General features: G+C 41.3%; 1 protein-coding gene and 1 long non-coding RNA gene across 2 annotated transcripts; one reads left to right on the top strand and one right to left on the bottom strand.

The window, feature by feature from the left end:
* Positions 1-14952: 14952 nt before the first annotated feature.
* Positions 14953-28185, bottom strand: LOC116874293. The gene is made up of 4 exons (XR_004383962.1): positions 28119-28185; positions 25402-25575; positions 24626-24769; positions 14953-15375 (listed from the first exon to the last, which is right to left on the bottom strand). It is a non-coding gene; the product is annotated as an uncharacterized LOC116874293 (long non-coding RNA).
* Positions 28186-41508: 13323 nt separating this feature from the next.
* BPGM (bisphosphoglycerate mutase) lies at positions 41509-54941 on the top strand. The gene is made up of 2 exons (XM_032868932.1): positions 41509-42170; positions 54122-54941. The coding sequence occupies exons 1-2, from the start codon at positions 41570-41572 to the stop codon at positions 54301-54303; spliced, it is 783 nt and encodes a 260-aa protein (XP_032724823.1). The 5' UTR covers positions 41509-41569; the 3' UTR covers positions 54304-54941.
* The last annotated feature ends 17148 nt before the right edge of the window (positions 54942-72089 follow it).

Genomic DNA, 72089 nt, shown 5'->3' with positions numbered 1-72089 from the left:
AAAAGGAAAGCAATGTCTTAGAAAATCTGCAATAACCAAATTCGAAAGCTTCAGAAAATATGCAACTGCTGTTAATTAACTTCATCTATTTTGGATATCAAGCCATTAGCATTTGGCAAAAGAACAAAGCAGCACAGAAATTAGCATGTCCTATATGACTGAAGAGTTCAGTGCAGAATTTTGGAGGTAAGTTTGGCTGCTTTGCCATTATGATCAGAGGGAAACTTCTCTCCCGCAGGTAAAAAGGATAATGTTACCCTACAGATGGCAAATTTCTTCAACCCATGGAAGGTAGGTTCTTCGTATTTGGAAGGAGAGTTTTTAGCAAACACTTTCTAGAATCAACCCCTGAAGAAGCACACTGAGCCACATTTCCTTCATCTGGCCACTGCAGAAGGCTCAAGAGTTTACAGCTGTTGGTGTGCAATGCGATGTTATCATTTGGTTTATCCAAATGTCTCCTTGCATCACGTTTTGTTTGGAGTTATACCTGGAGTGTTTTTTTTTTTAAGATTTTATTTATTTATTTGACAGAGAGAGATCACAAGTAGGCAGAGAGGCAGGCAGAGAGAGAGGAAGGGAAGCAGGCTCCCCATTGAGCAGTGAGAGAGCCCAATGCGGGGCTCGATCCCAGGACCCCAGGATCATGACCTGAGCCGAAGGCAGAGGCTTTAACCCACTGAGCCACCCAGATGCCCCTATACCTGGAGTTTTACGTATCTGAAAACATCCAGGAGGAATCTTTAGTTGTAGAACAAAAGTAGACTGTGCTCTAAGCTTTTACGTGAACATGCTCTGTAGAAAAGATGAAAACATCTAAGTGAACAGAGCTGAGAGTATGAGAGGAAGGTCTGAGTAGGTAAGGATACGTGTTCCCATGGGAACGCACAGTTGCTGCCAGCAAAAACCATGGGAAAAGGTTACAGACTCCTTCTATGATTCAGACTAAAATCAAATTTGTAAAGGAGTCAAAATACATATGAATCATCTGCTCTTTCATCTGCTGTGGTCATTACTATCTCCAAGTCAAAAGCTGGCCAGGAGTCACAATGAGAACCAGCCTGTTGTGACGACTGAAGAAGTTTGTACTAAAAAATCTCCCCACCAAGAAATGCCGACAGCTGCTAGCATCCGCCACATACCATTTAACTTCCTTGGCCTCTGAAGACCCCGATATGCAGGTACTACGGTCTATCTCACCTAATTTGTGACCACTTCCCCATTTTGATCAAGATGTTCTTCTCACTAGCCCCTACATATTCATGTTCATTCATAACTCCAAAATTTGACTCACACTCTTTTTTCCCATCTCCCAGTGCATTTTCCCTCTTCATCTATTCAAATCAATTCATTCTTAAATTCTAGTCCCATTACCATCTGATTGAGGGGGGGTTGTCATGATTGCAGACCATACTGTTATCTCCCTGCTCTCAATTCCTCTACTGCCACTTGAGACCTAGAATCCCAAACTAATGCTTCTTTTGAAATCAATCCATCATTTATGGACACTCATTGGGTTCATACACTGCTCGGAGCATAATGGAGATTTCTGGTTGGTCTTCTAGCTATTGTCTTTGCTGGTCACCATTTTAAACAATTCTTTCCTTCCCAAAGATGACCAAGATAACAGGGATTTTCTTCCTTTTAAACCCTATGCAAGAGAAATGTTTCTCCCCCTTCTTAGCAAGAAAGAACCAGTGTGTACTAAACTGGTGAAAACTATGGAACTCTTGAACTTTAACCCCTTTTAAATGGAATAAACCTCAGTTAGAGTACAAATCAGTTATTCATCGAGGAAACCCTATGCAGATAAAATACTGGTTTGGGGTACCACTTGGAATAAGTGCTCTGAATCCTAGTTTCTAGATATCCAGGCTGTGGAATCACTAAGAGGCATATTCCATGGTCAGGATGCAGAATGAGAGCAATTCTTTGGGAATCTGAACCTTGCAGAGAAAAATAAATGAACAAGGCTGGAACCAGGTCTCAGAGTCTGGCAATCCCAGTTTAGTCATGAACAGATAATGGCTCTATTTCTAGGTCAGTATCATCTCTGTATCAAGAAACTGTTCTTGGACTGAGAAATTTAGCCTGGTATTTTGAAAAGTCACTCTAGTTCACTTGTTCTGAGTGAAAGGAAAACTGAAAAAAAAAAGGAAAAAAATTTTTCCTCCCTTTAATTGAACAAACTGTAGCCTGTACTTGAATGACTTTCCTATAGCTTATCCACTGTGGAAGGTTACTGTCAAAAATAAAGTACCTCTTTCCCCTTTACCTCTGTGAAAGGAATATCCTCTCCTACTCCTTTACTTTGGTTTGGCCATTGACGTTCTTTGGCAGTTGGCACACAGATGGGCTTGGAACGTGTTTGAGTGATTGGGCTTGCCCTCTTGCACTTCTGTTATCATCACGAGAAGAGCATGTCTCGACTAGCCTCTGGTCTAAAGAGGGTAAAGACATACAGAGCAGCCTCCCAGCTGACCTCCAGCTATGTGAGATTGAGTGATTATTATTTTAATATACTGAGTTCTGGGGAAAGTTTGTTATACAATGTTTGTGGCAATAGCTCACTGAGGTATATATCAAAGACTTCACAGCCAGATTTTCTGGAGTTCTACCGCAGTTCGCAGAAAATACCATTCTTGACCCTTAAAGATGCAAATATAGGGCACCTGGGTGGCTCAGTGGGTTAAACCTCTGTCTTCGGCTCAGGTCATGATCTCAGGGTCCTGGGATCGAGTCTCACATCGGGCTCTCTGCTTCGCCAGGAGCCTGCTTCCCCCCCTTCTCTCTCTTCCTGCCTCTCTACCTACTTGTGACCTCTCTCTGTCAAATAAAATCTTTAAAAAAAAAAAGATGCAAATATAATATTTTCCTATGGGCTTCTAGATCAAATGACATAGTGTCCTTCAGACAAATGCTTCTTTTTTTCTTTGATTTCTGACATCATGTTTCCTGCTGAGTATTTTGACTGCTCGCAGAGAAATGTGGTGTCTCTATGTGCATAGGTACTTGAGTCGATGCTCCAGAGCAATCTGATTGTGACCCTTCAATCTATCACTGTGTCGTGGACTGCCAGAAACTTGAAGGTAGGAGGCTCTATTAGTCAGGAGCTCAGCAAGAAATACAGAGTACCCTCACCTTTGTAGTGTAGAGGCTTTTTTTTTTTAAGATTTTATTTATTGATTGATAGAGGGAGACAGCGCAAAGAGTGAGAGCACTCGAGCATGAGTGGGGTGGGGGCGTGCAGAGGGAGAGGAAGAAGCCGACTCCCCACTGAGCCGGGAGCCCAATGTGGGCCTTGGTCCCAGGACCCCAGGATTATGACCCAAGCCGAAAGCAGATGCTTAACCGATGGAGCCACCTAGGTGTCCCATGTGGAGACTTTTTAGTAAAGGAACTATTTATAGAGATATGGGTAGGGTTAGAGGAACCCAGGAGGGAGGAACCAGAGACAAGGGACTTTGGGGAGCAGTTGCAATCCGCAACCTGAGCAGCAGGGAGAGCCCGCCCTGTTATCAGAGCCTGGTTGAGAACTAGCTAAAGTCAGAGGGACTGACTGGCCCATGGCAGACACAGTTTGGTGATGAGGCTGTAGACAAAAAGTGAAGCAGTGGGTGGGAGGGAATAAATGCCCTGGCATCTCTTTCCTCCCACATTCTGAACTCCTGCTGGTGACTCCTACTTGCTAGAGGGTGACACAGTCCATAGAGGTCAGCTTCCCAGGGCAAAGAACACAACAGAGGAAAACAGCTCATCTGGGGGAGAATCAAAGAATAAGGAGAATACAGACATGCCTCAGAGTTGCAGATTCAGCTCCAGACCACCCCAATAAAGGGAATACTTCAACAATGTGAGTTAGGTGAGTTTTTTGGTTTCCTAGTGCATATAAAAGTTATGTTTACACTTGCCTATTAAGTGTACACTAATAGCCTTATGTCTAAAAAATGTACATACCTTCATTAAAAATACTTTATTGCTGAAAAGTGCTAACGGCCAACTGAGCTTTCAGTGAGTCATCATCTTTTTGATGGTGGAGGGTCTTGCCTCAGTGCTGATGGCTGCTCACTGTTTGGGATGGGGCTTGCTTAAGGCTGGGGTGGGTGTCACGATTTCTTAAAATGACACAACAGAGTTAGCCACAGCGACTGCCTCTTCCTTTTACAAATGCTTTCTCTGTAGCATGCGATGCTGTTTGATGCTATTTTGCCCTTGGTAGAACTTCCAAAACTGGCAGTCAGGCCTCCGTAACCCTGCCGTTGCTTTATCAGCTAAGCGTGTGTCATATTCTACATCCTCTGTTGTCATCTCGACAGTCTTCACACCCTCTTCATCAGGAGTAAATTCCATCTCAAGAAACCACTTTCTTTTTTTTTTAAATTAACATATAATGTATTATTAGCCCCAGGGGTACAGGTCTGTGAATCGCCAGGTTTACACACTTCACAGCACTCGCCATAGCACGTGCCCTCCCCAATGTCCATAATGCCACCACCCTCTCCCTACCCCCCTCCCCCCAGCAGCCCTCAGTTTGTTTTGTGAGATTAAAAGTCTCTTATGGTTTGTCTCCCTCCTGATCCCATCTTGTTTCATTTATTCCTTTCCTACCCCCCAAATTCCCCCACATTGCCTCTCAACTTCCTCATATCAGGGAGATCAAATGATAATTGTCTTTATCTGATTGACTTATTTTGCTAAACATAATACCCTCTAGTTCCATTCACGTTGTCGCAAATGGTAAGATTTCATTTCTTTTGATGGCTGCGTAGTATTCCGTTGTGTATATATATCACATGTTCTTTATCCATTCATCTGTTGATGGGCATCTAGGTTCTTTCCATAGTTTGGCTATTGTGGACATTGCTGCTATAAACATTCGGGTTCACGTGCCCCTTCGGATCACTACATTTGTATCTTTAGGGTAAATACCCGTTAGTGCAATTGCTGGGTCGTAGGGCAGCTCTATTTTCAACTTTTTGAGGAACCTCCATGCTGTTTTCCAGAGTGGCTGCACCAGCTTGCATTCCCACCAACAGTGTAGGAGGGTTCCCCTTTCTCCGCATCCTCGCCAGCATCTGTCATTCCCTGACTTGTTAATTTTAGCCATTCTGACTGGTGTGAGGTGGTATCTCATTGTAAGAAACCACTTTCTTTGCTCGTCCACGAGGAGCAACTATATCTGTTAAAGTTTTGTCATGAGTTTACAGCAATTCAAATACAAGAATAATGAAAAAGTCTGAAATATTCCAAAGGACTATCAAAATGTTAAGTCAGAGACCTCAAGCTGAACAAACATTGGGAAAATGGTGCCGGTGACCTCATGTCACTCAGGCTTGCCACAAACCTTCAAACTGTAAAATAAATAAATAATAAAAATGCAGTACCTGTGAATCACTTAAACCCAAACATGATTGCAGAGGTTTACTAATGCCTGACCCAGTTTCCTCAGGGAAGAAAACATGGCTGGGAGGGAGGGCAAGAAAGGTGTGATGTTTATAAGGATATTGGTTAGGGAAAGTATACAGTCTTTAATTGTTAATTGATCAGCAAAAAGATGGAGAATTAAAGAATCTGTGATCAGACCAGTAGGTTTCTTGGCTCTGCTCTACTTTGACTTCAAGACTTTCTGTAAAGGCATCATGAGATAAGCCTATGGCACTGGAGAGGATCAGTGAAATTAATATTAAAACATCTGCAAGATAATTATTTTGAGGAGTTCTAGGCTACTTGAATTTATGGATTTGGAATTGGGATTTCAGGAGAAATATTTTAATGGATAGTGAAGCAAAACATACCTTGGTGCCAGAAGATTTCTAACACCTTGAGCCATAAAACTCTGACACTGTTTCAATTTTGTGATACTCTTCTGATTCTTGGCCTATAAAAATATTATGTGGAGCTATTTACCAAACTTAACTCATAACAGATCCATAAACCCAACCTTGCCAAAATATTTTAGGTGAGTGTGAAAGGCAAGGGATGCTGAGGGCTCCTGGGTCCATATACATTCATGTCTACACATACACCAGCATTGGTGATCTTTCTTCAGCAAAATTACACTTCCTTTCCATTTTTGTTTCAAAAAATGAGCTAAAGTGAGTAAAACCCAAATATCCATGTGTTGAGGGTATCTCCTATTATACACAGAAGTATCTTAATATGCTGGAAAACAATACTATATATTATACCAATTTACTTTGAAAAATCAAATAGCTGACTCTTCATCTGAGCTCAAATATGTGAGACACACTTCCCTGGTTTTGAGATTATTCCTTAAACCAGATCTTTTCCTAAGAAGAATTCTCGAACAATACTGTTTTGGGGCTAACGCTAGGTAAACTCAATGGAAATGAACTCTAGAATTCCTAAATTCCAGCATTTAGGAATGCTGGATGTGAACCATTTCAAGTTATCAGAAGATTTACTAACAATATGTTCACACCAGTATTTTATTAGTGAGTTTGCTTGATATTAAGCTAGCCTACGTTGGGTCTCTTCAGAACAGACCCTGAGACTAGGACGGAGGCTAGGAGTTTATCTGGAAGGTGATCTCAGGAAACATTGGTGGGGGGGGGGGGCAATGAGCCAGGGAAGGGAAGGAAGCCAGTAGATGAATTCATGAGTATGTTAAAGCTGTGGGGAACTTGGGCTCATTTCTGCTTCTACTGTGCAACTCTGGGAAGTGGTGTAGAGCAGACCCAAGAGTTGTCTCACCTAAAGGATGAGAAAGATGGAGGACTTAGCCACTAACTCCCCATCTGTCATGAGTTTGAGGCTGCTCCCAGAGATGCCAACTCCAGGGCACTTCCGGCCCGCCTGGCCCCCAGAAAGCTCCTGTAGTCAGATAACACTCTCAGCCGAAGGGATGCAGGTATGGGCAATAGAAAGCTTATCAGCATGCATAGGAATGTTGAGTGACAAGGGGATATGAATGGTGTGCCCAAGTACCCGCTCAGAAGCATAACTGATTATCAACGCACTACTTAAGCTTCCTCTTAATGGGAGGAAACCAAAGGCCAGCAACCGAGACTGCCAAGATATGAGAAGCACAAACTGTAACCCTTCTGCTATCACTTTCCTACTTTGCTCCCACACAGGATCCTTGCATGCTTCTCCTCGACCCCCAGGCAGTCCCTGGAGGTCAGACCAAGGAAGGCCTGAGAAAATTTTTTGCTTATCTTCTCAGAAGACACTGGGAGAAGGTCAGGGAAGAAGCTTTACAGAGCACAGCAAAAGCATCCAATGCTTTTCTAATCAATGGTAACTTAGATTCCATATTCCAAAGAAATAGTATTTCTTGCTCATGCTATAAAATTCTAACCACCCTATTTTTCTACAGGATTGAAAGCCATGGGATTATTGCTTCAAAGGGAAATACTGAAGACAAGAAGTTCACTGTTCTTCAACAAGATTTCCAGTCTTACTGGTAATTGGAAATTTGGTTTCCTCCCATTAAGCGGAAGCTTTAGTAGTGTGTTGATAATCAGTTATGCCTCTGAGTATGTACCTCGCCACACCATTTACATCTCCTTGTCACTTCACATCTGATAAGCTTTCTGTTGCCAATAATTGTACTTTCCTTTTAGATGTTATGGTACATCCCTGTCTTCACATGAGTCCCAGCCTTGCAAGCTTCTTGTACCTGGTAATGTCAAACTGAATGAGCAACTATGACTAGGGCTGTTTGTATTTCTGAAATTGGGACTTAGAGGACGGTGCAGGAAAGGAGAGTTTCCCCTGCTCTAAGGTTCCAGGGTGCTGCAAAAAGACAGTGGTTGATGCTGATTCTAGAAAACTGGCTCTCATGGAGCTTTTAGGCTGATATCCTCATCTCATTTATGGAAGGAAGGATTTATCCTCATTTATGGAAGGAAGGATTCCTTTCAATAAAGAGAGGACTAGATAAGGAGTAAGTAGTTAACTAGAAAGTCGTGGTAGGTAGTAAGTGTTCTGGGCAAGAGAACCACCCGTGAAAAATACATTATAAAGTTAAACGTATACCTACCTTAAGAGCCAGCAATTGTAGGTCTAGGTCATTGTCCAAGATAAGTGGAAATATGTGTTCACAAAATGACTTGTATAAAGAGCGTTCAAAGCAGTTTTATTCACAATAGCCCAAAACTGAAAATAACCCAAATGTCCACCAACAAGAATTGGGTAAACAAGTTGTGGTATTATATTATCACTCTGTATTAAAAGGATGATTTATTGTACTGATACCTGCAACATGACCAAATCACACAAACCTAATGCTGAGAAAAAAAGCCAGACACAAAAGGGAATATAAATACTGTATGTTTCCACTTAGATGAAGTTCTACAGTAGGCAAAAACTCACCTAGGGTGAAAAAAAAAATACTGGTTGCTTTTGGGGGATTTGGGAAGTCACCTGGGAAGGGAGGCGGACTCTTTCTCATGAGGTGGAACTCTGGTGAGGTCATACGCACACAGGTGTATCTGGTTGTGAAAACGGTTCCATTAACCGTTTTCAATGTATGTAATTTTTCAAAAATTTCAATGTATGTAAATTTTATCATAAAAACTCCAAAAAATAATGATAATCAAATAGAGGGGCTGGAGAGTGGGTGGTACAGATAAAATAAGAGTGGTAGAATATTCATAGTTGAAGTTGAGTGATGAGTAAGTGGGGTTCATTACACAATTTGGTTTATCTACGTTTGAAATTTTCCACACACACACACACACACACACAAAGTAAAAAAATAAACAACAAAAACTCAATAAGAAAACAACATCAAAAAGCTTTCAGGCAACTAAAAACAGTACAGAATGGCTGAAGTGGAGAGTGTCTTTTCTACTCGTTCATCTAGCAGGAAGCTTCCAGACAGCGGTGGGCTGAAGACACCACATCTCTTAGTCACATCTCACTTGAGAGCACGGATGGTTACAATGCTTAGCTAACATAGCTAAGCTTAGCTAAAGGTGTGGTGGGAAAAACAGACATTTATATCTCACGTGTAAACATAACTCACCAAATATTGTTCCTTGAGGTATCTTGCAGCAGCTGGAACCAGCATTTAAACATGAGCCATTTAGCTACCATGGAATATGGGCATATTTACTGGTACAGGCTCAGACCAGTATAATCCCCTTTCTTAACCTGGTAAAACTCCTGAAATTGCAGTAACTAAAATACACCACACCCAATCAACAACTAATTTTTCAAAAGCTATACGTGTCTTATAAATCAAAAATCATGTCTGGAAATATACACTATGCTCAATAAATCACCACCTCTCATCACTTCCTACTTTAAAAGATTAATGCCAATGTTGTGAATGTTTCATAAGAGTCTATGTTAAATTTCCTTCATCTTGATGCAGTGTGGTTGTGTGTGTGTGTGTGTGTGTGAGAGAGAGAGAGAGAGAGAGAGGGAGGGAGAGAGAGAAATCAGGGGTTTGTGTAGACTTGTTAGATGAATTACAGATTTCCTTTTTAGGAAAAACTTAAAGTTCACTTTAATTATGCAGATGAGGGACTTGAAACCAGGACAAATGAAGTCACTTGTCCAAGATAACAAGAGTAAGACCATCATTCAGATCTTCCGATTTCTTCAAACTGAGACACACTATTCTGCCTATGAATATGAATTTGAAATGAATATGAAATTCTTTCCATTAGCTGCATCCATACTGAGTAACTCAAGAGAACTTTATCTTGGCAATTTACAGAACACTATACAAATTCAGAATTGTTCAAAATGTTTCCAGTGTATTAGTAGAAACACACTTTTGCCCCATTGAGATTACCATACTGGAATAGGACGACATCGTCAAAAGATTGTGGAAAATACTGCCAATTCACCATTTGCATTTGCTTGCTGACCCAGAATCCCAGCAGATACTGAACAACTCAAGACTTTTTCCTTTTTTTTTTTTTCTGGCCCGCATCTTTACATGGGTGTCATCACATCCTCTTTATACCAGTTGTTTTTTTTAAAGTAGCACTTTATAATACATTATTGGTTTATGAAATAAACTTAATGGGATACAATTAGCATTTTTAATATGAAATTAATTAGAATAGAAAATGGTGTACAACATACATAGTTAGGGCAAGGACTATTTTGTGAAATTTCGGTTTCGGTCATATACAAAGTGTATACACTGGGTGACAACATAAGACACATGCTACTGTCAATCACAGTCAAAAGCACTTGAGAGCCAATGGCTCTCATAGGGTCTCTCTTCAGGACTTTAATTCTCTGATTACTCCTTTCTCAACTCACATGCTTGTGTTGTCTACAATTTTAATTTTAATTTTTGGAACCACAGAAATGAGACATTATTGTCATCATCACTTATATTACACAATGTCTGGATTTACCTTCATGTTTGCTAATTTCTGTGTGTCTGAAAAAAAAAATTTTTTTTTTTTTTGGGGTGGGGTGAGAGTCAGAGGGACAGAGGGACAATCTTAAGGACCGTCTGTGCCTAGGCAAGGAGCCTCATACAGGGCTTGATCCCACGACCCTGAGATCATGACCTGAGCTGAAATCCAGAGCCAGATGCTTAACCAACTGAGCTGCACGGGCGCCCCTGATTTTTGTATTGTGGTAAAATTCACATAACATAAAATTCACAATTTTAGCCATTTTAATGGGTATTATTCAGTGACAGTGCATTTACAACACGGTGCAACCATCACTTCTATCTGGTTCCAGAACAGTTTTATGATCCCAAATGAAGCTTCATACCACTTAAGCAAACACTTCACATTCCTTCCTCTCCCCAGCCATTGGCAATCAGCAATCTTCTGTCTCTATGGCTCTGCCTATTCTGGATATTTCCATTGGACTCATATAATATGTGACCTTCTGTGTCTGGCTTCTTTTGCTCAGCATAATGTGGTTATTGTAAATAGTGCTGCTATGGACATTTGTGTACAAGTATTTGTTTGAATACCTGCTTTCAATTTGGGGGGTTATAACTAGATGTGGACTTACTGGTTCATATGGTAATGCTATGTTTAACCTTTGAAGGAACCACCAAAATTTTTTCCATAGCAGCTGCACCATTTAAAATTCCCACAAGCAACGTACAGGGGTTCTAATTTCCCTACATTCTCCCCAACACTTGTTATTTTCCATTAAAAAAATTATAGCCATCCCACTGAGCATGAAGTGGGCATCTCATTGCAGTTTTGACTTGCATTTCTCTAATGAACATCTTTTCATATGTTTGTTGGCCATTTGTGTCTCTTCTTTGGAAAATGTCTATTTATTTGCCCGCACTTTTTAACTGGGTTGTCTTTTTATTGTTGAGTTGTAGAAATTCTTCCTAAATTCTGAATACTAGACACATGATTTACAAATAATAGTTCCCAATCTGTTCTTTCATTTTTGATCATGTCCTTTGATGCACAAATCTTCAATTTTGAAGGCCAGCATGTTTTTTTTTTCTTTTGTTGCTTGTGCTCTTGGTGTCATATCTAGGAAACCATCCCCAAATCCAAGATCATGGAGATTTACTCCTATGTTTTCTTCCAAGGGTATTACAGTTTTAGCTCTCACATTGTGGTTTTTCATCTATTTTGGGCTAATTTTTGTATACTTCATTCTTTTGCATGTGGGTATCTGAACTTGCTTTTAGAACCATTCTTCTTCTTTTTAAAGCACACTCATTTTTAAAAAAATATTTATTTATTATTTGAAAGAGAGAGAAAGAAAGGGGGGGTGGGGAAAGGGAGAGAAAAAGAGAGTCTTAAACAGACCCAAGGCTCAGCATGGAGTTCGATCTCACAACCCTGAGATCATGACCTGAGCCAAAACCAAGAATCAGATGCTTAGCTGACTGTGCCAGCCAGGTGCCTCAAAGAACATTCTTTAAAAATTCCTTTACATAAGGTTTCTTGGTTGCAATTGCAATCTATCCTTATCTGAAAGTGTCTTTATTGCCTTTGTCCTTGAAAAACAGTTTTGCTAAATCCAAGAATCTAGCTCAAAAGTCATCTTCTCTTCAGAACTCTGAAGATTATTATTCTGCTGTGTTCTGGTTTCCACTGTTGCTATTGAGAAATTGATATCTACATGTCCTCCTTTGTAAATTATCTACTTTTTTCCCCTGTCTACTTTTAAGATCTTCTCTTTGTCTTTGGTATTCTTTGGTTTTACTAACATATATTTGGGTGGGAGTTTCTTTTTTTTTTTTTTTAATTTTTTATAAACATATATTTTTATCCCCAAGGGTACAGGTCTGTGAATCACCAGGTTTACACACTTCACAGCACTCACCATAGCACATATCCTCCCCAATGTCCATAACCCCACCCCCCCTCTCCCAACCCCCCTCCCCCTTGCAACCCTCAGTTTGTTTTGTGAGATTAAGAGTTGCTTATGGTTTATCTCCCTCCCAATCCCATCTTGTTTCATTTACTCTTCTCCTACCCCCTTAACCCCCCATGTTGCATCTCCTCTCCCTCATATCAGGGAGATCATATGATAGTTTTTTGTCTTTCTCCGATTGACTTATTTCGCTAAGCATGATACCCTCTAGTTCCATCCATGTCGTCGCAAATGGCAAGATTTCATTTCTTTTTATTTATTACTTCTGTTTTGGACCCCTGTTCCCTCTGTCTGTGGATTCATGTCCTTTCAATAGTTTTGGGAAAATCTCAGCCTTTATGTCTTCAAATACTGCCTTTTTTCTATTTCCTCCTCCTGGAACTCAAATTAGATATGTTATACTTATTCATTATACTCTCCATGTAGTTTAACATCTCCTCCATATCTATTTATCTATGTGTTAAAGCATATTTCCTTCAGATTTAACTCTCTTCAGCTGCATATATCCTGCTGTTCAACTCGTCCACTAATAATTATATGATATCCATAAATGTTCTAAGTGTTTTTTTCAAATGTGCCTGGTATTTTTATTAGATTTATATTTTGACCCTTTTTCAGTTTTCATTCCATCTTTAATTTCCCAAAAGACTTGATCCACAATTATTTTATACTCTGATAGTTTCAATATCTAAATTCTCAGTTATTATTTTCTCCTGATTTTCATTCATGGTAGGTTTGTTAATTTTTTAATTATATTTGATTGTTTTTAATTTTAACAAATCAGGAGGTTTCAACGGAGGATTTATATTTATTCTCTCATGGATCCGGGACAAGGAGGAAACCGATCTGGGACCACTCTAGACCCATTCAAAGACTCTGGCTTAGGGGAAGAGTTTCACTCTCCACACCAGAGAAAGCCTACAACTTTAAAAGTCACATAGTTAACATCTTAAATTTACAGACAAATAACCTACATTAGTTTTAAGTAATTTATCCCAAGGTCACACAGCTAGTTTAGTAAATCATGGAAGCAGACCCAAAGTCTCCTAACTCCAAGCCATGCTTATGTATTACACCACACTCTACCATTGAATTGACTTGATACGAAGTATTCAAGAATGTGACATTGCATACCAAAAAGAAGGGGGGGAAATGCCCTCTTTGAACTAGTTGTTTTCTTCCTTGCCTTTTACAGAACTGATGACTTCATACATAACCTTGTTTGCTGAAAGAAGCACATTTTCTTGATGAAAATAAATCCTCTATTGTGTATTTAAAAGAAAATAATTTCTGCTATAAGGACAAAAATCTTTTCTTTTTTTTCTTCTTCTTCTTTTTATTTTGGTGATAGTTCAACTCCTAACTTCAGTAGATAAGGAATGATACTACCCAAGATTAAATGAGAAACGCAGTTCTAGTTAGAGCCCAGAAAAAAGCTCATTTGTGCATTACAGTCAAGGTGTTTCAGAGATATACACAGAAAATATATGATGAAGGAAGTTAAGAGGGAAAGGAGGAAATGTACATGTATGGAGTGGGGCAGGGTGAGATCTGAAATTCCAGAAGTTGTGTATGCTTAGCTGATTTGGAGTAGGTTTTTTTTCCCTCCAAGATTTTATTTATTTATTTGACAGATAGAGAAAGAGATCACAAGCAGGCAGGCAGAGAGAGAGGGGGAAGCAGCGCCCCGCCCCCCACCCCACCAAGCAGAAAGCCCAACACGGTGCTCTATCCCAGGACCCCAAGATCATGACCCGAGCTGAAGGCAGAGGCTTAACCCACTGAGCCACCCAGGTGCCCCGGGGTAGGTTTTAAAGGGGTAAAGACTCAATGTACATGAACATTGTCTACTCTTCTACCTTCCTTCAGGCTGAGTAGAACCAGATTGCAGTTTCTTTAGTGATTTATCATGACCTGAACCTAAGGCCAACGCTTAACGCACTGAGCCACTCAGGCGCCCCAATTTTTTTCTTTTATGTTTTTGAAGACTTCGCTACTTTTTTGAAGTATTATTCTATCGGTACAAGTATTTCATTCTGTCCTCGCAATAACACAGGGAAGCACAGAGGGCAAAGTACATCGTTCCCATTTAACTGGTGTGAAAACCGAGTCTCAGAGAAGTATAGTGATTCGTCCAAAGCCAAACAGATATTTTATGTCAGAATTTGAACTACCAATAACTAGATCTTAAGACACCACATACAGGAATGCTTTTTTTTCTTTCCTTCCCTCCATCCTTTCTTTTCCTCCTCTCTTCTTTTTCCTTCCTTACCTCCAGATCCTCCCCACCTTCATTATGTAATATTTCACACATATATGCCTGCCTAAATGAAATGAGTGTCCATTAACCCATCTTTCAGCTTAAGAAATGATATGACCAATACCTCTGAAGGCCACTGCCTCCCACCTCCTACCTGTAACCACTATCCTGGATTTTGTAGCTATCATTCCCTTTTCTTTTCAGCTTTATCATCTGATCATTTGTGCATCCCTACAAATGCCCACCTTGTGTCATTTTGCACGTGGATGGATTTTAAGTAAATGGAGTCATACTGCAGATACTCATTTTGGGGCAGTATTATGTGTCTGAGAGTCACTCATGTTGGTGTGTGTAGCTCTATTTCATTTCCACTGCTTTAAAGGATTCTGCTTGATGAATATAACACACTTTATTCATCTTTCTTCTGACCGATGGCCATTGGTTATCTCATTTTTGTGCTGTTTTGAACAAAGTTGTGCGCACTCCTGTTGCACACGGGCAAGAGTTTTTCCAGTGGAATTACTGGTATTTAGCTAATGCTAAATTGTTTTCCACACCAACTGTACAAATTCCCATAAGCATATGAATTCCAATTACTCTGAATTTTCATCAACTTGTAATTGTCAGAAATTTTAGCCAGTGTCACATCTTGTGCTCAGATCTTGGTTTCCAAACACCACTCTAAGTAAGACAGGAATCAGAGCTCCTTGCAGAAATAGTTGATTCCAGGGCCTGGACGGGTAACATGTGAGAAGAACCTGGAATGTCTTGTGGCACCAGAAAGTAAGAACATGTGTCAAAGCTGGAACAATCTGGACAGCAAGATAAATTACCACAGCGTTAGAGTTTAATCTATAAACATAATAAATATCCATGAGTCCATACTGATAAAAGTAATTAATTAAGTAAGTGGGAAAGATGGGGTAGCTCCTCCTTACAGTAGAATGTGAGTGAATAAGTATAAAAGGAAAGAGAAAAATATAAAATTACCATGAAACACCCACAATAATAATGCTTGCAGACAAGCTCCATCCATAGATGACAAAGTTAGTGGGTCAGAGTTTGTGGAGAAATAAAGTTTGCATCATTTCAAAATATCTGCCCCAAGATATTTATTAATTACAAAGGAAATTCAGTAACTTTAAGTGGAGAAACTTGGCAGAAACCACCTTAAAGCAAGTGATCAAGGTTAATACCACTGATCATAAGATACATCAACATCCCGAACCCCGTATGAGAAGAACACAGTACTCCGTGGTATTCTCACCGAACGTGCATCACCCCAGGTCAGTTGTAAGTAAACATCAGGCAACTCAAACTGAGAGACATTTGACAAAATCATCTGTACTCTTCAAACACATCAAGGTTGTGAAAGACAAGGAATGACTAACGAGGGATTACATACTGCAGGGCACTCGGGCCAACTGCCAACTTCTTTGCTCCCCCAGAGCCTGCCCTACACACATGTAAGCATCCCCTAGCCTTCCACCAAAACACCTCAGTAATTGCACTGGCATATATATTTGTTGGGCTATAATTTAAAAGGCATGAGTTGGGTCTCTCTCCTACTGGGCCATGCTCCTTAAGGACAAGGAAAATGCTTCATTTAGATTTAAACCTCTTGCTCCTACCACAGTTCATGGTAGGCACTAAAAGCATTGTTAACTCAATTTATTCAAAATTCTTACCACAATCTCTTTTTTTTCCTAACTTTAAAAAAATTTTTAATTAATTTATTTTTGACAAAGAGAGAGAGAGAGAGAGTGAGTGCACACAAGCAGGGCAAGGGGCAGAGGGAGAAGCAGACTCCCTGCTGAGCAAGGAACCTGACAGGGGACTCCATCCTCAGACTCTGAGATCATGACCTGAGCTGAAGGCAGACGCTTAATCCTGGGTGCCACCTAGGCACCCCCTACCACAATTTCTTTTTTTTTTTTCTTTAATATTTTATTTATTTATTTGACAGACAGAGATCACAAGTAGGCAGAGAGGCAGGCAGAGAGAGAGAGGGGGAAGCAGGGTCCCCACTGAGCAGACAGCCCAAGGGGGGCTCGATCTCAGGACCTGAGCCAAAGGCAGAGGCTTAACCCACTGAGCCACCCAGGCGCCCCCCTACCACAATTTCCTAAACATTAGGAGACATTTAATGAATAATTGGTTACGTTTGGCTTTGATTAGCAGGTTGAGAACAGATCCTGTGCATTTCTAAAGTTTTTACTGTTTTTTCATTTTTCCTTTTCCTTTTTTGCACTTCTTTCTCCTCTATTTTTAGAGAAGGCAGAAAGATAGCATAAGGAAATATAGGAGTTTAAGTAAAGAGGAATATATATATTTATATATTATATACCTAATATAATAAAGTATGCATATATTTGTTAAATTTACCCTTTGGGACACTAAAAAATATAACTTTTCTATAATACTTTGTTAAAAGTTGGTCTGTTATTAATATTTTGCCTAATATTATTGGGGTTGGAGCTAAGAACACAGGATCTTTCCTATTAGACTTAAAAATACTTTTCAGGGCAACACCTGCGTAGCTCAGTTGGTTAAGCATCCCATTCTTGATTTTGGCTCAGCTCATGATCTCAGGGTTGTGGATGGAGCCCGGGGCCAAACTCTGCACTGGGTGTGGAACTTGCTTGGGATTCTCTCTCTCCCTCTCCCTCTGCCCCTCTCCCCTCCCACCCTGCTCTTGCATGAGTGCTCTCTCTCTCTAGAAAAAAAACAACAACCAATAATTTAAAAAACAAGATCCTAAAATTTGTGTGGAACCAGAAGAGACCCCGAATTGCTAAGGAAATGTTGAAAAAGAAAAACAAAACTGGGGCATCATGTTGCCTGATTTTAAGCTTTACTACAAAGCTGTCATCACGAAAACAGCATGGCACTGGCACAAACAGACACATAGACCAGTGGAACAGAGTAGAGAGCCCAGATATGAACCCTCAACTTTATGGTCAAATAATCTTCGACAAAGCAGGAAAAAATAAACAGTGGAAAAAAGACAGTCTCTTCTAAATGGAGCTGGGAAAATTGGACAGCTATGTATAGAAGAATGAAACTCAACCATTCTCTTACACCATACACAAAGATAAACTCAAAATGGATAAAAGACCTCAACAGGAGGCAGGAATCTATCAAAATCCTAGAGGAGAACATAGGCCATAACCTCTTCAACACCAGCCACAGCAACTTCTTTCAAGATGTGTCTCCAAAGGCAAAGGAAACAAAAGCAAAAATGAACTTCTGGGACTTCATCAAGATCAAAAGCTTCGCACAGTAAAGGAAACAGTTGACAAAACAAAAAGGCAACCCACGGAATGGGAGAAGATATTCACAAATGACAAAGTGCTGATATCCAAGATCTATAAAGAACAGACAAAGGGCTGATATCCAAGATCTATAAAGAACTCCTCAAACTCAACACACACAAAACAGATAATCACATCAAAAAATGGGCAGAAGATATGAACAGACACTTCTCCAAAGAAGACATATAAATGGCTAACAGACACATAAAAAAATGTTTATCATCATTAGCCATCAGGGAGATTCAAATCAAAACCACACTGAGATGCCACCTTACACCAGTGAGAATGGCCAAAATTAACAAGACAGTAAACAACATATGTTGGAGAAGATGTGGAGAAAGGGGAACCCTCTTACACTGTTGGTGGGAATGCAAGTTGGTGCAGCCACTTTGGAAAACAGTGTGGAGATTCCTTAAGAAACTAAAAATAGAGCTACTCTATGACCCTGCAATTGCACTATTGGGTATTTACCCCAAAGATACAGATGTAGAGAAAAGAAGGGCCATCTATACCCCAGTGTTCATAGCAGCAATGGCCATAGTTGCCAAACTGTGGAAAGAACCAAGATGCCCTTCAACAGACAAATGGATAAGGAAGACGTGGTCCATATACACTATGGAGTATTATGCCTCCATCAGAAAGGATGAATACCCAACTTTTGTAGCAACATGGACGGGACTGGAAGAGATTATGTTGAGTGAAATAAGTCAAGCAGAGAGTCAATTATCATATGATTCCGCTTATTTGTGGAGCATAAGGAATAAAACAGAGGACATGGGGAGATAGAGAGGAGAAGTGAGTTGGGGGAAATTGGAGCAGGAGATGAACCATGAGAGACTGTGGACTCAGAAACAAACTGAGGGTTTTGGGGGGGGGGTTGGGTGAGACTGGTGGTGGGTATTATGCATGTACTACACGGAGCACTGTGTGTGGTGCATAAACAATGAATTCTGGAACATTGAAAATAAATTTTAAAAATTTTTTAAAAGATTGAAAAGACAAAAAAATAATAAAAGAAATAAAATTTAAAAACATAATTTTCAACACAAGGGAAATTTTAGCAGATATAGATGCCTGGTCTTTACACACTTGCTTAGAGTTTCAAAGAAGAAGACATGTAGGTCATTCGGCATTGCAATTCTCTGCTTCCACTGGCACTGAGTAATCATGGATCACAGTAATCCCAAGTTTCAGCATGTCAAAAATCATCAGCATTGGTGCCTTTGCCATTATTCACCTTATAAATCATAGCTAGTTTACAGAATAACCTTTTTTGCAAACTTTTACATCCTGTGGTTAGCAACAGGTGATTTCCCTGTTTCTCTTATCTGACAGCTCACTGAGAGATGATGTCAGGGACTAGTTATGGTACTCAACTGGCATAAACAGACCAATGCTCAATTGCTGGTACTGACTGATGGTCACAAGACTGATAACGAATTGCTTAGTCTCATTATTCCATACTTGAAAACTCATGATAAACAAAGCCAGTCAAGCTATTTTCTAAATTTAAGTAGTAATGATTCTGTGAAGATTCAGATGGGGAATGTGAAGAGCTTTGTCTCACTCACATTGGAGTCACAGAGCTATAGGTAAAGTAGCTTTTCTCTGGACACAAAACAGCACTTAGAAGTAGCTACAGAGGGTCACCTGGGTGGCTCAGTGGTAAGCATCTGCCTTCAGCTCGGGTCATGATCCCAGGGTCTTGGGATCAAGCCCCACATCAGGCTCCCTGCTCAGTGTGGAGTCTGCTTCTCCCTCCTCCTCTGCTCTACCCGCTGCTCCTGCTCTCTCCCTCCAATAAATAATAAATAAAATCTTAAAAAAAAAAAAAAGAAGTAGCTATAGAAATGACAGCTCTGGAAGCCACCAGAAAACATTCTTTTAAAAAATTCTAGGACCTCAGGTAGCCTCAAAAATGTCTGTTACATTTCACAAAATACGGCATCCTTTCCTGATTAAAACTCTTCAGAGTATAGGGATAGAGGGAACATTCCTCAATTTCATAAAAACCATCTATGAAAAGCCAACAGTGAAAATCATTCTTAATGGGGAAAAGCTGAGGACTTTTCCCTTAAGATCAGGAACACAACAAGGATGCCCACTCTTGGCACTATTGTTCAACATAGTACTAGAAGTCCTAGCATCAGCAATTAGGCAACAAAAAGAAATAAAAGTATTCAAATTGGCAAAGAAGAAGTCAAACTCTCTCTCTTCACAGATGACATGATACTTTATGTGGAAAACCCAAAAAGACTCCACCCCCAAATTACTAGAACTCATACAGCAATTCAGTAATGTGGCAGGATACAAAATCAATGCATAGAAATCAGTTGCTTTTCTATATACTAATAATGTAACTGTAGAAAGAGAAATTGGGGAATTGATTCCATTTACAATAGCACCCAAAATCATAAGATACCTAGGAATAAACCTAACCAAAGAGGTAAAGGATCTATACTCTAGAAACTACAGTACACTGATCAAAGAAATTGAGGAAGACACAAAAAGATGGAAAAACATCCCATGCTCAAAGATTGAAAGAATAAACATTGTTAAAATGTCTATGCTGCCAGGAGGAATTTATGCTTTCAATGCCATCCCAATCAACATATCAATGGCATTTTTCAAAGTGCTGGAACAAACAATCCTAACATTTGTATGGACCCAGAAAAGAACCTGAATAGCTAGAGGAATGCTGAAAAACAAAAACAAAGCTGGGGGCATCATGTTGCCTGATTTCATGCTATATTACAAATGCTGTGATCACCAAGACAGCATGGTATTGGCACAAAAACAGATACATAGATCGATGGAACAGAATAGAGTCTCCAGAAATGGCCCGTCGACTCTATGGTCAACTAATCTTCAACAAATCAAGAAAAAATATCCAATGGAAAAAGACAGTCTCTTCAGTAAACGGTGCTGGGAAAATTGAACAGCTATGTATAGAAGAATGAAACATGACCATTCTCTTACACCATACACAAAGATAAAATGGATGAGAGACCTCAATGTGAGACAGGAATCCATCAAAATCTTAGAGGAGAACATAGGCAGTAACCTCTTTGACACTGGCCACAGCAACTTCTTTCATGACACATCTCCAAAGGCAAGTGAAACAAAAGCAAAAATGAACTTTTGGGACTTCATCAAGATAATAGCTTCGCACAGCAAAGGTGTGGCAAACCACAGAATGGGAGAAGATATCTGCAAATGACATTACAGATAAAGGGCTGGTATCCAAGATCAATAAAGAACTCAGACTCAACACCCAAAGAACAAATAATCAAGTCAAAAAATGGACAGAAAACATGAACAGACATTTCTCCAAAGAAGACATACAAATGGCTAACAGACATGTGAAAAAATATTCAACATCATTAGCCATCAAGGAAATTCAAATCAAAAGCACCTTGAGATACCACCTTACACCAGTTAGAACAGCAAAAATTAACGACTCAGGAAACAACGAATGTTGGAGAGGATGTGGAGAAAGGGGAACCCTCGTACACTGTTGGTGGGAATACAAGTTGGTACAGCCTCTTTGGAAAACAGTGTGGAGGTTCCTCAAAAAGTTAAAAGTAGAGCTACCCTATGACCTGGCAACTACACTACTGAATATTTATCCCAAAGATACAGATGTAGTGAAAAGAAAGGCCACATGCTCCCCAATGTTCATTACAGCAATGTCCACAACAGCCAAACTGTAAAAGGAGCTGAGATGCTCTTCAACAGATGGATAAAGAAGATATGGTTCATACATACAATGGAATATTACTCAGCCATAAGAAAGGATGAATATCCACCATTTGCATCAACATGGATGGAACTGGAAGGGATTATGCTAAGGGAAATAAGTCAAGCAGAGAAAGACAATTATCACATGGTTTCACTATTATGTGGAACATAGCAATAGCATGGAGGACATTAGGGGAAGGAAGGGAAAACTGAAGGGGGCTAGAAATCAGAGGGGGAGATGTACCATGAGAGACTATGGACTCTGGGAAACAATCTGAGGATTTCAGAGGAGAGGGGGGTAGGGGTAAGGGGTAGGTAAGTGATGGGTTTTAAGGAGGGTACATGTTATAATGAGTACTGGGTATTATACGCAAATAATGAATCATGGAACACTACATCAAAAACTAATGATGTATAGTGACTAACAAAACAATAAAAAACAGTCTGTTACACAGGGAAAAGATACTTTACATAACAAGGTTTGGTTTAGAAGCTTATGATAATTTCACTCGTAAACAGACTTGTTTACAAGTGAAATTATCATAAGCTTCTATGTTTGCTGTTGTGATTTCTTTATACCATTTTAGATTTCTTTAGTAATTCCCCCCCTCTGTATTTTTAAAAACCTCTAGCTTCATGTTATCTCAATACACTGGCATCTGTGGCCTGGCACTTGTTTTCATAAGTAATCATATGCCTTACTCTCCGTAGTGTGGCCCCTGCAACGTTATCTGCTAGGACCAGCCTTCACCTTCCCAAGGAGGGCCTCCCAGTTGCTTGCTCTGTTTTTCTCCAGAAGAAAACAAGAGAGTATCAGCAAGGTTGATTTTACTCTATACATAAGAAATAATATTGGGTCTTTAATGTATCATGGAGACTTTTTAAAGTGAAAATTTATTGGGCTCCTTTCCATGTGTTAACTTACATAAATAATACCACTTTATAAGGTGGGAACTTTTACTGAGCTCATTATACAACAGAAGAGATGAGGTCAGGATGCTCAACAAGTTGCCCAAGTTTGCATGGTTAGTACAGAACACAGCCAGGATTGGAATACAGGCAGACTGGCTCCAAGCCCATACTCTCACACTTCTTTTGAACCTCCAAATCATATTTTCTTCCTGATGGATAATTATTAGTCCCCAGTAATATACTTGCATTAGAGAGTCAGCCTGGGAGTTAGGAAACTTGGATTATTGTTCTGTGCTTTAAGTTGGGAGGGAACAGTGTTCTACTGAGGGAAAGTACACATACGAAGGCATAGTGGTCCTAGGGACAAAGAAGGCAGGCCAACGTTAGGAACAATGGGAAACCAGTGCAGTGTTTTTTGTTTTGTTTTGTTTTAAAGATTTATTTATTTGAAAGGGGGTTAGGGGCAAAGGACAGGGAAAGAGGAAATCTCAAGCAGACTCCTTGTTGAGTGTGGAGCCTGAAAGGGGCTGGGATTCCATCTGACAACCCCAAGATCATGACCTGAACTGAAATCAAGAGCCAGAGGCTTAATGGACTGAGCCATCCAGGCACCTTCCTCCAATAAGAAGATTTATTTACTAATGCAGTGTTTTAAACTAGACAGGCTGGGAGGTTAGTTGTCATATGACTACAAAGATACTCTACCCATATCACCTTGGCTGCCTAAAAGAGAGCAACAGTGGAATCAGGAAAATTTGGTTAGGAGTCTACTGAGAAACTCCAGGCAGGAGGTAATGGTAGCTTGGGTTAGGGTGTTGATAGTGTAGGGATGGTGGGGGGGGGAGAGGAGGAATGGAAAAAAGGTTATTTTAAAACATGTATCCTTGATTGAAACTGATTTAGGTAAGATTGTATAAAGAGACTGTAACAAAACATTCTAGAAATTACACTTCCAAATAAGCATTATTGGCTTAAAAGTGTCAGATTGGGATGTTATACACCCATTTCAAGAATGCTTCATGGCTCCAAACAATTCTGGAAAACCTTTTTCAGAATTTCCTCCAGAAACAGTTTATGAGCCAAACCAGAAAAACAGACTCATTGTTATACACATGCTTCATGTCATATATATCATACTTCAAGTCACATTTCATATTAAGTATATACGTATATGCATACACACACACACTTATCCACATGCACAGTCATACTTCAGAACTCCCAAAAGCTAAGGGACTATGTATAATGTTAAATTGTTGCAGAGTTTTAAGACCTTCCTTTTATGACTCTGACCTTCCAATGTATATAGTAAGGTCACTTACGTAAGAAAATAAGCAATATGTGGGAAAAAAGCTAAGCCATCTGACTGTTCATCAAACATTGAAGACTGGGGCTCCTGGACGGCTCAGTTGGTTAAACATCTGACTCTTGGTGTTCGATCAGGTCATGCTCTCAGGGTTGTGGGATTGAGTCCCACATCGGACTCTGCGCTCTGCACAGAGTCTGCATGTCCCTCTCCCTCTGCTCCTCCTCCCTTCCCCCTGCTTGAGCTCTTTCTTTTTCTCCAGTAAATAAATAAATAACTCTTTTAAAAACCCTGAAGATATATTCTTCTGGCAAAGAGTGAGCCAACTCAGAAAATCCACAGATGGAAGGAATTCTTGGACAGTGGGGGATTTTGTTTTGTTTTGTTTTGTTTTGTTTAGGGAGTAGATAACAAATATATCCTAGAAGATTGACAACAAATTCCTCACAGAGAAAGAAAAGAAGGAAGTTGTATCCATCAGTTTTCAGAAAGAGTGGGAAGCTGGATGGGGAGAGTCCAAATTTCAGAACCAAGCATGGGAGTCAACCTCTGGTTCGCGAACGAGCTCTGCGGGCTTGGACAAATTCTCTGAGCCTTAGTCTCCTCATCTATAGAAAGGACATATCAATGCCAGGAGTCTGGCAAGGTTCTATTAATGGAGACCTGACTCCCACCCCCTCCCCAACTTTTCTTCCACTTAAACTCCTTTTCTTCAGGTTAAAGAACTGGAAACCGTGAGGGAAGCAGGGGTCAAAGGGCAACCCTCCTTCCTGGAACTTTCAGACTTACATGGCCTCAGTGTTCAGGTTCTGCAACACCCGGCAGAGAGGAAAAAAATTCCTGGCCACCTTTATCATTAGCCTTGTTGAAAAAGAACTGTGGCCAGTAGGCAGTCCCTTCGGTTCACCAGACATTCCCAGAGCACCTTGTCACCTGGGGACAGAAGCAGCCCATTTAAATCCCTGAATCTTTTCAAGAAAGTGAAAACCCCTCAATGTCCAAGAGTAGCAGATGAGTTGAAGAGTGAGACATAATACTGGAAGGCACATGTACATGATGGAATTACATATTGAAAAGGAGTATTAAATGACAGGGGGACATGTTTATGATAAATGAACTAAATGTGGCTATAAAATAGTATATATATTATAGATTCCTTTTTTTAAAATAATTGATTTATAGGGGAAAACAGAAGGAAATAATAATTGTCAATGATAAATTCTGAGTGGTAGAGTTACAGGGGTTTTAAATTTTTTCTTTTCTAAACCTTATATGATAAATGTAGTATTTTTTCAACATAGAGTTATAATATGTAAATATGACACAGCTATTAAACAACGATTCCACTGGGCAGAAATTGTGACTTTTTGCTCATCCCCACAGAAAAACAAGAGTTTTAAAGAAATGTGGCCTTTCCCTTAGCACTGAGGTAAAGAATTTGTATAGGGGCAAGGTGCCTCTTGATTATCTACAAGTTTCCTCCCTTTCTCCCTTGTCCCACCTTTTAAAGAGTTTTGGGTTCCCACCCACCCTGAATGGAGAATGGAATAAAAAGAAAAATCAACCTGGCTCTCTTCCTGCCTGATGATGTTCTATGTCGAGACTTAGAATAGGGAAATTGCACATTGTTCAAGCTTCCCAATACTGGTGGTTCCTGGCTAAGTCGGTAGATCTGTGTGTAATTCTCCACTTTGCCTCCTGACAGTCACCTCCTGTATCCTCTGCATGAGTTCAGGTCTCTGCTTGAGAGAAAGGGGGAGAAAGCACAAGGCCCAAACTTAATCTTGAGTTTTTAAAATAAGAGTCTTTCTGAATAATTAGAACACTTTACACTTATCATTTCCTGTGACTGCTCAGGATAACTACCATTTATTGAGCCCCTTCTATGTACCAGGTAGACACTGTATTATGGCACTGAATCTTCACATTAGTCACTTAGGGCTTCTCCCCATTCCACAGATAAAGACGTAGGCTGCGGTCAAGCGTCATGCCCAAGTTCCCAGTGCTCGAAAATGGCTGACGTCAGGTGCTTCACAGATTACAAAACTGTTTCAAAATTGCTTCTGTTGTTCCTCACAGTACTCTGTGAGAGGAGGATTCTGCGTTTTCACTTGTGAAATGAAGGGACAGATGGCTTTAAAGTCCCTTTGGTTGGTTTACACGACTGATTCATGCGAGCATTTTCAGCTTTTGGTTTCACTAGAGGCCACCTGTACTTAATAGGGCAATGGTGGGAGACAAACATAAACCTACTATCCTATTTAGATTTTAATCTGAATCTGAAGAAGGTAGGCTTTGGTGGGACACTAGATACTAGTAGCAAGCAAGACTATGATGTGACCCGATAGCCATGAAGACGAAGAGACAGTTGTACATTGGCTACGGGGCCAAAGAATTCTGGAGTTTGCTAGTAGGAGGGTGTAGGGCAGGGAAACAATAGCTCTGCCAAGATAGAAAAAGGCAGAATAGCCTAGGTCAGTAGATGCTTTGATGCTTGGTGGACCAGCTCAACCCCACCTCAAAGGCCAGGGCCTCTGTACAAATAGCTGTGAAATTATTTGGGCCAGGTATGTGTGCTATCATAAAAGTATTTTATTCAGGTCCTGAATAAGACAATCCACTACCAATCTTTAATTACCACATGTGTTAACACTGACTAACACACACACATAACAGAAAAACAAAGAGACAACATAGCTGTAATAATTTACTGCATTTTCATTCCTTGCTTGGATGAAAGTAGGATTACACCAAAAGTTGCTGAAAGTAAAGTAATGAACTGAGACACAGTTATTTTCCTATCTATGCTGTTTGCTATATCAGAATTAAATTCCTCCTGATTGGCCTTAATGGAAGCTAATTTTAACACTAGTAATCTTGAGTAAACAAACAAACAAAAAACTATTGCTTTTTTGGGGGGGGGTGGAGGCAGTGGAAGAGGAGACATTTTCTCAGAATTATGAATTGGTAACCTTGGGTTCTTGTCACAGCTCTGCCCCCAACCAGCTATGTAACTGTGAATAAATCTCTTAAACTTCAAATTGCTCACCTGTACAATGAGATTCTAAAAGGCAGGTGATGTCTGATATTGTTAATGTTCTATGTGACAAGCTAGCATTCTGTGGGTATCCACAACAACAAAACCAAATCCAGTGGCAGGTGTCCTTAAGTCCTATGTAAGTATCCCTAAATGTCAAATGCTCCTAAGACTCTGACACATGTATGGTTGTCTTTACCTCCAGAGTAGGGATGATGGGCACCAAGAAGGGACCTCTGATGTGACACTATGGTAGAAAAGTTTTCCCCTCACTTTGTCCCCATCTGATAGGCAGAAGAGGAAAAACAAATGAGTAAGAGTATAGGATTTGGAAGCCACATTCCTGGGCATTGAGACTGGAAGCTGCCTCCTCCAGTTGCTCTGACCTGACTCTAGTTGATCTTGTGCAAGGTAAAAATTCCAACTATCAGAAGGTGGGACCCATCACCTGCTGGGACCTGCCGCGCCTTGGATCTGTGCTCTTCCAGAATCGAAGATATGTTCTTTGAGATCCCAGGAGGAACTGTTATACTCTAAGACAGATAAATGAGATGAACTAACAACAAACACTTAAGCACTAATGAATGCAATACACAGGATGTCACAGAGTTTAAAACGTGGAAAGATTATCTTTTCAAACTTATGCTTATGTTTATGGTTGGTGGTCACAAACCTACTGAACTTGTTGTGGGGATGAAACAGGAAAAGCTCAAAAGACACTAAACACTAGGTAGGACAGCTTCTAGAAATCAAGAAGGGTGCTCTCCCACGTTGTCAGACAAACATACAATTCCTTTTCTCACCCAACCAAGAGTTCTGACACTTGCTTCAGAGTCTTGTGGGATAAGAGTTCAAGCCTACTTAGATGCGCAAAAAGGGCCTTGTGCCAGGCTTCGGGTATTTTCATGGGTTTCTCTGGTTCAGTAATTGTGGCCTCCAAGTTTTTACAATTCTCCTCCTCATTCCATTCCATTCTCCTTTCAATTGTTCTATAAGCTTTAAGTGCAATCCACTTATCACTTTTCTTTCCCAACCAAAACAGTGTCAGGGAATTGCCTAAGGTGAGTCCCTATAAAAGTACTAAGAGAAGGGGGGGCGAGTGACTGCCCATAAATCGGGCACTTTAAAGCCTTTCGCTTTAATGACGATTTAAGACAACCACAAGGAAAGCAAGAGCTTTCATCTGCGCGAACTCCCGCCTACATCCCCGGGTTGAAATTTCCCAGGAGTAAAAGGAGGTATCACCTCATCACTTCCTGGATTCCGCGGACGCTTCTCTACACTGGCAGGGATCTCCTCCGCGACCCGAAACTTTTGCTTTCTAGCACTTCCACGACTTAAACTCTCGCAGCGCCTGAGGTTCCTCTATGGACCCGGCAAGGCTCCTGGCTTTGTTTTTTCCTACTTCCCCAGGCCCAAGCCCGCCCACCGGCGTCGAAGTCAGTTCCTTACTGGTCCAAGCATGTGCTCGTTTCCTCAGAAAGCCAATCATAGCCTTGCCGTCCACCGCCGGGGATTTAGGAAACGGAAAAGACCTCGACCTGTTCCCGGGAGTGGGGCGGGGCCTTAAGTGAGTGACAGCTGGACCTTCCAATACACAGAGGGCTAGGACCTCCCCTTTGGGCTCGCGAGCTAGAAAAGAGCGTCGATGCCGGCGGCAGTGGTGAGTTGTAGGAGGAGCTGGCTCCTCGGCGCCTCTGAGGAGCGGCTGCTGCTGCTGCTGGCCTCTTTGCAGGTGAGTGGTTTTGTTTTAGAATTTTGCTGTTGCGAACCTTTCTGTTTTTAAGTGATGTGGTGTTTTAATTTGGAGTGCAGGAAGGCCAGTTCTTGACGCCCCCGATTCCGTCTTTGGAGGGAATCTGGTGCTCACTTGTCCGCCGCTCGAGCCCCCACCCTCACGGACTCCCCAGGTCCCTCTCAGGTCCCTTCCTCAGAATAAGCCTTTCTGGGACGCACAGATCTGTCAGCTGAAAGGAGGACTGCGCTTTGGTCGTGGTGTCTTGACGGCGAGAACAAACAGGAGTTGGAGGGAATGATGAACTGATCTCTCCCGGACGTCTGAGGCTCAGGGTGGCGGAGCAGGGGTCCTGGAAGCAAACTCGGGTGTTTTCAGGGCCACCGCCACTCTATTTAGGGCGATGGCAGACCTGGCCCTAAACGTCTAAGTAGATAGAAAAAGCCTGCATGCCAGGGAAGGAGAAGGAGGCGAATAACTGCAGTGGTTTCACATAGCTCTCAAATCGAGCTAAATCACAGGTTCTTAGAATCACTAAAAATTTAAAAAAAAAAAAAAAAAGTAAGTCTATTTCTCCTCCATTCAAAGGGATGAGGTTTGTATGAGTAGAGAAGGACAAGAGAAATGCATCATGGAAGTACAGTTCACAGTTACTTTGAAAAAGGAAAGTTAAAGGATAATTAGTTGTTTGCTAACTTATTATACTCCTCTTCCCCTACCACCTCCCTTCCAAATGACGGAGGCTTTACAGCTTGTGAGTGGTAACCAGAACGTGAACTGACCAAATGCAGCCTCTGGATGGGGGGAAATCGAATGGCATCTTTCACCAGGAGGTACTACAGTTTTCTGTAATGAAAGCAGAACACATGTCAGCATGTACTTTGGTTTAAAACTCTCTCCCCTGAGGCTCCCCTGGCCCCTGGCTTTATCCATCTTTTTTTTTCCTCATCCACCATAGATGCCCCTCATATGGTGGTGGGCTTTCTTTTATTATAAGTTTTTGTTGTTGTTGTTTTGTTTTTGTTTTTTTTTTAAATTCTAGTTAGTTAACACGCAGTGTTATATTTGTTTCAGGGGTACGAGGTAGTGATTCAACACTTCCATGCATCACCCTGTGCTCACCACAAGTGCACTCCTTAATCCCCACGGTGGTGGACTTTAGAGAAATGTAATTCAAGCGAATGGTATAGCAGAGGGAGCTCTGAGTTGGAAGTCAGGATCCCCAGGTTTTAGTGTGGAAGCTGTTGTTATTTGTGTAATCTTAAACAAATCATTTCAACCCTCTGGCTTAATTTTTGCACCTTTAAAAAAGCGGAGGTTGCAGCAGATTATTTCGGAGGGGCCATGCTTATGTTAAAAGTCTGTTTTAAAATAAAGATGATTAGACATTCTCCACGACAAGTACATAAGCAAAAATCTCATAGCAGTAAATTCTGGGCCAATCTGTCAGCAAATAAACGTTCCCATCTACAAAGGGTAGTATTTGTTCTTTTGTGCCCCTCTTTAAGCCACACCCAAAGGATCATTGTAGAAAATCTGATCATTGTACAGAATGACCATTATACGGAGTATAATGTGGCAGAAAATGTCCTCCTTTATTATGTCACTCGGAGGTAACTATTAGTCTGCCCAGGGTTTGGGCAGATCTGCCAGTCTCTCTTCCTCTTTTGCCTTCTACAGTTGGTTGAGATTAAGTGGCATATTTCATTTTAAATAATGACCGATACATCTAAATTCAGCTGTGCATTCAGTTTTGTGCGTCCGGTGCTCAGAGAACAGAGGACACAAATATTTGAACCAACAGGTCTCTTGAACATCCTTGGAATGAAATCTGGTGTGAGAGAATGTTTACACGGAGAAATAAGACCAAAAGTATTACTTAATAATAAAACTCTTACACGGAAATTTGGCCACAAATACTGAAAAAAAAAAAACTTTATAAAACATAGAGGAAACCTTAGCCACTTGATTAAAGCATTTGGATTGTAGAATACTGCTTAATATTTGGTATACTTCTAGAGCTGTGTCTTACCATCAACTCTCCACACCCCCAGCACCTACAACATTTGGTTGTATTTCTCCTTCCACTACCTAATTTAGTTTTTTCTCTGTATCCCCCTCCTCATTTTACTTTATTCCCAGCTTTTACTTCCACATATACCTCAGCAGGGTAGGATCAATTTCAGTGGCCAGAGGTCTGGGCGAGTTTTCATTAGTCTGCTCCATTCAACCCAGACTACCTCTCACTCTTCGGCAGAGTGTTTTGTTTGGGTTTTTTTTCACCATAATCTCATTTAGTCTCCCTTATTAGGGAGAACCGCAGTTATCCCTGTCTTTATGGATAAGGAACCTGAGGTCCAGAAAGTTTGAATTAATTGATCAACATCACACCATCAGTAAGTAGCAGAGCCTGGACTAACGTTCAGGTTTCTAAAACTCAAACTTCTGGGATTTGGTGGCAATAGTTTGTGTGGACAAAAGCTATTATCTGGGGGGAAATAAGTAACCAAAGTTAAGAAGGAGGTGTCATGAGTGGGTGTTGGGCTCATCAGTGATGCCGCACAGGCTGGAACAAGCAACATGCCCCGGGCAAGCATTCATCTCTTGACCCATGTAGATCTCTTCCCTATGAATAGGGGTCTACATGCATGGTTTGCTACCCGTGTAACAAGGGATCAGTAGGGGCTGCTGGTAGAGGTAAAGTTGGAGAATGACCAGGGTTACGGTGCCTGGAAAGCAGCAGGAAGTGATAGCATTTGCTCCTGGTAAAGAGTTGCTCTTAGAGCGCAAATGGAAAAGTTACTGTAAAGCTTTAGGGAAAGTAATAGGTGGTGGAACACAAGGTACTTTTACATACAGTCATGTTCGGACTTCTAAAATTGAGCTTTTTTGACTCTAAGGAACTGAACTCTGGATTTCTTTTCCCCTAAGAACTGTTCCTTTTTTAATTTATCTGAAACATGATTAACCTTTTTTTCCCATCCTCAAATATGCCAGCCTATCTTTTATAGAATTAGATTCCTTTAGAGTTAGATTAAGAGTTGTTCAAAGCCATGCAATGAGGATTTGGACTAGGGAAAACATCTGACTGGTGAAGGGTGGCATTTGAATACCCAATATTTAGGGGCAGCTTTTGATCGCAACAACTCTGGCTCTGTATCCCTTATTTTACGTTACTTCAACATTCTATCATTGATCACACTTCTTACTCAGTTCTTAGAAGCAGAAAACGAAGTTTTTATTTTTAGACTGGTCTTTATCCTATCATTTTCCTCGCCTGTTCATGAGTCGTTATACTAGAGTATTAGATACTACTTTTCAGACACCGGAGGAAGGGAGGCAGCAACATCCCAGGAACATTAGTTTGGAAGATGGGACAAGTCTCAGTTATGGTGGGGGGTAGGGAAGGTATGTGAAAGTAAGTGGTTTGATGAGGGGCAGGAGTAGGAGGCAGCAGCAAGATTGTCTAGTGCTGCATTTACTGAGACTATCTAGAGGTCCTGGAAATACGGTAGAAGTAACCTCAGGAAATGCAATGCTGTGTATTTGCACCAGTCCCCTATCCCCCTACCCACCAACTCTCTCCAGCCTTGCCTTGCCAAAAGGATGCTAAATATAAAAAATAATAATAATAATAATTAACTTCAGTTTTATGGTGACATTTATGGAAAGAATATCTTTTGCTCTGTAGGCAATTGAGATGGAATTTCTATACATAGACATAGCGAGAAGTCTTTGAAAATATTTCACCTGCATAGTGTGTTTCCTTTGAATCACCTGTCTCTCTACTGCTCAGCCAGTTGCTCAGCATGTATGCCTGAGCCAACCTGTGTTCTCCTGAAGCGTGAGGCACTGTGACAATTTACGAAGATGATGTCTGAGAGAAGTAAAGCATGTCAGAATGACATATTTTTGAAGTTGGTTAACAGCATAAATACTTTTTCTCTGTAATTTTACCTTGAACCCATTATTAAACCAATTAAGCAGAAGTAAGCAGACTGATTTGAATGTGCTCGGTATTGTCTTTTGTGAGGAATAAAAACAATTATGAATGGGATTCCATTACTCAAGGTACTTGTAGTTCTAGCCGAGAATAAAATCAGGTGATTTAATGATTCTGAGATTATCCCACGACAGGATGCTTAAAGGTTCAAAATGCTGATGTGATTAGTAGGTCTGAGTATAGTATCCAGCTAGGCCAAGGTTTGCCAAACTAAGGCCTTCTGGTCTACTACCTGTGTTTGTACGGCCCACAAGTTATGAATGGTTTTTAAGTTGTTGTTTTGTTTTGTTTTACCGGTTGAAATACATCAAAGAATGACAATACTTCATGGGTATGAAAATTATATGAAATTCTAATTTCAGTGTCCATACATAAAGTTTCATTAAAATAAAACTTCGTTTATTCATTTATATAGTTGCTTTCAGCTACAGTGGCAGAATTGAGCAATTGTAACAGAGACCATAGAGCCTAAAAAATTTACTATTTGTCCTTTTACAGAAAAAGTTGCCAACACCTCAGCTAAGCTGTAGTGTTTTTCATATCTGTCTCCTTCATTCCATCTCATCAGCCATTATCCTGGTCAGGTCTTCATTATATATTACCAGGTCCAGGTCTTCATTATATATTACCAGAATCCTTGCAAAAACCTCTCACGTATTCATATCAGTAGTTTTTCCCATCTCATTCTGTGTTTGTAAGTGTTGCCTGATCCTCCTAAAATACACATTATTAAATCTTCAGTGATGTCCCAATACTTATAGAAGAACCTATCTTCTTTGGCACAAGGCCTTTTGTGGGGCCACTATTCAATCTTATCTTTCTAGGTTTGTCTCCTCCTACTTCCTTGATATACCCTGTACTTTGGATAGAGATCATATAATTTTCCATATGGGACACTGAAGTGTGAAAGGGCCCCTATAATAATTATATTGGGGAAACAGGCCTATAGCAAGACTGTTCTAGGCAAACGCGGAAGTGTGGTCACCCTGTCTATACTCCAGACAGTTTGAATGGCTCATCATTCTCCATATGCACCTGTTTCCTTGCCTCTACTCAGTATTCCTTTAGGCTAGAATTCCTTTTTCTTTTTCTATAAATCTACGTCTTGAACATCTTTCCAAATCCAGCTTAAATAGTACCATGTTCATGAAGCCTTACTCAGAAATAATCTCCCCTTTTCCATCTCCCTTATGAATGAAATACTTTGTCATGGTATGGATTACTTTCTGCTTTAGTGATACACACACGCACATACACACACACACTCACACACACATCCCTTTCCCCCATCAGTTCCTTGAAGACCTAGTTGTTAGATTCTGTACTCCACCCAGTCCTGCATTATACTCCATTCAAATGGGGTTTGCATGCCTGAAGAATGAGTTAATTGACTAGACTGGGGAGACTGATGAATATTTGGGGCTGTCAGTTTGTAAATTGGCCATTTTAATGTGAATAAAGTAGTGAGAAAAGATTCCAAGGACTGAGGACAGAGACTTAGGTGCCAATGTGGTGATGTAGCAGTGTGGTTCAAGGCCAAAGGGTAGGCTTGGGGGTCTAGCCTGCCTGAGACTGAACTCCAGCTCCCGCCATTTGCAATCTGTGTCACCTTGGTCAAGTTGACCTTTCCTTCTAAGTTTCTGCTTCTGTAAAATAGGAGTAACCATAGAACCTTCTCCATAGAATGGTGGTTGAGGATTCAAATAGTCCCAAACATATGGTGAGCCCTCCATGAATATTGGCTGCTGTGACATCGTATGCTGTCTTCATCATCATAGATAGTACTGTCAGTGGTGGGTAGGAAAATACGGGGACCCAAGACCAGGATGTAATAATGGAAGAGCTGAGACCCAAGACCAGGATGTAACAGTAGAAGAGCTGAGAGAAACACAGCACCAGAATCTTAGAATAATGCTAACCCCTCCATTGAGGTAGTCAGCTTCAGAGGGATTAAAGAGGTGTGAGTCCTGAGAGAAGATGGTCTTCACTTAGTAAGACATAACTAATTGGTGGTCTTTTGAGAGACCATTTAGGTATAGTGATTAAGGCTGAGTTTAGGTGTCAGAGGACTGAAAAAATAATGGCCAGAAGGAGGAGAAAACAAAGAGGAAGGGGTGAGAAGATGAGACACAGAGTCATGTAAAAGATATGTTTGTTTAGTAATTTTTTTCTTTGAGCAACACCACACTTTAAAAAGGAAGAAACCTTGGGGCACTGGGTGGCTCAGTCATTTAAGTGTCCAACTCCTGGTTTCTGTTCAGGTTTTGATGTCAGGGTAGTGAGAGGATGTAACAGTAGAAGAGCTGAGAGAAACACAGCACTGGGTTGGGCTCCACACTCAGCAGGGGAGCCTGTTCTACACATTCTCTTCCTTTCCTTCTGCCCCTCCTCTCCCTACAAGTGTGCTTTCTCTCTCTCTCTTTCTTTCAAATATATAAATATATCTTTTAAAAAAAGGAAGAAACCCTGGGGTATGCAAATTCAGTGACCTGTGTGGCCTTTTCTGGTATAAAGTAAATCATTGACTAAAATTAGTGCTTAATTCAGGTGCTGGTAACCCCTTGCCAAGGGATAAACGAGGCATCTTGAGAACCATCTCCAGAGTGGTGAGCTTTACCAAAAACAACACAAAAAACAAAGCTGGATTAAAAAAAAAAAAAGTTTTTAATTTGAGGTGGGATGTGTATATTCATAGTGTGGTACCTCTTTGTAAATTGCCCACTTGACTTTGTGCCTTAAGGTTTTTCCCCAGAGCAGTCATAAGCTGAGCCCTCCTTCACACTCACCTTGTTTGTGTGCATTTTATGAAACGATTGCCTGGGTTTGGAAGAACAAGTTGTGACTGGAGATGGTCCTGTGAAGTGAAGCCAAGTGAGCCTGGATACTCCAACCCAGACTCTGAAGTCTCCATGGTGAGGAGGAAGAGCATGGGTATGGGCGGCAGATGTGGATGGCAGTTCCAGTTCGCCACTTAGGGGCTCCATGTGTTTCATTGGTTTGTCTTTCGGGTTTTGGGTTTTTGTTTTTTGTTTTGTTTCAAGTATTTATTTAAATTCTAGTTAGTTAACATATAGTGTAATGTTGTCAGTTGGAGTCTCCACAACTCTGTGGAGATGTTGGCCATTCGTGAATACGCTAAACCTTGAAGGATCCAGGAATGTAACAGATGATCATGACTGGCTTTGGCTTTGCCATTAAATACACTGCCATGCTTGGATTAAGGCCTCCTAACCCCTCAGGCCTGCCAACTGAGTGTTTTTACTTTGGCAGTTACCACTCATAACTGCCAAGCCTTGGGCTCATTAGCACAATATAATCACTTCTGTTGACTTCGGTTCAGTCAACACACCTTCCTACTGAGTGCCCAGCATGTGTCACATGTCACACTAGGTTTTGGAGAGCAGGTGGTGAGTGAGGCCTGCCGTGATGCAGCTGCCAGTGTAACAGGGCACGTAGATGCTGAACAAGTAATCCGTATGAATGACCCATCACAACTGTACCCAGTGTTATAGAGCGGGTGCTTCAAGAGTGTAAACCAAGCAGGACTAACCACTTCTAGGGGGTGAGAAGGAAGGGCAGAGAAGTTGGCCTAGAGCTGAGGTGGTCTCAAACCAGCAGTATCTCCATCACCTGGGAGCTTGTTAGAAATCTAGATTCTCAGAGTCTCAGGCCCATGCCCGAGGCACTCAGTCAGGCCTTGGAAGGGAAGTCCAGCATTCCTTTGTAACCACTTCTCTTGGTGATTCTGATGTATGTTCAAGTTTGAGAACCACTGGCCTAGAGGAAATAACCTTAAAACTCAGCTCTAAAGCTGTTCCAGTCAACATGGTAGCCACTGGTCACATGAGCCTTTGAAATGTGGCTGGTCCAAGTTGAGCTGTGCTTTACATCTAAAATTCACATCAGGTTTCAAAGACGTACTATGAAAAAAAAGAGTGTAAAATACCCCATGAAGAATTTTATAGAGCTCATAGGTCAGAATAATATTTTGAAACTGTAAGGTTAAATAAAATATATTATTAAAATTAATTTTATTTATTTTCCCTTTTTAACGTGGCTTTTAAAAGATCTAAAATTATGTATGTGGCTACCAGTATATTTTGATTGGACACAGCTGATCTAAAGGAAGACTAGAAGTTACCTAAAGCTGAGTGGGACTGAGGTGGCAGTTGTGGGGGGGGGGGGATGCTGGGTGAGGGTTCTGGATAGGGTACAGTGTGTGCAGAGCTCCTGAAGCAAGAAAGAACACAGCATGCTCAAGGAAATTAAAGAAAACCAAAGCCTCACAGGTCACATGAAGGATTTTGAACTTTATCCTAAGACCAACCGAAAGTGATTGGGGATTTTATTTTATGTATTTATTTTTTTTTAAGATTTTATTTATTTATTTGACAGACAGAGAGATCACAAGTAGGCAGAGAGGCAGGCAGAGAGAGAGAGTAAGGGAAGCAGGCTCACCACCAAGCAGAGAGCCCGATGCGGGGCTCGATCCCAGGACCCTGGGATCATGACCTAAGCTGAAGGCAGGGGCTTTAACCCACTGAGCCACCCAGGTGCCCCTGATTGGGAATTTTAAATAGGGTGCTCACTTTTCAGGATGTTTGCAGCTAATCAGTGAGGGCATGAGAGCTACATCCGAATATAGCAAGACTCTCAGAATCCAAGCTTCTCCCTGCCCCGCCCCAAAAGATGGTGGGGTGGAGGCATTTGGTCAGGACCCAGAGGGAGCAGGACCGCAACCAACACCTGCCTGGGCCCCAGGATCCAAGGACAAACACCCCGGACAAGAGGGGGAAGCAGACACCTGGGAGAAGCAGTTTTGCTTTCAGTTCACTTTCAGCTGGGTTAAAGCTCAGAGCTGGCAGAAGCATTCTAGGAAGAGTACAAAGTTGAGTAGAAGTTTGATTCCAGAGCTGGGCTTTACAGGGCCCTGGCCAAGGGTTTGGTGAAGGAGACAAGGAGGGCGGCACATGTGGAGGTGAGGGGGTGTTAGACAAAGCAAGGGAAAGCCAGGATTGGAGCCTGGAGGCTGGGCGTCTGACCATCTCCCAGGGTATGGTGGCCTCTCCCTTCATCTGCGGCCTGGAGGAGATTTCTTTGGAAGTCACGGTTCACATATTCACATGTTAGCAGACTCAATCTAGCCTCCGGACATGTTTCGTTTAGCTCATATTTTTCAAATATATCTACATTAGTCAGCAGTATTAATATCAGATGTCACATAAAAAAGGTGCATTTTTGGTGTTCTTGAAAATTAGAAGATCTGGGAACCCCAGTTCATCAGCCTCACAGAGAAATGGGGGAGCTAAGTAGTCACTTCTCCTTTTAGTTTTATATGAACTTTTAGGAGTGGAAATGGCCCTTTTTGTGTTTTTTGAAAACTTTTTTTTTAGCCCGAAGACAAAACTGAGTTCATAGGTTCTCTGTGGTCTGACTCGAAGTCTTACATTCTTACATTCTCTCCAGTGTTTACTTTGAGGAGTTCCATCTTATGTTTGTTCCCCAGAAAGATCCTAAGAATGGGACCCTTGGTTCAGTGAGACGGCCTTATGCAAAAGCTCTGTCCATTTACACAAGAGTCGCATCCATCAGAGAAGCCTGTGTGGTCCTCACAGTTCTCTAAGGTTCCCATTACCCCTGTGGCCCAGTGTCACTGCTCTTCCCCTCTGTCTGGCCCCCCAGACGTGTGAGTTTGCAGCCCCTGCCTGAAACTTTAAATGAGACTGACTGGGCTGCTGTGTATTTGTTGGTAAACACTTGGTATACCAGCTCCCATGGTGATTAAAATCTTAAAGATTGCAAACTCTAAACCTCAACACCTCCTCTGTAAATATTCAGCGTTAATTAAATAGGAAGTCCGTTGATAGCAGCAAGGAGGAGAGAAGGAAGTACCTTTGTTTACCCAAGATAGATGCACTAGTTTAGTACCTTATCCTGTATCCACCCCTGGAGGCCAGAGTGAGGGAAGGGCATATGTGTAGTCTTTCTGGCTATAGTATAGTTTCTCTGCTCCAGTGTATGTATTGGGGGGCTGAGTGGGGGGGAAAGACTGGAAACAGAAATTGTTCTATTTCTCAAACAAATCAAGCAGATAGAGCAGATTTAGAATACTGCCAAGCTTGGCAGTAAGTGCTGGGGTATTCATGTTCTTGCTCTATTTTGTTCTCTTGATATAGTTCATAAACAAAGGCAATGGAGAAATGCTTTTGCTTACAGAGTTTGTGCAACATGCCCTTTTCCATTTGAAGGGAAAATAGCTTCATTAGCATAAGGAGGCTTCCCCCTTGACAAGACAGAGTAAGGGTTGAGCGGGCTTCTCTTTCCTCCATCCCCCCTCTCCACCAGAAGCAAAAACCAAAACAGTAACTGTTACAAGGGGGTGAATGCAGTTTTTGACTGATCAGAAGCTTCTACTATTTGGTGAACTGGGCTCTTAAAAGAAAAAAGCAATACAAAAAATGTCTTTCTTTTGCAAATTAAACACACACACACATACACGCGTGCACACACACACGCACATTCATTATTTGGTTTCTCCCAGTGCCCCAGGAGGAGTTTGTTCAAGTGAAGGAGCCTGAAGCTTGAGCTTCATTAGCTTCATGGTTATTCTGCTTCAGGGCACCAGTAATCATGCAGCAAAACGCTGCCCAGATGTCTTTCATCCTGTTCTCTGTTCTCCCGCCATCCCCGAAGGAGTGCTGAGGGAGGGTAGAAGCATCGCTCTCCAGAAATTCTCAGCTCTGGGAGGTGGTTTCGCCTGAGCCCCGAGCCCAGTCTCTTCCAGATGCTTCCTGCTTTTCATGCAATAAAGCTTCAGACCTGATGCTTGACAAGAAATGGAAGTCCAGGGGCGCCTGGGTGGCTCCATGGGTTAAGGCTCTGCCTTCGGCTAGGTTATGATCTTGGGGTCCTGGGATCCAGCCCCGCATCAGGCTCTCTGCTCAGCAGGGAGCCTGCTTCCCCCTCTCTCTCTGCCTTCCTCTCTGCCTACTTGTGATTTCTGTCAAATAAATAAAATCTTAAAAAAAAAAGAAAGAAAGAAAGAATTGGAAGTCCAGGGGCACCAGGGTGCTCAGTCATTGGGCCTCTGCCTTAGGCTCAGGTCATGATCCCAGGGTCCTGGGATCAACCCCCACATCGGGCTCCCTGCTTGGCGGGGGGAGCCTGCTTTTCCCTCTCCCACTCTCCCTGCTTGTGTTCCCTCTCTCACTGTCTCTCTCTGTCAAACAAAAATAAAATCTTAAAAAAAAAAAAAAAATGGAAGTTCAAACCCCAACCACCCTCATCTTTCACCTACTTGCAGACTACCTCAGTCCGCTTCCTCCCTCAGGAGGTCCTCCTGGGTTGCCTTCACCTGAAATAAGATGAAACCTTATGGTAAAGGCTCTTTTCCCATCAGAATCTCTAGGAATTACTAAAGAAAGGAAGCAACTAGATAGCTAGATTCCAGTTAACTTTGTCGCCGATGGTTACGTAACCGTGGGTGAATCACAGGCTAAGTTGCACAGAGCGGGGCTTGCCAAGAATGGCAGAGGACCGGGCCCCGATGTTCCTATCATTTTTACTCCCCAGGGTGGAAAACGCAAGGGTGGAAATGGAAAGCAGTGGGCAAGGAAAGGGAGCGGCATCTGTCAGCATTAGTATGTCCACAGCAAGGAGAGTGGAGGCAGCCTGAGGTGGCCAGAGCTCAGCCAGAACCGAAGGCAGCAGAATCTCTGGGGGACAGAGTGGGACCAGCAGAGCTTCGCCAGCAGCTTAACTTAGGGAATTCCGAAACACTTTAAAGTTGTCTGTGGCACTCTACCAGACTCTCCCGCTGAGATGCGGCTGGCTTCCGCGGGACAGTTTAAGGACCAGGGAGGAGGAGTCCCGGCTTCCTTATCTGTGTGCTTCCTCTCACTCCTGCCGCCCTGCTCCCGCTAATCTGTTCCCACAGGCGGCATCTCGGAGCTGCTGGCATTTGATAGCTTGTTTGGCTTCCGGGTTTATGCCTCGATCTTGAGGCCGGTGAGATTATTTCAGTGAGTGCCACGTTCAGCGTTAGTGTTGCTTTAAATCACTTTTAGTGTTGTTTGAATGTTGAGCCTTAGATTTTCTTCTAGGTCATGGAGCTTATGGCATTGAAGAGCTAGCTGCCCCCAGTTAGTGATTTACATCCCGGATCAGTGTGGTGGAGTCATCGAATGAACCTGTTTAACTTCTGTAATAAAGCGAGACTGGTAAATACTTCTTTTTTTCACCAGAAGAAAAGCGAAGTGAGGAGGATGCCTTCGACCCGGAGTCAGCTGCTAGTAGCTGGGAACTCCCAGCTACTAGTCATCCTTTTAGACATCTATAACTCATTCCATTAAATCCTCTCTTCTGGGGGCGCCTGGATGGCTCAGTGGGTTAAGCTGCTGCCTTCGGCTCAGATCATGATCTCAGGGTCCTGGGATCGAGTCCTGCATCGGGCTCTCTGCTCAGCAGGGAGCCTGCTTCCTTCTCTCTCTCTCTCTCTGCCTGCCTCTCCATCTACTTGTGATCTCTCTCTGTCAAATAAATAAATAAAATCTTTAAAAAAAAATCCTCTCTTCTGTAAGCACAGAAGGCCTTTTTATCTGGCAGAAATGCAGCAAGCCATTACAATGACGTGTTCTGTTGGTTTACATCATGCAATTAACATACTGTCTCGCCTTCAGAAAATTTAAGTTGACTAGGTTCCCCATAATGAATTATTTGTAGGATATGCCTGTATGTGCCATAGTGTATAAGGTGTTTGATCTCTTGATGTCAAATCTGGTCAAAGGAGTGACTTCAATTTAGTTCAGACACCGACTGTTGTAAAGTTGTGCTTCCATTCCTGGGAGTCAGTTGAATGAAGAATATAACAATATACTTTTTGTTCCTTCTCTTTCTAGATGTATTACTGTCATTGAGTATTGGCCTACCTGAAAGTGCTAGGGAAGCTCCACCATCAGGATGTCCAAGTACAAACTGATTATGTTAAGACATGGAGAGGGTGCTTGGAATAAAGAGAATCGTTTTTGTAGCTGGGTGGATCAGAAACTGAACAGTGAAGGAATGGAGGAGGCTCGGAACTGTGGAAAGCAACTCAAAGCGCTAAACTTGGAGTTCGATCTCGTATTCACATCCATCCTTAATCGGTCCATCCACACGGCCTGGCTGATCCTGGAAGAGCTGGGGCAGGAGTGGGTTCCGGTGGAAAGCTCCTGGCGTCTAAATGAACGTCACTATGGAGCTTTGATCGGCCTCAACAGGGAGCAGATGGCTTTGAATCACGGTGAAGAACAAGTGAGGCTCTGGAGAAGAAGCTACAATGTGACCCCACCACCCATTGAGGAATCGCACCCTTTCTACCATGAAATCTATAATGACCGGAGGTATAAAGTGTGCGACGTTCCTGTGGATCAGCTGCCCCGATCTGAAAGCTTAAAGGATGTTCTGGAGAGACTCCTTCCCTTTTGGAACGAAAGGATTGCTCCTGAAGTATTAAGTGGCAAAACCATTCTGATATCCGCTCATGGAAATAGCAGCAGAGCTCTCCTGAAGCATCTGGAAGGTACCATCTTTGTGCTACTACTTCCTAAAGGTTGCTAAGTGTTATACGTGAGCCTTAACCTAGAAGAGATGTGGTTTCTGAGCTTACAATGCACCACTGACATGACAGACTTTCTTTCCTATTCCTTTTTGCCTCTTTAGTCTTTTAAGAATCATTTTGTTCTATAAATCAAAACCCCTGTGCCTTTCACATTCACATTATAGACAGCAGTGATTCTAAATCTTTAGCAAGCATCCGAATTACCTGGAGGGAGGGTTTGGTCTCCCACAGATTGCTGACCCCATCCTTGGAGTTTTGGATATGTGGCTGGATAGGGATTTGGATATGGAGTGGGGCTGGAGAATTTGCACTTCTAAGATGTTTTATGGTAATGCCTATACTGCTACTTGGGGTACTCCACTTTGAGGACTCTTGATCTAAAAGATTATATGGTTTTTGTTGTAGTAACTTTTAGGGAGGCTAGGAAGGGTATACATTTCTATAGAAATGGTATGCAAAGCCAGTTTATTTATTTGAGTCTTTCCAGATAAATAAAATTATCTAGACTTTGGTTTTGCCCATGCTCTTCCAACTTTAAACAGTTATGGTGTTTCAGACCTGGCCTTCTTGAACAGTTTCTTTGTTCCAGCCCTCTCTTTCCAGACCAGGCTGAGTCATTGCTTGGGAGAAAGTTAGGGAGACAGAAAAGAAAAGGATGGCTTATTACAGATAATCGGTTGCCTCCATTTTATTTTAACTACTTGATGTTGTATTCTAAACATACTCCAAAATGTACACTATTGTTATCTTCCTCTTGAGTAACATGAACTAAATGAACTCTTGAGGACCTACACTCACCAGTTTGGGCATCAGTGATGTCCCTGTGACACCTTCAGGGGGTCTCTCCTTCCCCTTTCTCCCTTCACTAAGTAATCCCAGGCAACTGTGCGTTTTGAGTGATCTGCTCCGCCCACTGTTTTCCTGTCTGTCAGCACTCTCAGCCGCTAACCCATGATACTAGAATCATCTCTCCAACATTCCCTTCCCATTCTGCTTTACCTTTCTCTAAGAGCCGGTGAGAAATGAAGAGGTTGACATTGTTTGTGAAGTAAGTGAAAATAGGTTATTAACAAAACAAAGTGATCTTTATGAGATTTCATTGTAAACTTTTTAGCATGTGTTTTTACCCCTGATTTTTAGGTACCATGGCCAGGAGCCAAATCATTACTCCTGTACCTGCATCCATTAGTTGTGCAGAGATCTAAACTCTACAGACTTTACTGGCTATTAAAAATGTTACTGGCGGGGTGCCTGGGTGGCTCAGTGGGTTAAGCCTCTGCCTTCGGCTCAGGTCATGATCCCAGGGTCCTGGGATCGAGCCCCGCATCGGGCTCTCTGCTCAGCAGGAAGCCTGCTTCCCCTCCTCTCTCTCTCTGCCTGCCTCTCTGCCTACTTGTGATCTCTCTCTCTCTGTCGAATAAATAAATAAAATCTTTAAAAAAAAAAATGTTACTGGCTAGACATGGTGCTCAATCTGCTGGTATATGTTTGTGTATGTATCTAATTTACTCAACTCTATAAAAAGTTCTATTCTTCCTCTTCAGAATAGTCAGATATTGGATTAAATGACAAATAACTTCATCATTATTGGACTATAGTACTTTATTGTTTGAAGAAAAGTTGAGCCTTCTCTTAGGATAGCAACAAACTGAAATTGAGAGTCTCAAGAGTTTCTGCCGAAAGATGTATTCCGTCCCACGACACCAGCTCCTTTTTTTCCAAAGGTGGAGCTTAGAGCTCTTCGTGGCCAAGCTCCCTTCCCTAAAGAAAACGCCATCATCTCCTTTGGGATCCTCTTTTCGTCCCTGTCTTAGCTAGGAAATCCTCCCTTTAAAAGCGATGTCTGTTTAACACCATTTATTCTTCAACTGTCTTCAGGCTTAGCTGTCTTTAAGATTATTCTGCATCCCCAGCCATAGCTCATCTTAGATACCCTCATTCTCTTAGTGCATTGGTGACGTCACGATTTGTTACTGTTCTTTTCTTAAAGAAAACAGGGAGTTTTACAGATGGTGGTGAGGAAGACTATCCCCATGGTGGGGATGGAGGCCAAACCACCTGTGGAGGGAAAGGTTACCCATAGAAGCCTTACATTCTGCATTTGAGGGAGGTTTTGAAACCACTGATAATTTATTTAAAAAACAATCATTTGGGGTAGCTGCTGTGGAAAAGAATCTGGCAGCTTCTTGATAGATTAAACATCAGTTACCAGATGCTCCACTAATTCTACTCCTAGGTTAACCTGCATTCATTTCCTAATGCTGCTGAGACAAAGTATCAATCACTGCATGGCTTAAAACAACACATACTCGTTTTCTCACAGTTCTGGGGGCTGGAAGTCCTAAAGTAAAGTGTTGGCAGGGTCATATTCTCTCTAAAGACTCAAGGTGAGAATCCTTTCTTGCCTCTTCTAGCTTCTTGTGTTCTTTGGAAATCTTTGGCGTTCCCCGGCTTGTAGATGCATCATTGTGGCCCTCAGTCTTCACTTGGTGTTTTCCCCGTGCGTCTCTCTCTTCCTTGTCCAAATTTCCCCCTTTTGTAAGAACACAAATAATAGTACAGTAGGGTCAAAGACCTCCTCTTAACTTGATTACCTCTATAAAGTCCCTATTTCCAAATAAGGTCTTCTTAGGTTGGAACTTCAACAAACCTTTTTGGAGGGATACAGTTCAACCCATAACAGTACTTAAGAGAAATGAAAACATGTGTCCACATGAAAACTTGGACACAAATCTTCATAGCAGTATTACTGATAAGAGCCAAAACACGGGAGCATCTCATATGCCCATCACCTAGTCACTGGATAAATTAAATCTGGTATATCCATTCAATATAATATTATTTGGCAATGAAAACAAATGGAATAGTCTTATATGCTACAACATGGGTGAACTTTGAAATCATTATTACCTAAAAGAAGCCAGTCACAAAGGAGCATATATTGTACAATTCTACTTAAATGAAATGTCTGTGTGGCCAAATCTTTAGAAACAGAAAAACAGACTGTTTCCTAGGCCTGGGGTCGAGGTCGTGGGGGGTGTGGAATGAAGAGTGACTGTAGTTAGTAGATACAGGTCTTCTCGTTGGGATGGTGAAAATGTGCTAAAATAGATTGTGGTGATGGTCACACAAGTCTGAATGTACTAAAACCCATCGACCTGGGTAAATGGTATGGTATGTCATTTATCTAATTAAAGCTGAAAAAATAGTTTAACCCATGGGATTGAAAGATGAAAGGATTTGATATTGGCCTAGAAAAAAAGATTTCGGGCAAATATATGGAAATGCTATCAAAGTAGGCATGCATAGATGTGGAGTACAGAATAAAAAATAAAAATAAAATACAACTTTGACCACTAAAGCAGAAATGGATTTATAGGGATTACTGAGAAATTAGCAGACATTAGTCCTCAGGCTTCATTTTAACTTTCTTCTGAAGGTCTTTTTTTTTTTTTTTTTTAATTAATGTGTAGAACTAAATCACCTTTCAGAGCTTATTGAAACTGAAGCAACCTTAATTTATAATTCCTATCCCTCTCACTATAAATAGGCCTTAGACAAAATGTGTTTATTTGGGAGAGAATTAATTTAAAAGAGCGGTGTTCATGCTGGAAGAGGTAACTGGTACAAGGAGATTCTAGTTGGAAGTATGAAAGCGGAAGAGGTGTGGAGTTGGCTGATGTCTACAGCCGAGGACAAGGGAAGTAGAAGTGAGGGAGACAGGGACTGGAAATGGGAAGACAGGTGACTAGGGAGGATGGCAAACATTCAGGGGAGAAAAATGCAGAAAATCCAGAATGTGCTATTGGCACAGGCCCACAGGTGGGGAACCAAATGGAGTGGATGGGAAGATGGGGGTCTGTCCATAGGCTGGTATGTAATATTGGCTCACCCATCCTGGGTAAGAGAACAAGTTTGTTCCTTTTTGGCCTGTAGTACCCCCTGGTGGTGGTGGTGGTAAGATTCATGGAGCCTTTTGATGTCACTGTGATTTCCTATAATGACTTCCACGTCTAACATAGAAGAAATCATTTCATGTATATAAAATGGACTAAACTAGATTTTAGGATCACTTGGTAAGTTAGTTATCATGTCTTATTTTAGGAGTTCTCTAAGTACCAATCTCCTCTAAGAGATATCTGCTCTGGTATATACTGAAAAATAAGATGCAAGTATTCTACGTCACAGCTCTAAGAATTACGTATATGTGACTTTCCAAGATCAGAAGAAATCGTGTGTTATTTCTCCCATGTCATTTCTATTAATGAGATTTTAGGTTTTTAAAAGTTTATTCTGAATGTACATGATCACTGGAATAGGAACACGAGTCCTCTTAACTCGCATGTCTGACCTTCAGAAGCCAAGCTATAGGGCATAATGTGGTACCTGATAAATTCCCAAACTAAAAGAAAATATTCCTTTGAATTTGGATGCTAACTCTTAAAGACTCCAAAATATTAGGTGACTCTCCCTTACTTTAAGTGGGGAAAATAGAGATTTTTATCTGACAGTAAGGACTACTTGCAATTTACTGGGGATTATATGTGTTTAGTGTGTTAAAAACATATTATAAAATTTACCGTTTTGCTTGCCAATTTATTCTTACTGTAAAGTTACATGACTATATATATATCACCATTAACCGTTTTCTGGTTAATATCTGTCATCCCAGTATAATTATTAATAGCCTTTCCTTTCACTTTCAGAAGTGCCCCACTTGATTAATAAATTATGTGGTCACCTTACTATAAATATGTTAGCCTTCACTAGTATTAAGAATGACTCTTTAGGCACCTGGGTGGCTCATTTGATTAAGCAACTGCCTTTGGCTCAGGTCACGATCCCAGGACTCTGGGATCAAATCCTACATCGGACTCTCTGCTCATCAGGGTGTCTGCTTCTCCCTCTGACCTTCCCCCTCTCGTGCTCTCTCTCTCTCATTTTCTCTCTCAAATAAACAAATAAAATCTTTTAAAAAAGGCAAAAAAGGAATGAATCCTTGAATTGGCTATGCCCAGATTCCATACTTCCTATAAACACAAAAGTTGCTGAATTCTTTGCATTGATTACAAAAATAAGAATGCTTGTGGTTGTAGATTCATTGGAGTCCTAGTCATGCTTTCTAGATATGTTTATATCAAATTCTCCTCTATAAACAGGATCCTTTGAAGGAACTGGCCAATGTTTCTATGTATTGTCTTTAAACTGTTTGACAGACTTAAAGCTGTTACTTCCTGTTGGGGAGGAGCGTGGTAGTTGGTAGAATCCAACTGACAGCATACCATCGTATCACACAAATATGTTATTGTTTAAAGACTAGAACTTGGGGGTAGGAAGGATGATGATCCTATGAAATAACCACTTAGAATATTGGTTTACCCTGAAAGCTCCGAGTGCCTTATGATCTTTTTACTTAAAAAGTATCTTAGTGTTCCACATCTATTCTACATTGTATCTACCTCAATTATGAAGAGTGTTGGTTCTTAAGACATTATTTTTTTTAATTTATTTTATTTTTTTTATAAACGTGTAATGTATTTTTATCCCCAGGGGTACAGGTCTGTGAATCGCCAGGCTTACACACTTCACAGCACTCAACATAGCACACACCCTCCCCAGTGTCCGTAACCCCATCCCCCTCTCCTAACCCCCTCCCCCCAGCAACCCTCAGTTTGTTTTGTGAGATTAAGAGTCACTTATGGTTTGTTAAGACATTATTTTGTTTCTCAGCTCTTTACTGCTATAACTTTACCCTATAAGCAGTCGAGTCCTGACTGACACTTCTTCCATTTGTGAAGAAGAACACAGGTGCTGTTGAAGGAAAATGAAACCCAGACAGACTTCGGATGACTTAGCCATGATCATGATAATTAGTTGGAGCCCTGAACTCCACCCAAACCCAGTTCACTGAGTCTCCACACATGATTACCCCTTCAGCTTTTTTGTTTCAACTTTTTTTTTTCCTGAAAAGAAGCCCTTCCCTTGATCTGTTTCTTGTTTGGAATACTATATTTTAAGAAGCTGAGTCAAGAGTACCCATGGCAGGTAAACCGTCAAAAGTTAATTTGATGCAACTAACTGAGTCTCCAATTATTATTGCTGTTACCCTAACATTGTGGTTTGTGTGTGGTGTTCCCTAGTGCAGCTATAAAGGTGGCCTTATTTGGAGTGCATGCCGTGTGCTAAGCGCAGTTCTAGGCATTTTATCTCATATCCTGTTTAATACAGGAACTAGCACAAGGCTCTGCCCCGGCTGGAAAGCTGTGTTTCAATCCTGTGTTTTACTCTGCTGTTTGGTGTATCTAGGTCATATTTTTTACTTAATTTGACCAGTCAATCATTGATCACTAAGCTATTTTGCTTAAAGAAACTGCTTTAATAAAAAGGAGCAGACTACTGATCTATCTTAACTTCATGGGTCAGTCTCAGCTGTATTATGCCAAGTGAAAGACGCTGAATTCAAAAGGCTGTATATTATGCCTTCCTGCTGAAGTCTTAGCCCTTGGTGGTTCAGAATATGACTGTATTTGGACATAAGGTCTTTAAAGGGTAAGTAAAAGAGGCCATTAGGCTGGCCCCAAATCCAACACGATGGGTGTCCCCAAAAAAGATCAGGACACAGACACAGAGGGAAGACCACGTAAAGACACAGGGAGATGGCAGCCATGTACAGACCAAGGAGAGAGGCCTCAGACCTTGATATCTCCACAACTGTGAGGAAATAAATATCTGTGGGGTTTTTTTGTTTGTTTGTTTGTTTTTTAAGCAACAAACAAACCAGGCATTGTAGACTCTTATTTATTTGCCATTCTGGAAAAGGCAATACTATTGGGTCAGAAAACAGATCAGTGGAAGAGGGGTAGGCCGCAAAGCCGTACAAGGAAATTTGGAGGGTTCATAGAACTATTCTGTACACCCAGAAGGGTGAATTTCATTGTGCGTAAATTATACCTCAGTTTAAAAGTCTTGCTTTTACCCAGCAAAATGACCATTGCCCCAATGGGGACCATGCCTTTTGGTGCACAAAATAATAGACTAGATTAGTTTGATTGTCAGATAGTAGAATTAAAGGAAGGTGTCTACATACACCTACCTTTGCCTTTGAAAACTAACCTGGAGGGCTCCGGTATGCTTTCTCGGGAGCAACTGGTTCTGTCTTTCCTCAGCACCCAAGCCATGGACAGCACAGGAAATTGCCAGTTCAAGCCCAACTTCATGAGTTATCTATAAGCTGTGGGACCACGAAGCTTTGTACTTAGGATAGTGAGTTCCTCTAGTAAAAGTTTTTCTGCCTCAGAATGATTTCTCCTTACTTGCCACCAAATTCTCTAGTCATCCTGGGGTCTTCTGACTTTTTATCCTTCTCACAAGCAGCCAGCCCAGTAATAGGTCAACGTAGGAGAACGCACAGTACCGTGAGGCAAGGGTTACTGATTCAGAGCAAGGCAACCCTCTCGTATAGGAATTACAAACCCAGGACCCACATGTCAGCACCCGGCATACACTTCTTGCCTGATTGGGACAGTCTCTACCCTGTTAATTACTTATTTAATATCTCTGCTTTTCAACTGTAGATCATGGGGGAGATTTCATTACCTTTAACTTGAAAGTAGCTCTTAATACTTTCAGAAGAAAGAAGACTTCAGACAGACTTAGGAGATATTATATAGTAAGAAAATGCCTACCTAAGGGACGGCTTTACCTATTTTTAACATTGTAAACGATTACCAGTGCTGGGCTAATAAGTCCGGGCCAAAGCATCCAGACCCACTTCTCCCAGAGCAGCACCATAGGAAAACTCCTGACGCAGGCTTAGTATCTAAGAGCATCCTGTTCTGTAGAGTTCCAGACAGGCGTGTGTTTCTTTCTCTGTGGTTGGCATAGTCACTTCCTGTTTGTTTCCTGCGGGCCCACACTGAAGGAAAAGCCAGGGACCGAACTGGAATGTTGGATGTAGTCTGCCTCTTGCCAGCGGAAGTGGATTGTTTAGTCTGGGTTCAAGCACAGGGCTAGGCATTTTCAAGTTTGGAATCAGAGTGGCGTGCAGGAGACTCATGAATGACAGGCTTGATCCCTGAAGAATTGTGTGCAGCTGTACACATGGCCAAGCAGAGAAGCCTTGAGGCGAAATTAGAGAACCAGGGAGGGCAGGTCAGCTGGGGCCAGCTGTGGGGGCGGAGCTGAGGAGTGCATCACCTTTGGCATTTTAGCGGGATATTTTCAGAAGCAGCAAATTCAGGCCTCTCTCTGGTGGAGCAAATGCTTGCCTGTTGGTATGGTTAAGCATTCTCTTATTAGAAGAAGCATCATTGATTTATAAAAACCTTCACTTTTAAAAGCTGTAGGCTATTTTCACTATAAAATTCAACATGGAGTGGATTCTGACCTCTGCCTTATTCTAAATTAGAGGCTGTGATGCTATCATCACATTACAATATTCAAATAACCCCTTTCCAGTTGCTCCCCAGCCTGTCTTTAAGTTGCACATAATGGCCTCCAACCCTAAAGGAATTCTAATTAAAATAGGCAGATCATCTATGAAATTGAGAGTCTCTTGTATCAGCTCTTATTTTTTTGCAACAGAATACAGAACTCTCCCTGCAAATCGCCCACTGGTGGGGTTTGAATTGTGACTTACTTGCCTGGGAGAGGCACCTCGGGGCCGGGGTGGTACCTCCCAGTCCAATGAGCTGATCGAAGTGGTTTCCCTCTTTTCCTAGATTCCAAAAATATGCACTATGTATTTGGGGTTTACTCTCATCCTGTGACAGATCTGCCTCCCTGAACATCTTCCCTCCTATTTCCCAAGATTCAAAGGTTTTAAGCAAACCTTTGAGAGGAAATCAAAGAAACTATATGGAGGACAAATTTAATTTGAGCTGTTTATTAGCTCTAAATATAAACAGCCTTTTCTTCAAGGCTAAGAGCCTTCTCAGCTCTCTTCTTTTCTTAGTAAGGTTATAAAGGAAACAATCTTTCACCAAGGTTCTTGGTGCAGGATACAGCCTCTAGGATTGGACACATGAAATCTTTACTTTTGAGGAGATTTTGTCTCCGTTTTGACCTTGTTCTGAAATTCGGCCAATACCATACCTCTGGCAAAGTCGTCAGCGTGCTTTCGTGTATAGGCTTTATGCAGTAGAGTTTTTAGTTAATATTTTATTCCTTATTGCTTGTATATATATTAAGAAGTAGATTCATGTATACAGTTGTAATAGTGGATCATAGAGCTAAATGATTTCTGGATCCTGGCACCCAACACATAATAGGGGTCTTTACAGTTGAACAAACCATTTACTAAATTCTCACAGTGACCAAGGCACTGTTCTAGGATCATAGGTGACACAGGGATGGATGAGACATGGTTCCTGTTCTCAAGGAAGTTTGTAACCCTGGTAGGAGAAGCAAGCATTTGCACAGCCACCTCTAACAGAAGGTCAAGAGTGAGTGCTGTCGTAATATGTACAGTGATCTTAATATCTGGCTGTGTTTCCTGTTCTTGCTGTATTGACTTGGGGGCCGGGGCTCATAGGTGCAGATTTGACTTCCTGAAGTTAATCCTGTATGCAGAAAATGAAATTGTTTGAATTTCTCTCCATAGTGGCATTGAGTTACTCCTTTGACTTACCATAAATGTTCATTATTTCTTACTTGAAATGTCCTAGTCATTTAGACTGATTGTAGTTAACTCCTAGATGCTCCTATGTGAAGGTTCAAGAATTAAAGACAGGGACCCCTGGGTGGCTCAGTCGGCTAAGCGTCCGATTCTTGACCTCAGCTCAGGTCTTGATCTCAGGGTCACGAGTTCAAGCCCTGCGTTGGGCTTCATGCTGGGCATGGAGCCTACTTTAAAGAAAGAAAAGAAAAGAATTAAAGACAATGGTTGGGGTTTCAGGAAGGGGTGGTTGTGGAGGGGGAGAGACAGAGAGGGGTAGTTGCAGAGTGAGATCTCCAATGATTGCCTTCAATACATTCTTGGATGCCAGATAAAAAATCTAAGCCAGTTATCAGACAGGGCTTGTGCTGTTTGTCCACTCATTTTAACCTTCATATGATGTTCCAGTTAATGAATTTATAATATGGTATTGCATAATATAGTATTGATTCAGTTTGGCTTAATTCAGTGCAGATGCATTGTTCTAGCCTTAGGACCTCTGATTGCTTAACTTTCTCAGGACAGAGAGTGGCTTATGCCAAAATCAAGTAATGAGTAATGGCTTCACTGTGGTTTTTCCTAATTTGCTATTTTAAAATTTCAGTCCTTAAGTCTCATGGACTGATTATTAACCAGTCTAGGTATTTTAAATATGTGTAAGTAATTAGTCTGCTGTGTGAACGATTTGAGTAGTCATTAAAGTGGAATGTCAACTTTATTTATTGGAAACGTTTCTATTTCTGTTGAGCTCTCCTTCCTTTGTAGGGGAAATATTCTAGTACTCATGGTTTTTGTTGAGTTGGCTCTTTGATTTGGTCCTACACAAAACTGGATTGTTATCTAAGCAATAGGCATGAGCTTGAGGGCGGTGCTACTAAGGAGAGGACCTGTTGAGATCTGGCTAGATCTGGGGCCATGGTCAAACAAGAGAGCCCCATGTGTGCTCCAGCCCCTTTCCAGAGAGCTAGAACTCTTTACTAAGGTCACAGATCACAACCCCTAAACCTGGCCCACCCATCACGATCCCAGTGTGTTAGCTGTTTCAAAGAGCTCAAACGAATCTGTTCATGCTCTTTACCAGTCTTAAAAACAGGAGAACACTAGCTGCTACAGTTAGTACCCAGCCCTTCACAGGGGCACAGCAGGGATACAGACATTCTCCTCTCTCCCTAAACTGTCATGGAAGTAGCCTTGGACAACCAGGGTTGAAGTCCTGGGATTTGGAAATAAAAAACCCGGGTCCAATTTTATTGCTTTAACAGTCTGGTGATTTGAGAAGCTTTATTTAACTTCTCTGGTTCTGTTTAGTATTTTTTAACAACTCTATTGAAATATAATTTACATAATATACAGTTCACCCATTTAAAGAATACAGTTCAGTGACTTTTAGTATGTGTACAGAATTGTCCATCTATCACCACAGTTAATTTTGGAACAATTTCATTATTCCCAAAAGTAACCCTATACATAGCTGTCACTTCCAACTTTCTCTATTCCCTCTAGCCCTAGGCAACCACTAATCTCTTTGTCTCACTCTAGATTTTCCTATATAAATGCAATCACCCAACATGCAGTTGGTGGTGACTGGCTTCTTTCATTAGCATAATGTTTTTAAGATTCATCAATGTTTAGCATGTATCAGCACTCAATTATTTTTCATTACCAAATAATATTCCACTGTATGGCTACCACAGTTAATTTCTCCCTTCATCCTTTGAGGAACATTTAGGCTGCTTCCACTTTTTGGCTGTTATGACTAATGCTATTATGAAGGTTCTCCTACAAGAGTTAGATAGGAAACATGAAGGAATAACAGGTTGCCCCAAACGGTATCTGTTATCCTACAATTTGATGTGATGCAACTCTCTGTCTAAGGTGTTTTATTCTAATTTCTGGGAATTTTTTTCCTTCCAGGACCTATAGCTGAAATCCCTCCCAGTATCTGATATATTTCCAGACATGCAGCTAGTATGGGACTCAATAAATGTGCAGTGGGGCACCTGGGTGGCTCCATCAGTTAAGCGTCTGACTCTTGATTTTGACTCAGGTCTTGATCTCAGGGTTGAGGGATCAAACCCTGCATCAGGTTCTATACTCTGTGTGGAGTCTGCTTGAGATCATCTCCCTCTGCACCCACCCCCCACAAATACATAAATAAATAAAATCTTAAGAAAAAAAAACGTGCAGTTACACAAGTGAAGAGAACCTCCTCTTACATTGCCTTCAATGTCTTGTCTGTTCCTCTCCTGATCTACAGGTATCTCTGATGAAGACATTATCAATATTACTCTACCCACTGGAGTCCCCATTCTCCTGGAACTGGATGAGAACCTGCATGCTGTTGGGCCCCACCAGTTCCTGGGCGACCAAGAAGCTATCCAAGCTGCCATTAAGAAAATAGATGATCAAGGAAAAGTGAAAAAACGAGCTGAAAAATGAAGGCTTTCCCATTTGCTGGCTAGGAATGGCTGCAAAAGAAGTAGCATGCAGTGTTTGATGGGTGCTGATCTCTCTCTCTTTTTTTCCCCCCTGTTTTTCCAGAACTGGGCTATGGGGTAGAGTTTATATAGGTAACTACGTAACTTATGTTGCTCAGATAAAGGCTTTAGGATGCCTGAGTAGGCACGAGTACTCACTAGGCATGAGTAGGATGAACTCTCCTGCTAGTCCTATTTGAGTTAGTCATTTGTGGGGCTAATTAGTAACCAGCAGGGCTTAATCAATGTCCTAAATATCCAAGATAGAAGAGTAACAAGTAGAGGTGAAATTTAAGGTATTCATCATTCAATACATCATTACTGAGTCATTATTGAGAGACACTACTTATTCTAGTAAGTAGTTCACATTTATATTTACTAAGACTTTCTGGGATGATAGTATGGTATATTAGAAATATACTCTACTTAAGTATTTATTATCAGGCTTCTCCTCTGTGAAAAGGGGTGCTTTTCCAGTTAAAACCAGAGGCCCATTAAATGGGAGAAATCATATATGGGTTTCTTCAAGAAAGCCAACAACAAACGATAAGGCCCTTTGCCTTGTCTCTAGTCCAGAGACATCCTTTCTTTGACATTTGGAAGATTAGAATTAGCAGCATGGACACAGCCCTAGCTATTTGTGTTCTCCTTTTGTTTCATTCTGTTAAACTTCAATCTTTGGGTACTTAAAATTGGCTTAAAAATAAAGGTCTGTGACCAAAAAATGAATATCCCCAAAGCATCTCCATATATGTGATAAACATTAAGCAAAGGCCTCTGAACTAGTCTTTGGCTCAGAATCTTCCTGGGACACTCACAGAGTTGCACGGACACTCACAATTCTCTACAAATTGAACATCCAGGTCCGAGGGAAGGTAGAATATAGTGCACGTAATTTATTCACATGAGCAGGGAAGATATGGTACATTGGGGCTTGTCATTTACATGAATTGTTCACCAGCTGAGAGCAAACAATTATGGTACATAACATAGAGCAGCATGAGTAGGCCATGAGTGGATGGGATTACTTCTCAATCTCAATGACCCTGTTTGCTAGATCATATTTTTAAACGTCATGGGTACGCAAGTCCTCTTTCTTTAAACTCTTGCCTTATTTCAAGGCAGGTGACCTGTATTTCAGTGATAAAGTCATGTGGGAAAAATTGGAGCTATTTATCAGTTTTTCATGGTTTTTTCCTTTGGCAGATTAATCTGTTTGTATCCATTTGATGGTAAATGGCCATAGGAGAAAACTAATTTAGAACCCTCGCTACTGCTTGGTCTTCATTTAGTCCCTACAGTAGGACTCTTCCCGCACTGGCAATGAACATGGCTGGGAAGAAAAGCTGGACTGTGGATGTTTTACGTTTCTGACCCAACTCGTGGTGTCTACTGTAGCCCTTCATTTTAGTCCAGTTGCTTAACCAGTGATACTCTTTAGAATTCAGAGATCAGATCTTCCTAGAATACCATTCTTTAACAGTTTCATCTCTGGAACTGACCTCTGAATTTTCTAACCCAACCAGTGACCATATCTTAATGCGGCTCAAGACCCTAGAGTTGGAGTCTTCCCTTGTCCTGCAGCAAGATGTCCACTCCCAGGGTACCCCCTGGCCCGATGATATACTTCTACACACAAAGCTACACTCACAACCAGGCAGTTGGGAATCTTGCCGATTTCCTCCGATAGGGTTTATTTTTGCCCACACTTTTCTGCTATAATTTGGCTTATTGTTTTTGAGATCTTGGCTGAAATAAATGAGACATTTCTGAAAACTTCATGTAAATTTTTTTTTTTTTTTAAGATTCTATTTTTTAAGTAATCTCTACTCCCTGCATGGCCCTGGAACTCACAACCTCAAGTCACACAGTCTACCAACTGAGCCAGCCAGGCGCCTCATTTTTTTTTTTTTAAACATGCAAAATTATTTCTAACAACTCCAACAGTTCAACCTTAGACAGCCTAATATACCTGTTTTCTTCACATGGTTTACAAGATATCCAGAATTTTTGATGTAGAAATCTTGAAGACTGAAACCTGCATCCTAATCTTGGCATCCTTCTGTTCTCTGTGAAGTTGGGACAAAAAGAGGGGGAATTTTTTTTTTTTTTTTTTTAAGAAAGTGGTAGATAGCCTGTCTAGAAATTTGGCCATTGGAGAGGGCACACCGTCCTGCTGCCCGGTTGGGCTAGTCCTGGAGCCAGCGAGACATATGTCCTCTGCCCAGGCTGAAATAATTGTCCCAGTGTGGAAAGAGTGTGGTAAGATGAGGGCAAGAGCAAGCTGCTCCTCCTGGAGTTTTAACTTAAATATCTCAGACGAGTACCATATCCCAGTACACCACGAATTTCTTTTTCCAAAAGAGCAGGAGTTCTCCAGAAAAATGGAGGTTTGCATGTCATCTAACACTGGAGCCCCGACAACAAAGCATCCCTGGAGGAGAATACATCCGTGTCATACATTTTTCTTCGCTAAGATGTGCAAGATGTCTAAATGCAATCTCAACGCGATGGTTTCGCCTAAGACTTGTAGGCCATTTCTCGTGTGGGAGCATGATCGCTTTTATTTGAATGCTGTTACTGCACGTGCACAGGAATGGCGGTGGTTATCGGTCCTCTGGTCTTGGAAGCCTCCCCATGCTCTAAAGATTTTCGGGGGTGGGAGGGATGGGTGGGATTTATTTATGTATTTATGTATGTATTTATTTTGGGGTCAGTGCATGAGCCTGTTAAAACCAACCTCCAGGAGGCAGCACTTGGACAGCTTGGTGGCCAAACGCAGAAACCTGACTGACTGGTCATTTTGCCACCCCAAGGGAAGAGGGAAGAAAAAGGTCAAATATTTCCCCACTCCTTCTTTCATGTAGTTACAGTTCTTTTTTTTTTTTTTTTCCCTGACCCTTCACTGCTTTTGACAGAATGGGCTAGGGGAGGTATTTTTCCTAGACAGAGATTTTGTCATTCGCTGGTGTCATTTTTAATTCATTTGCTTGCTTTTGCAAGCCACAGTCTCTTCAAAGTTCAGCTTCCCTGGTACCCGACAAGCCTTTCTTAGGTTCTTCTTCCCTCAGAAACATACTCAAATTGCCTCAATGTTGCGCTTCCTGATTATGTTACCTGCTTTTGTGTTTTGCATAATTGAATTTTGCAAGTTTTTGGCTGACTTGTATAACACCGTTTGTAGTATTAAATCATGGCTCACCTTGCAAGCAGATCTGGCTATGGCCTGAGAGTCTAACACAATGGACTATGAAGGGAATTTAAACCACCGATTCCAAGAGGAAAAATGAACCATCCAAAATATTAGAATATTTTAATCCTTCAATCTCCCTCTTATGACAAAGTTAGTTGGCCAAGTGATAGGGGGAGAATGGAAGTCACTCTTTTTCCACGGGTTGTCACGTTTTATTTACTGGAGGGTAATCTGGCTGTATAGTCTAGCCTTTAAGACACTGGGATCTTAAGTTACCAAAATAAATTTTGACTTTCTTGGACAATGTTCTAGAGGTAAGCTAGAGTGTCACCCTCTCTTCCTACGTATCCATAATACAGCCACATAGCTCTTGCTTTTTAAGTCAGAGCTGGCCATTTAAGCTTACACTTACTCTGATTTGGCAGGAATACATTTTTTAAAAGTCATCTAAAAAATCTTCTTACTATAAAAATCTTTAAAAAGCCACAAAAACAGAGACTATAAATAGCACAAAGAACATTCCTATGCCCGTCTAGCCCCCAATTGCCACCTCATTCACTTATGACCCCTGTTCTGTATAGCTCCCCTCTCTCTTCCCTGGCCTGCACTGGATTATTCTGGAATAAATGCCAAACATCAAGCGGGATAGATTCCAAAAAGGAAAACAGCTTAAATAGTCTTTGCACAGTTAGAATGGAAGCATCAGTATTCTGTTTTGAACTTTGCCTTTTCTCAGTACTTTAGAGAAACCTCACAGCAGCCTTTGCTAAGTTGTCCAGTTTGAGTCTTGGCTGTGTTCCCTCTGGTTGCTGTCTGGAGACCTGTTAGTCTGTTACGTGTGATTTCTGCTGAATAATGCGAGATGATTTGGGGACTCTGATGATAAATTCAACTGTTTTAAAGATGAAAATATTCCTGAGACTATTTTAAATAATTCTGAAACCAACTGCATAGGTTTAAGAAATGAGTAAATTTGTTGTTCTTGTAAATCAGGTTACTCACTATGGGAGAAGGGAGATAGAACAAGGAAGCAGATGAAGAAGAATGCTGTTTTATCAGTTTTGAACTGGAGCTATTTATATGAACGTGTGTGTGTGTGTGCGTGTGTGTGTGTGTGTGTTTTCCCTCCCTAACACCACCTCCTCTCACCCCCAGTTCTGTCCCTGTCCTCTGAAATGACCTAGAAGCCTTAATATACTAATAATGAGCACACCTACAGTCCTGAGCTTGCTTTCTAATTACTGTTCCACAGAACCCAGGATTGTTTGGGAAAATGGTCATTTCCAGGTTTGGGACAGATAAAGTAGAAGGGGAGCTTGGAACATCTTGAGTCAGGAAAGAAAAAAATGCCCGAAGACTGATGGGACACAAAAATTGGCTTCAAGTGCCAAATTTGGGACAATTTGCCATTAAAGAAAAGAGTGATGATCATGGATTATGGGACATTTGTCTCAGTCTGCTCAAACTGCAGTAACAGAAAACCACAGGCAAGGTGGTTTAAATGACAGACATATGTCACAGTGCCAGAGACGGCACCAAAGATCAAGGAACTGGGCGATTTAGTGCATGATGAGAAGAACCCTCCTGGTTTTCAGACAGATGTCTTTTCGCTCTAGAGTGGAGGGGAGGGCGCTGGTCTCTTCCTCTTATGAAGACATTAATCTCGTCATGGGGGAGATCGACCCTCACGACCTCATGTAAATCTAAGTACCTCCCAAAGGCCTTCCCTCCAAATACCATCACGTTGGGGATTAGGGCCTCAATATTTGAACTCTAACTGAATATTTTAATTAAAAGTTATAAAAGACATTTGGGGGCTGCAGAATTTAAGGGTGATGTGTCATGTCTGCAACTCACATTCAAATGGTTTGGCCAACACAATGTCACTGTATATTTAGAGAGCGACAGAAAGCAAATGCAGTAAGTGTTATAATCCATAAACTGAGCAAAGAGTGTATAATGTACTATTGTACTATTCTTCCACCTTTTCTGTAAGTTTGAAATTTTTCAAAATGAAACCAGGAAAACTAAAGTGACAGGAGGAAAAAACAATGGACAAAGGAGCAGCTAAAACCATCTCTGTAGTGACTGGATAAAGGTGTCCTACTTTCTGTGCAGTTTCACTCTTCCTGAAATCTCAGGCCTTGTTAGGTAAGAGAGGAACTTCTCGGGTCTGTATTGTCAAGAAACAAGTACCCTCATTCAGTTCCGGGCTGTAGTTAGGCATTACACCAACAATTAGCTTTTCTGTTGATAGAGCAAATCATGAACAGTGTTGATTGCCATTCCCTTGCAGCCGAGCAAAGAGTAAATGGAATTTCTTCCACCTGATGCAAAAGCTTCTAGTTTAATCTCCTTTACTGCCTGAGGGTGCCATTCCTTCTTACTGTCACCATTTGGCTCCAAAACCAATACGTACTGTCTGGACCCATGTTTCGGTGACCTTCAGCTTAGTGCAGCAGCAAGGTCACCAGTGTTCCTCGTGTCACTCATCTCAGTGGCCTAGCCCCACCCTGAATCCATGTGACTCTGAAGCAGCCTTGGTTTCTACCGTTCCTCCGAGCTTCCTTCTACTAAGACTGCTGAGGGTCAGAGGCCTGCAAGGACTTCTCACTGCCCAAACAACATGCAAATGGATTGTGTTGGTACTTAAGATGTGCCTTTTATTTATGTTGTGATTGGCCACTGAAGGCTTTGTTTCACAAAACAAAGTTCGTGAAAATATCCTATTTTTATGAAGGAAGCCCTACCCGTCAAGACCGTTTTCTTGCTCAACCTGTTCATTTAATTCTTTGAACAGCCAAGTTTTTAAAGACTTCAGCATAGCCCAGGATGTGACACAAACACACCTCCAAAGAACGAAACCTAATTTCCAGTCTGCAGAGTATAGATGCCCGAGATTAACTTTAGCAACTGTTGGCCAAGGTGTTAAGTGGTCACTTTCTCAATAAGGCACCTGCAGCCTCCGAGTTGACTCAAGGATTTTTCATGAACTCACTCTAGCCACACAGCTACTGCGAAGGGAATGTCCACCAACCCTGCTGCCTCGTGTCCACTTGCAAGGAAACCTCATTTGACATAACGTTGACCTTGGTGAGGGATCAGAGGGTTATTAGTAAAATTATTGCATAAAACCTACCCTGTTAGTGAGAAGGTTCCTTGGAGTGATTGAAACTGGACCTTGGAACAAAGAGGGTGAAGTGCATCACATAGTTAAGTGCCCATTGGCTGCTTGAATTGAGGCCCTTAATCCATTCTGACCCGTGTTCTATAGAATGTCCATTAGAGTTCTCCAGGCAGCTACTGGCCATAGGTTAGCTGGTCAGCATTTTAATTTCTGAAGCACACTAGGATTCTGAACTGGATGGTAGGGAACGTGATTTGTAACAGAATTCCAGGTACTCTCCTGGGAGAGTCTTGGTATTTGTATAATCTTGATTTTTTAATCCTTATTTAACCTTTATTTCTACACCCAGACACTGGGGGTCAGTATTTGCTCATGAATGCCTCCGGATTTGCCTGCAAACCTAGTTCTGACTATTTACAAGAGGTCACGGCCGAAGAGGCCTGGAATGGATTGTAGGATCTCTCTCCCTGATCATGTAACGTAGAGCTCAGCGGATGTAAACACGAAATGTAAATAGAGACCTCAGGGTCCCCCATGGGATTGTAACTTGGGAAAGAGACATAAATAAATGCAAACTTAGATTTCTAATCTAAAATATAAATGAATACCAAGTCCTTGCTGGTTTCTGGAGTCTTGTTGGTGTCTGGCAACCGTGGTCCTGCCAACACGCTCAGATGCTCAGCCAGCATCCTGGCCGTCACCCTGACGTTCCTTCTGATCAGTTACAGAGTCCTGTTGATTTTCTCTCCTCGTTCCTTTCAAATCCATCTCTTCTGTATCCTCCCCGCTCAGGCTCTGGGTCACGTCCTCAGCTTTGCTCTTTTTAAACATTTCAGACATTGAGCTCCCTCCTTCTATTTTCACTCTTCTCCAGTCCTCTCCAAAAATTTGTCGGATGACTTTTCAAAAGTTCTGCCACACAGAACACGATGCAGGCTTTCAGATACCAACAACTTTTCAGATACCAACACCTTTTTAAGGCTCTGCCTTTGCCCTCATCATCTCTCTATCACCCCACTCCTTGCCCGCCTAGTCTCTGCTCATCCCTCAGGACTTAGGCTCCCTTACGGTCCCTGACTTACCTATGCCGGACCTCACTTGTCCCCTTGTCCCTTCTCTTTGCGGCAGGAAAACGGAATGAATCTCAAGTCCTCTGCCTCCTGAAGTTGAGGGCCAGACAAGGTCACGAATATTTACTCTCCAACATTTCAAAAACATATACCCCTTAAGTCCTGGACTGTTCATTTTTATAGGTTCAAAATATTTGTCGTCTAGCAGATACTTGGTCTTAATCTGTACCGTGCTCTGTGGCTGTCTTCCCATCGGTCCACACAGATGTAGAAACCCAGCTGCTGGTGGACAGAGAGCCAAGTGAAGCCAAGTGGCCTGACAGCTCAGAACATTTCTCCATGGGCAGCTGCTATCACGGTATGGAAACAGGTTAATGATTTGTGTTCTTGCTTTTTAGTCAAATTATAGAGTTAAATGTAGCAGTATAAATATTTTGAAAATAAGGAGAGGATTCCTTAATCCTATCATCCTGAGAACTATTTCATTTCTTTCTTTCTATATGCATTTTTTTCACGTAGATATATTCTTAGCTTACATTCCATTGTGGGTTTTTTTAAATTATAAATATTTCTCCATGGTTCATGGGCTTCAAACTATCTTAATATATGGATAAATATTGTCCCATCATTTGGATAGAACTTAAATGTCCCAACAGGGAAAAAATGTAGATGCTTTCAATGTTCTGCTATAATAAATAATTCTGTTTCTATAACAGGCCCATCTTGAATGGGTGTGAGCTTCAGTACAAGAGCACAGTGGTGGCCCACATGCTACTTGTCTAAATATTTTAAAATACCAATCAAGCTAACAGACATACATAGAATGTTTTGTATGTTTTATATAACCTGACAATTATACCTTTAAAACAGAAAGTATTTTAAAATACATAGACATTTTATATGACTGAAACCCAGCAAACATCAAGAATGACTACGGAAGTCTTCTCTGAAAAGATGTCATACATACTAAACCTTGAATGATACAGTGTATATGTCAGAGTGTGCATATGAGCATATGTCTGTATGAGTGCTAAGGCAGAAAGGGGTATTTAAGAAGTAGGTAAGCTAAGGTCAAGGTAGCTTGGGCACAGTAATGAGCAGTGAAGCATCATGGGATAGGATTAGAGAAGTGGACAGATGCTACATTGGGCCATGGTGAGAGGGATGGAAGAAGAGAGGGATGGGGAAGGTCTTCTCAGCGGAAGAGTGGTCCAGCGGCCCAAGCCCTTCTGGTCACAAAGAGCTTCAGCCATTTGAGCATAGTCTCCCCAAGGCAACGTTTTACTTTTCACTGTTGTGAAATATGATCCTTGTGAGAATCATAAACCCCATCATCTTTAAAGAGAGATTAAGCCTCCTAAATATATAAATCATTGAGAGAACTGAAGGTAGAAATGGACAGCAATACAATAATAGTAGCAAACTTTAATACCTCCCCTTCAGTTAAGATAGAACAACTAGACAGAAGATCAATAAAGAAACAGAGGACTTGAACAACACAACGGAACCAATTGGACCTAAGAGACATATACAAAACACTGCACCCCAAAACAGCAGAATACACTTTTTCTCAAGTGCACACAGAACATTGACCAAGATAAATCACATCCTAAGCCACAAAATATGTCTTAACAAAGTTAAGAAGATTGAAATCATACAAAGTATCTTCTTTGACCACCTGAAATGAAACTAGGATTCAATAGCAGAAAGAAAATGGGAAAATCACCTAAAATATGAAAATAAACAATTTACTTGAAACAATAAATCAGAGAAGAAATCACAAGGGGATTTAGAAGAAATCTGGAAGTAAAATGAAAATACAACATACCAAAAGATATGGAATACAGTAAAAATAGTACTAAGAAGAAAGTGTATAGTGACAAATGCTTAACATTAAGAAGAAAGATCTCAAATCAATAACCTAATTTTGCATCTCAAGGAACTACAAAAGGAAGAGCAAACTAAACCAAAAGAAGTAAAGATTAGAGCACAGATAAATGGAGCAGAGAATAGAAGCAAAAGAAAAGTTAACAAGACCAAGAAATGGTTTTTGAAAATATCAACAAAATTGGCAAATTCTTAGCTAGACTCAGAAAAAAAAAGATGAAACTCAAATAATTAAAATTAGAAATGAAAGAAGGGACATTACAACTGATGTCACGGGAGTAAAAAGGATTATAACAGACTACCATGAGCAATTATATGTAAACAAATTGGATAACCTAAAAGAAATGGATACATTCCTAGAAACATACAACCTACAAATACTGACTCATAAGAAATAACAAAATCACAATAGACTTATAACTAGTAAAGAGATTGAGGCAGTAATCAAAAGCCTCCCAAAAAAGGAAAGTCCAGGACCAGAGGCTTCACTGGAAAATTCTACCAAATATTTAAAGAAGAATTAATACCAACCCTTCTAAAACTTTTCCAAAGAATTGAAGATGAGGGAACATTTTCAAACTCATTCTATGAGGCCAAAATTACTCTGATGCCAAAAAAAGAAATAAAAGCCACCCAAATTGGAAAGAAAAAAGTCAAATTATATCTGTTTCATAGACGACATAATTTTCTATGAGAAAACTCTAGAGATTCCACAAAAAAAACCTGTTAAAATTAAGAAATTATTTTAACAAAGTTATAGGATAGAAAATCACACAAGAATCAACTATGTTTCTATACACTAACAATGACCAATCTGGAAAGAAAATTAAGACAACAAACCCATTTATCATAAAATCAAAAAGAATAAAATACTTAGGAATAAACTTAACCAAGATGAAAATCTTACACACTGAATGCTACAAAACATTGCTAAAAGAAATTAAGGAAGACACAAATATATGGAAAGATATTTTGTGCTCATGCATTGGAAGATTTAACATTGTTAAATGTCCATACTATCCAAAGTTATCTACAGATTCAGTGCAATCCCTATCAAAATCCCAATAGCATTCTTTGTAGGAACAGAATTAAATATCCTACAAATGAATCTCAAGAGACCCATAATACCCAAAGCAGTCTTGAGGCCTCGCACTGCCTTATTTCAAAACATACTGCAAAGAAACAAGACTCTGTAGGACTGCCACAAAAATAGGTACATACACCAATGGAACAGAATAGAGATCCCAGGAAGAGAGCTTTGCATGATATGGTCAAACAATTATTGATAAACATGCCAAAACTACACAATGGGGAAAGGACAGTCTCTTTAAATGGTATTGGGAAAACTGGATATCCAGGTGCAAAAGAATTAAGTTGGACCTTACCTTACACCACACATAAAAATCAACTCAAGGGGCGCCTGGGTGGCTCAGTGGGTTGAGGCCTCTGCCTTCGGCTCAGGTCATGATTCTGGGGCTCTGGGATCAAGCCCTGCATTGGTCTCTATGCACAGCAGGGAGCCTGCTTCCTCCTCTCTCTCTCTGCCTGCCTCTCTGCCTACTTGTGGTCTCTGTCTCTCAAATAAATAGATAAAATCTAAAAAAAAAAAAAAATCAACTCAAAATGGTTTAAAAACCTATCCATAAGAACTAAAATATGAAACTCCTAGAGAAAATGTGGGGAGAAAGATTCAGAACATTGGATTTGGCAATGATTTCTTTGGTATGACACCAGAAGCACAGGCAACAAAAGTAAAAATAGGCAGAGAGAACTATATGAAATGTAAAAACTTCTGTGCATCAAAGGAAACACTCCACAGAGTGAAAAGACAACCTATAGAATGGTTGAAAATATTTGGTTGCAATATTTGGTTGCAAAATTTGGTTGCAAATGGTTGCAAAAAATATTTGCAAATCATATATATTAGAGGTTATATCCAAAATATGTAAGGAATTTCTACAACTCAACCTCAACAAAAAACAAATAACCCAATTTAAAAATCGGCCAGGGACTTGAAAAGACAATTCTCCAAAGAGAATATACAAATGGCCAACACACATGAAAAGTTGCTCAACATCACTTATTACAAGAGAAATGCAAATCAAGGGGCACCTGGGTGGCTCAGTTAAGTGTCTGACTCTTGATTTTGGCTCAAGTCATGATCTCAGGGTTGTGACCTTGAGATCCCCATGTTGGGCTCTGAGTCGGGGCATGAACCTGCTTGTGATCCTCTGTCTCCCTCTGCCCCTCCAACCCCTCTCTCCTCCTCTATGAAAGAAGGAAGGAAGGAAGGAAAGGAAAGGAAAGGAAAGGAAAGGAAAGGAAAGGAAAGGAAAGGAAAGGGAAGGGAGAAAGACAGACACACAGAAACAAAGAAAGAAAAGAAACTGCAAATCAAAACTACACTGAGATAGCACCACACAACCATTAGAATGGCCACTATCAAAAGAACAGAAAAGAGTGTTGGCAAAGATGCAGAGAATTCTTTGGCACTGTTGGCGGGGATGTAAAATGGTACTGCCATTATGGAAAACAGTATAGAAGTTCCTAAAAAAAAATTAAAAATAGCATTACCATACGGTCCAGAAATCCTACTTCTAGGTATATATCCAAAAGAATTCAAACCAGGATCTTGAAGAGATATTTGTACACCTGTCAATTACAACATTATGCACAACATTCGAGAGATGGAAACAACCCAAATGTCCACTGAGAAATGAATGGATAAAGAGAATGTGATATATACATATAATGGGATATTATGTAGACTTAAAAAAGAAGGAAATTCTGTCACCTGCTACGACATGGATGAACCTTGAGGACATTCTGCTAAGTGAAATAAGCCAGTTAGAAAAAGGCAAATATTGTATGATTCCATTCATATGAAGTATCTAAAATAGCCAAAATCATACAAGTAGAAATTAGAAAGGTTATGGGGAGAGGGAACTAGTATTTAATGAGTTTTTAATGAGTATTTAATGAGAGTTTCAGTTCTGCAAACTGAAAAAGTTCCAGGGATCCCACTGCACAACACTGTGAATATACTTAACTGTACTCTTAAAAATGGTTACATCAGTAAATTTAATGTCATGTGTTTTTAGCACAATATAAAAAAGAGATGAAAGGAAAGATTCTACACTTTTTTAAAAGATTGATTTATTTTAGAGAGAGAGAGTGTGTGTGTGTGAAAGTGGGGAGAGGAGCAGAGGGAGAGGGAGGGAATCTCAAGCAGACTCCCCGCTGAGTGTGGCGCCCAATGCGGGGCTTGATGCCGGGACCCTGAGATCACAATCTGAGCTGAAATCAAGAGTCGGACGCTCAACCCACTGAGCCACCCAGGAGTCCCAAGACTTCTAAACTTATAAATGCACTCCTGCTGGAAATGATGTCATGACAAGCATCAGCATGAAACAAAAAGGACGATGGTTATTTTTATGATCGTCAAAGTCTTGCAAAAGTAGCAAGTGTACCAAATTTAAAATTTGGATTTTGTGAATTTTATCATACAGGTGTCATAAATTACTCCCCAAAAGGATTCTCCAATGCAAAGTAAGCCTTGTCTTAGATCTCATTAAATCCGTGAAGCAATAGTGGGAGGATACATTCTGATGTGACAGAGGAGCCTCAGAGAAGCTGCGGACCTGGCCCAAAGTCACAAAGCTAGTATACAACTGCGGCAGGATTCAAATCCAGGGCTCACTACCTCCACCGCCCATGCCCCTTGACTACTACACCATACTGCTGCTAGTTTGAAAAACTTTTTTTAATTGAGAGGTCTGTTTAAAACTGGCCAAAGGGTAGTCCAGTGAAGCAAATCCCATTTTCATTCTCTTACAAACAAATATGGTGCCACCAAGAAGTCCAGCAGAACAGTGAGTGGAGCTAGAGAGCTTAGATTTTTCACACAAAATTTCAGGGTTTGCTTTTCTCCATGAGACGAATAGAATTCACTTTCCTTCTTTTCTCAAACCATCTGCTTTGATATTTGGGGAGTCTGGACCTTGTGTGTTAAAGTCTAGTTGGATTATATGAATACACACATAGGAATAGGCAAGCTGAACATTTTATTTGCCGAAAAGTAAAACAAACATTGTGCCTTCTTCAGTATGGGGAATTTAAAGCCATAGTGCTCCAGCTTTGGGAAACTATCAGTGTCAGGATCCTCAGTCAGAAACAGTAGAAAGCATTCTCACTAGCCTAAAAAAACACAAATTTGTTAAAGGATAACAAGTGCCTCGCAGACTTCTTGGGAAGGCCAGAGAATTAAGCTTGGAAGGTCCACTCCACTGAGAATAACACCCAAAGCACAGAGTGGAATGGCTCCAGCAAGGACTCCAATGCCCCTGCCATTGGGCACAGACCCTGTAGCTCCCAGCCATGACTTTGGACATGGTTCTAGAACATCTGCTGCTGCTATCCCAATTAGCAATGGTCTAGTAGATTGCAAAAACGACCATCAATTCTTTTTTTCTCCTGTATCCATCCATCCATGCTCCTTTACCAGGATACTTTGAATGACCTCCCACCTGATTCGGGGCTCAGCCAATGGGATGTCAGGAAAGTGACGCTAGCAGAGACTTGTGAAGCCTGTGCACTATGGAGCTTGTCTTCTTTTGGAACCCGGAAGCTTCCCCCTGGAGAAACCCAAGCTGACCTCCAGGATGATGAGATAGACATGGCACAGTCACCCCTGCAACCCAAACCTACAGCTTGTCAGCCACCAGACATGTAATTTGAGGCCGACCTAGATCTCCCATCTATTAGATGGCTTGCCAGTTCACCAAGGACACAGGAGTGAGCCCAGCCATGATCAACGAAGCTGGCACAGACCACACAGTCTGGTCAACCCACAAAATCACAAGCTAAATAAATGATGGTTATTACAAGTCAAGTTTGAGGTATCAGCAGCAAAAGGTACCTGATATTAGTTTACTAAATTCTTTCACATACCTTTTCTCACTCTCTGCTCACTACTCTCTAAGGCAAAGGAACAGGTACCTTATCTACATGTGCCAAGGAGGAAGAAATTGAGCCTCACAGAAGCTTAATAACTTACCAAATGTCAAACTGCTAATAAATAAATAAGGTAGATTTAGAATGGAGGTTACCTTGACCCCCTAGTCAAAATATACACATCGACCATACTGTTCTGTTTGAGGCAAAGCAGTAGTGCCATATGGCTTCAGCTTAGCCAATGGTTCTGCTAATATATTACTCTCTCCTCTGATTATCATCTAAACTCTGAAAATTCAAGAGGGGATCCCTCTGTCGAAATCTGTTCCATCATTTAGACGCAACTTTCAAGTAGTCAGACTGGGCTAGAGTTTCAGGGGATCGTAGGGAATAAGCAGGGAAATATCTCCTGTGAGGAGCATACTTTGGAGGACATCAACATTTCTTAATCTCTGTGGAGCTCTGCTCTGGTCTCCCACTTAACTGATGAGCTCTTACAGATGCTAGCATAGTTAAGAGGACTGAACATGTCATAGGCAAAGATCTTGGGATGGAATTTGGGGTCAGTACTAATATGAAGGCAAGCTCTTGGTTCTATTAAGGAGCTTAACTCAAGTTTGTTATTAGCTATGGTTCTAGGAGGAATGTGCACAGTGTTATTACATGGGAATAATAAAATACTGTTGGTGTTCATTAGCAGGGCTCACAAAAGCTTTCATGGGGGATGTAGCAATGGAGCCGGACTCTCGGGACTGCAGCAGAAGGATGGGAGGACAAGGAGGTGGACAAGTCTGGCAGGAGACTGGCTAGAAGGAGTCTCAGAAAATAGGAAGACCCAAATAGACTAATGTAGATTTTAAGCAGGAATGACCAGAATAACCTTAACTGAAACAGAGAAGTGGTTCATAAATGCACCAGTTCTAGGATTTGCTAGCAATGAGAAATCAGTGAAACAGGTATTACTTTAGAGTCTAAAGAAGAAAGAAGGGGGCTGGTGTAGGGAAACATGATGAGTTTCATTTTGAATATGTTGGGCTTGAAGTATCAGTAGATTATCTTTATGGGCATCTCTGTGACCAGTTAAAAACCTAGCCTTGGACCACAAAAGGGAAGCCAATGGGCTCAGCTGTGATTCCTACCTTGTAGAGTTTTGTGAGAATGAAATAGGATAATATGTCTACATGTCTAGTGGAGTGCTTGGCCACAGAAGAAAGTTTAAATTACCATTCAGTTCCTAGAATAAACAATTTCCTTACCCCACTTTTTCCCTCTCCTTTGGCAGTGGGGAAGCCTGACTTTCAATGTTTCCTAAGACCTACCAAGACTACCTTTGCCAAGTACCCATCATCAAGAATGGTTTGGGAACCCCATTCTAGAGAAAACAGTATGGTGGTTTAAAAACAAAAAATTTAAATAGCCTCACAATATGATTCTGCAATTCTATTTCTGAGCATGTGGCCAAAATAATTGAAAGTAGGGTCCTGAAAAGGCATTTGTACACCCATGTTCTTATTCAAAATAGCTAAAACATGGAAACCACCCAAATGTCCATTGACAGATGAGTGGATAAACAAAATGTGGTATGTACATACAGTGCAGTATTATTCAGCCTTAAGAAGGAAGGAAATTCCGACACAGGCTACAACACGGACAAAGTTTGAAGATACTATGCCAAGTGAAATAAGCTAGTCACAACACAAAAAGACAAATACTATATGATTCCACTTATGAGAACTCAGAGTAGTCAACTCGTAGAGACAGACAATAGAATAACGTTCGCCAGGGGCTGGGGGAAATGGCAAGTTCATGTTTAATGGGCACAGACTTTCAGTTTCATAAGATGAAAGGAAATTTGGAGGTGAATGTTGGGGATGGCGGCATAGCACTCTGAATGGACTTAATTCTACTGAACTATACACTTTAAAATGGTTAAGATAGTAAATTTCTATTCCATTTGACCACAATACATTTTTTTTAAAGATTTTATTTATTTATTTGACAGAGAGAGATCGCAAGTAGGCAGAGAGGCAGGCACAGAGAGAGAGGAGGAAGCAGGCTCCCCACTGAGCAGAGAACCCGATGTGGGCCTCGATCCCAGGACCCTGAGACCAGGACCTGAGCCGAAGGCAGAGGCTTTAACCCACTGAGCCACCCAGGCGCCCCACTGACCACAATACATTTTTGGGAGGAAAAAAAAATCCTATGACCAGGAGAGCTTGGTAAAATACAGATTCCCAGGCCTCACCCAAAAGGGTGCAGGTTCAATAGTTCTAAAGTGGGGCCCACGATCTGAAATCTCTAACAAGCTTCCAGGTGATGCTGCTGCCGCCCGTGCCTGGGCCATACTTTGAACAGCACTGCCCTAGAGGGAAACAGACTAACACGAGGGAGGTAAGTTGAGTCAGGAAATGATCTTCTGTAACAGGGAAGACAGATAGCAGCTCTCTTAAGCCTCTGTCAGTGTGGTGTAGGCCTCTTTGTCAACCAGCTTAGCTCCCATGCTGATTCAGTTGGTACTCAATAATTGCTTGTTGAGGCCCCTGGGTAGCTCCGTGGGTTAAACGTCTGCTTTGGGCTTGGGTTGTGATCTCAGGGTCCTGGGATGGAGTCCCATGTCTGGATCCCTGCTCAGCAGGGGGACCTGCTGCTCCCTGTCCCTCTCCCACTCCCTGCCCTTCCCTCTGCAGAGAGAAACTTCCATGGCTCTCCAGGGCCGGGCCATGGGCTCCAAGGGCTGTTGCTGCATACACCAGTCCTCTGAGCAGGTCAGACTGCCACCTCCCCCCCCCCCCCCCCCCCCCCTTCCCCCCTACCTCCAGCTACCACCCCTTCCCAGAGAGAGTTAAAGAACGACTTATCTCTCAGGGCACGATGGGGGCACAGGCTTTGCTGAGAGCCCAATTCCAAGTCCATGAGCTGAAAAGACTCATGGGCAATGTCAGACCTGGGAGGCGCTGCTGTGGTGGGAAAGAATGCTGGTCGAGACCACTTCCTTCTCTTTATTCTGCAGAGCAGTTAAATGCTGGCCTTGCCCTAATATCATGCTGAGACCTGGACTTCAGTAAGTCCAAAACACACACCCTTTTCAGAAATGTGTAATGTCATCATTTCTTGACCAAAGGACTCTGACCACAGAGAGGCACAAATTTTCCATTGGGATTGATTCTGCTGCTCCCTTTTGGTGGGTATGCTCTTTCCGTCTTGCTTTTGAAACCCCAATTCATTATATGAAGTATAGGTTTTTCAAACTGATTTTCAAGTAGCTTGTTATTAAATACACATATCTCGTCCCTCTGTCTTTCTCACTCCACTTTATGGATTTGAGAACTGAGACAAAGAACAGCCAATGGCTTAGAAAAGCTAACTTCGCTTTTTATTTGGACCAGGGACCATCATCTGGGCTTTGAAGTCTAAAGATCTAGGATTACCCACTCTCTCCCCAACCCTCAGTATGGCCAGACCCTGATGCAAAAAGCCAGGAACCTCATTCCCCAAGTACAAGCAACTCAAGACTTCCA

This window comes from Lontra canadensis, unplaced genomic scaffold, assembly GCF_010015895.1.
Source record: "Lontra canadensis isolate GAN:19392208 unplaced genomic scaffold, GSC_riverotter_1.0 scaffold2, whole genome shotgun sequence".
Classification (NCBI taxonomy): Eukaryota; Metazoa; Chordata; class Mammalia; order Carnivora; family Mustelidae; genus Lontra; species Lontra canadensis.
Note: the sequence above shows the minus strand (reverse complement) of the source record. Positions and strands in the feature narration are given on the sequence as shown.

Bases quoted from the DNA above. Each gene is read 5' to 3' on its own strand.
- BPGM (XM_032868932.1), top strand. From the start codon at position 41,570: ATGTCCAAGTACAAACTGATTATGTTAAGACATGGAGAGGGTGCTTGG. The intron at 42,171-54,121 runs GTACCATCTTTG...CCTGATCTACAG, and splicing joins TCTCCTGAAGCATCTGGAAG to GTATCTCTGATGAAGACATT.